General features: G+C 40.8%; 3 protein-coding genes across 3 annotated transcripts; 2 read left to right on the top strand and 1 right to left on the bottom strand.

The window, feature by feature from the left end:
* Positions 1 to 12,021: 12,021 nt before the first annotated feature.
* On the top strand, positions 12,022 to 13,485 carry LOC148037249 (uncharacterized). Its single transcript, XM_087677271.1, has 2 exons — positions 12,022 to 12,090; positions 12,378 to 13,485. The coding sequence occupies exon 2, from the start codon at positions 12,388 to 12,390 to the stop codon at positions 13,462 to 13,464; it is 1,077 nt and encodes a 358-aa protein (XP_087533397.1). The 5' UTR covers positions 12,022 to 12,090; positions 12,378 to 12,387; the 3' UTR covers positions 13,465 to 13,485.
* Positions 13,486 to 15,856: 2,371 nt separating this feature from the next.
* LOC148037248 (pentatricopeptide repeat-containing protein At2g33680-like) lies at positions 15,857 to 19,407 on the bottom strand. The gene is made up of 4 exons (XM_087677083.1): positions 17,673 to 19,407; positions 17,331 to 17,401; positions 16,094 to 16,168; positions 15,857 to 16,048 (listed from the first exon to the last, which is right to left on the bottom strand). The coding sequence occupies exons 1-4, from the start codon at positions 19,405 to 19,407 to the stop codon at positions 15,857 to 15,859; spliced, it is 2,073 nt and encodes a 690-aa protein (XP_087533209.1).
* A 962-nt stretch (positions 19,408 to 20,369) lies between these two features.
* LOC148037247 (uncharacterized) lies at positions 20,370 to 60,595 on the top strand. The gene is made up of 14 exons (XM_087676176.1): positions 20,370 to 20,584; positions 47,029 to 47,361; positions 51,667 to 51,980; positions 52,176 to 52,231; positions 52,514 to 52,632; positions 52,906 to 53,045; positions 57,841 to 57,933; positions 58,022 to 58,069; positions 58,169 to 58,267; positions 58,353 to 58,505; positions 58,603 to 58,668; positions 58,862 to 58,909; positions 59,136 to 59,654; positions 59,737 to 60,595. The coding sequence occupies exons 2-14, from the start codon at positions 47,043 to 47,045 to the stop codon at positions 59,809 to 59,811; spliced, it is 2,049 nt and encodes a 682-aa protein (XP_087532302.1). The 5' UTR covers positions 20,370 to 20,584; positions 47,029 to 47,042; the 3' UTR covers positions 59,812 to 60,595.
* The last annotated feature ends 11,494 nt before the right edge of the window (positions 60,596 to 72,089 follow it).

Raw genomic sequence — 72,089 nt, 5'->3', positions numbered from 1 at the left:
AGACATTAGCCTATTTTAGAACAATTTTTACTCTATCTAAAATTTAAAAATATAGTACCTATGTACATCAAAGTATTCTTCATTAGCTACGTTTTGACATATAGTACACCTCATTTGGATACTTCTATCAAAAGATATGGCAGTTTTTGTTCGGAAGGGCCTATTCTTACAACAGCAAGCTATCTATTCATTAGAGAGTTTATTTCTTGAGGATCTAAAGGCTCAAATTTCTTTTTGAAGACATGTGAATGATGCATGTGGCAGAGGCTTTCTTTAAGGCCTTCATTGCAATCAATAAGTCTCAATTTTTTCATTCACTTTCTATATTTTATGTAACTAAAATCAGGATAGTGCTTTGTTACATCCATCCTTCTTCGCTATTGTAAAGTTGCTTTTATGGGCAAAACCTTTGGGAAGGAATGGATTGTAAGAAGCTAAGAATACATGTTTTAGTGAGAGATCATTAATAATACCTTGTGACACTAGCATATGTATAAAAGATGTGACATGTAATTTTTGATATATTTTTTCAATAATACAATTACTATTTCTCATCTCACCTCCTTTTTCATGGCTTCTCTAGAGCTCTTCTTTCCTATATTTCAAGTCTTTCTCTCTCGTCATCACTCATTATCACTCCTCTTTTATCTCTCTTCTACTCTCCTTTCTCTCGCCTCTCAACTCTCTCCTTGATAGCGGTGGTGGTTGGAGCGGTCCATATAGTGACCTCGGTGCACAAAAATAGCCACACCTTTTAAATCATAACTTCGATCAGGGAGATTTTGATTTAAATCAAAGGGAACAATGCTCTTTCTCTTTAAGAGGAGGTATAGGGTTCCCTCCTAGAAGCAATATAGAATTTACTACATTAAGTTTTCTGTGACTATCCCTAAATTTCTATAGCTAAGACATTGCCTATCTTGGCCAACAACTTCACATTGTATGAGTGGCTCAAGGGCTGAGGATCCCACCATCATGGTAACCAATATACATGGCATATTGAGAATGATTCCAAGTACATTTAAATATCAATTTACTCTACTAACACTTCATATGAAAGCCTCGATGCAATACATCCAGCATCGATTATATACATATCAAGTGCCATACATGGGTGTCTTGATCAATGAATGTGCCTCATGTCAAGGGGTATATCATCGAAAATAGGATAATCATTGAGTGTACTTGCATCTGCATACAAGTGCCTAGCTTTGAATCATTATGGGGTAGGCAAAGTTTCCCCTAGGCTAAGTGAGTAGTACATCCCTTCAAGGTCTTAAGTGGTAAGGGGGGGGGGGGGGGGGTCACCTCTCTTTTGGCTTACGAACTTGCTTGGCATTGATCTTTTTTCTTGGCCAAAATATAAATGGTAGACATTTTAAATTACTGAATCAACATGATATGCATGAGGAATTAAACATTGGGTCTTTTCATGAGATGTAAGAAATTAATAAGAGCTTAGGTGAAGGGCTTACCTTGGCAGCCCAATGACTCAGTGGCTACCACTTACCCTTTTTACAATGGCTTATTACTCTCTTGGGATCAAATTAGTACATACATAACAAGGAAGTGTTAGGGTTAGCATTAACAAATTAAGTAGAGTTGACAATAAAAAAAGAGGAGAGATGGAGACCAAAACATCTCCTTGCTAGTTTTTTCTTATTCTTTTTTACACAATACAATGTACACAAAGTATAGATAAGATACAACATATAGGAAAGTGGCCTTCTAAGTTAAACACTGCTAATTGATTATACTAATCGACTCATGCTATAACTATACCAACTATAGATAGGTGCAATAAACTAAATATATAATAAGTGATAAGTTAGTGGCCATGTGAGGATTGTAATGACCACCGATATACAAAGTGTAGACGTGCGGACCCAACTAATTAGACAGTCCATCATCAATGTCAGCACATATTGAGCTTGCCATCTCAGTACTCCATGTCAAAGCTTGGGCTAAGTAGCTATGGCTGTAATTTGTGCTATCCATAGCAGGGTGCTTCAATCATGGGAAGAAATGCCAAAAATGGGGATAGGGAGGTCAGATCAGGTTTGTGAGATGCCATTTGAGCTGTGGAAGTAGGTTTGAAGCTTTCCTAAGTGGGTGAAGAGCAGCAAGAAGTAGGAGAGGGATTAGCAAAAAATACATCTAAATTATGGGATGTTGCCTAGCTTGCAATACTTGACTAGGGTGCTTATTTTGGTTCTAGGAATGAGAGGAAGGGTTTGTGATCTCAATTGGTGACATTGAGGTATGCTTTGAGAAGAAATGGGGTTTTCTCCATTGAATAGCCATGGAAACTTGCATAGAAGAGAGAGAAAAAAGGCTTGAAGCAAAAAGTATTAGGTTTTGCTCCTTCTCTAACTCTTGAGGCTCCAAATTGTCTTGTAATCCCTAAAAGTTTTTTAGGAAAGGGTGATGACCTACTAAATTAACCATTTTACCTCCACATATGTCAAGAATTTTAGCCATAGCTCTTACTTCAAAAAAGCTACCACTAATTGTAGTACTCTTACTATACCTATACATGCAGCCTAAGTAACTAGGGTTTCTAGATTTGAAAAAGAAGCTAGATTAGAAAAATGAAAAGGAAGAAAGGACCAAAGCATGATGCTTAGATACCAATTATAAAGAAGAGAGTTTGAGAGAAGAGAGAGAGAATGAGAAGTAGAGATAGGAAAAGAGGAAGAATAGAAGAGAGAGAAAGACTAGGAGAGGAGAGAGAAATATAGAAAATGGGGGAGAGAGAGAGAGAGAGAGAGAGAGAGAGAGAGAGAGAGAGAGAGAGGGGGGGGGGAGGAAGCCATGGAAGTTGAAGGAGAAGATAAAGAGTCAGATCTTGATTATACATGGTTGCCCTAAACTAGATCTCTTACACCTTTTATAACATGGTCAATATGGCTGGGTATCTAACCCCTAGTTCTCATGCGCCTCACTTATGACATCTCTAATAGTATTTGAATGCTCACTTAAAGTGACCACATTGTAATCCTTCAAGACTAAGAGAAGGTCAATCACCACACTTAGTTCATAGTGAGTAAGAGACGAGGGAGAGCTGAACTCTACCCCTTTTCCTAGAAGGCAAAATCTCATCTCCGTTTCTCTAAAACGATGCATAATTGGGATTTGAGACCAAATCCTAAGAAAAGTTAGCAAACAACTCTTGTTCTGAATTTCCATATGAGGAAAGCACCTGATTGAGTGGGTCCGCCTAACCATTAATCCTTTTCTATCAACATGAAAATATGATCACCCACTTTCCAATTGAATATGGTTTTTTTAAGTTTTGTAAAAAAATCGTGCTAACATGTTATTTGACATTTAAAAGCACCTTTCTTAATTATTTCCTAACATTGATTTTATTCACATCTTCATTAAGCACAACACAAAAGCAAGGAAGATAGTCTTTTCAAAACATTCACACCATTAATAATCTTTACATTGGATACTTGCTTGTAAAACCAGATATAAAAATTTGCTCTCTTCTTCAGAGTAATAGTAAGCCCACTTTTTCTAGGTTCCCAGTACTCGCCGCATTGTACTCGTATGGATTTCTTCTCCATGATAGGACCAACTATGTAATAACCCTTTCCAACCAGAGAACCCTTGGTTATGTGTTGCCATAGGAGGGAACCTTTCACAAGGACCTTCCTACTTAGATGCTAGTTAGGTGATCATAGGCAGAACAAAACTAGCTCAAATCGAGCCCCAACAATGGTCCTTAGGGGATTGCAAACTACTCAATCCTACTTGTCATCTAGAAATAAGTAAAAGCTTTTAATAAATTTCTAGATATACTTCATGAATAATTTAAAACTCAAGGTTGTAAACCAATTAGTCATTCTCAAATACTATATTATTATTTTAATGTGAAGGTGGTGTTATACATTTAATATAACCATGCCTTTTACTTTTAGTGATCATATTAAGTCAAGTAGAAATCTACTATTCAATCCTATGGTAAAATTTTCAGGCATCCTTAGCTAGAATTGCATACTTTTACCAATGTACACTCTTTATCATGTACAAATAATCCCAACTTTTCATTGGTTCTACCTAGCATATGGGTTGGATAATGTGGAAACTCTTTAGGCCTTATGATGTTTAGTCATTGGATGGGTACAACCATTCCATTTTATTTTCTAAAATATTTCTAAGCATGAATCTAATAGACCATTTTGTCCTAACAATGAGAATAGTAAGTTATAAATTTTAAGTGATCTTAAGTAGGCAACATTAGGTTTTCTATGATACTTAAAAAATGTCAATAATTCAAGATATGAATTAAATAAAATTTCTATGGTTCTTGACTAAGATACTTTGTCTTCATGTTTATGATACTCAATAAGATATCTACTAGTGCATTAAAGTGAGGTAGTTAAGCTTATATCTATTGTTATTTCTTTGTCTTTTGTGGTTGTGGTATTCATAGTCTTCGTAGAAACTGCGTATGAACTGCATATGACCTTCTGTGTTTGCTGAAACTGGTTCAGCAAGTCTGCAAATAGGAACAGGGTCTTCCAAAGAGCAATTCTGTGATTATGTGCTTGAGCGTGTGAACAACCTTTATGAGAATAGTTGAAATAAGTCTGTTTTGACTTCTGTGGACTTGCAGGACATGCAGAAGTAATAGGACTTGCAGAACTTAGTAGACTTTGGAAAATTAGGAGGCTTAGTAGCTTTAATAACTAAAGATTAACAATTTTTTTGTTCGAGGACATCAGTATACTGGCGACGAAATCGGTGCCGTTCAGAACCCACTCTTGCCACCCATCGATGAATTTTATATTTGAAGCTTCTTAAAGCTTAATACTAAGCTTTCTAAGCTTTGACTTAAAGCTTTAAAGCTTTTGGATATGGAAGAAAGCTTACTGTTGACTGTTTGAAAAAAAACGTCTTGAAGAAGAAGCTTACTGTTGACTGTTTGAAAAAAAACGTCTTGAAGAAGGAGATGTAGAAGTGGTCCTCCGCCTCATCAGGCCGGTCCTTTGCGATCAGAGGCTGCAAATAGGGGTTCTTGACCACCAGGAAGTCACCGGTATCAACCATTTGCGATGAAACTGACTGTAGAGCTCGATTGTTCCAGGAGCTCTGCCTTCGCGCAAGATGGTAAGCGATTGGAAGCTCTCGATCTCAGCTTCGCTCTGATACCACTGGTGCACAGATTGAATGCCATAAGCATGTGTAGTGAGCGTCAGAAGGTCCCCAAGAATAAAAGAACTCTACTTTTTGCACACAAATCAATGTAGAAGACTTGCACGACATGAACAAGAGACCAATTGGGTGCAATCTCCCCCCATGCCTTGTGTGAGCGCTCCACAAAGCACGTATTTTATGTATTAATCATCTTCAAGCTCAAATAATAGCCCAAATTACAAAATAGCATGCTTTTGACTTTTGAGTTTGCTTTTATGCCAAATAGAAATAAAGCTAATGGGCGGGCGCCCAAGAAGTTAGGCATACCCAAATACAATGTCCAAATATAAATATCTAAATTGTACGCCCATGCAAATACAAATATAATAAATAAATATCAAACGCCTTGATAAATAGGCGCGCCAAAATCAAAATATAGATGATAACTCGAATACACGCTATCCTCCAATGCTTTCCACCGCCACTGCTGCTATCTCTACACATCAACTGAAGCATTCACAATCGTTAGTAAAACAATACAATTAAACCGACAAAAGTGAATACCTAGCAGTCTTCAGCTACATAAATAAATTAATTGGTTAGAAATCAATCTTAACCTTAATTTATCACGAGTGCGCATTCTAAACTCATAAACGTTTATTAATTTAAATATGTATTTTGCGGAATCACCCGCTATGGAATCACCCATGTACACACTAAATTAACGAACCGCTAGAAAATGATAGGCGTCCCCATCGACTTCTCACACAAAGAATCCACTTTGTGTATAAGCCCGTGTAATAAAAGTTTACGGAATCCACCGTGTAATAAACCTCACGGAATCCACCGTGTAATATGCCTCCTAACATCATTTGATCCTTTTAGCCTTTACTCATTATGAAAAGTCAAGCATTGAGTTATATACCTTAGTGCATTAGCTTTTAGTCTTGGCCAATGATAACTTTTTCTTACCACATTTACAGTCTTGGCGTAATCGAGCTGTCTAGATATTAGACTGTCGTGGGCCTCCCATAGAATCTTCTTCTTGAGCTCCCAACTATTGGGCACACATAACTTGTGACAATAGTACACAAGCTCGCCCTCAATGTGGTAATGCTTAAACTTGGTCTTTTTATTTTGGCTATCTCCCTCAAATTAGATAGACCTTTTTAGCTCAAGGTAATCAAGGTCCTTAGGAATTCAATAACTATAGCCTCTAAAATGGGATTGCTAGGCAAGGAAATAACTTGTAAGAAATCCTTTAATGGCCAATTTTTTCTTTCTGCTTAGGGTGGAGGAGGCCATAGATTCTCCAAGATGATGGCGACAACAACGAGAGGTAGCAAGGGCACGAGTGGAGGCATGGATCGTGCATCATCTGGGGAGTGGGGGTCACATGACTTATTTGAAGGACTTTGTAAGTTTTCTTTTGGTTCTTCTCGCTTTCTTGTTTGGAATATCACTTGTACTAACAATCTTGTTTCTAACAATGCTATTCTATTTTCTTTACAACGCTCCATCACAAACTATGATCCCATAGGTCTAGAGACTCGATATGTAGAGAGACACAGTCTCACTACACTTATCGATAGATTGTAAGCACATGGTGGCCCATTAAGTCAATCCTCTTTCTTGTCTGTAGTCACTAGTGTTTTTAATGATGCATTATGTATAGTGGACTAATATCTGATTATTCATTTTGTAGAGTCTGTTTGATGCTCCTTTGCATCGAGACGAGCTTTCAGATAGTGAGGATCTATAGCACCCACTTGGATTCGTGGAGCGCACATCATCTTCTCTTTTTGGTCCTGTGATTTGTGTAGGCCTCTTCCATGTAGTATCCCTTATATATACTTATCATTCTTTGTATAAAATTGCACTTTGCGATATTTATAGATAGATTTTCATGTTTGTTTTGGCTCTTCTCTCCATGGTTTCATATAATTTCACAAGTTGTCGTCACTAGTCTCGTACTTATTTTATGAGTTATTAGTCTTGTGAGTTTAAGTAGTATTTGCACCCATCTTGATGATGATTGCATATCCAATATGTAATTGCTTTGTAGAATATTATACAGTACGTGGTGTTATGGGTGGTAGGGCAGCTTGCTACTCTGCCACCAATTTTTTCTCTTTATAACCGTTGCTAATTTACTACACGTGTCGCTATCTGTGTCACTATTTGCATCACAGAGCGTTGCTATTTGCATCACAAACGACACAAATAACAACACTATTTGCAACGAATTTTTAGAGATACCTATATCGACACTATTAGTGATGATGGGGGTAAATTTTTTAATAAACATTTGTGTCGCTTTGAATGTCAGTATGTAGCATGTATCTTGTAGTGATAATCATTATGGCTTTCAAGGTGACAGATACAAACACATTGGTTGCCTATGAGGATGGCATAGCATTCACTAATATAGATTGGAAATTTTCCAAAGTAATGGTGAAAAAAGGCTTGAAGAGATGGCTGCACATGTGGGACTCACAAAAAGGAGATTCCATGCAAGTTCTTGAATTGAGAAGGAGATTTAAAGATTGGTGAGACTAACAAGCTAGAAGAAGCCTGGTCAACAAAGAAATAATAGTTGGCCTATTTCAAGGGTATGCATTCAAAGAAATCCTCTTAGGTCATTGGTAGCATCAAAGGGAAAAAATTTGACCTTAGCTAACTAGTACAAGAGAGGTTTCAAGGCCAAAAAAGATGTCAATTTTCTTAAACTACGAGTTAAGTGGAAGCTAACTTTTCATAGGGAGCATTAGAAAGTTTGGTGACATAAAACTAGGAGGAGAGCATGGGCTAGTACTATAAGATAAAGGAGTTTATCCCCCATGCATTATGGCATTGCTCTACAAATGCATGTAGTATGTAAAAGGCTCAAATCTTGGGACATCATGGCAAGCCTCAATGTTGACATCGGTACAAAGAGTGCTCTTATTGGTAATAGAGGAAGAATTAATGAAGAAAAAATGAAAGTATGGTACTAGCAAAGTTATGACTATTAGAGACTTATGGACTAACAACAATTTGGTAGTAGTTTCCGAAGGAATTAGGCTCAAATTTGAAATAAGCTACATATGTATTATTAGGGAAGTTTTGGTGCTACTTAGGAGGTCAAGAAAGAAATATCATGTGTTCAAAGTTGGTTATAAGCTCCTTAAGAGAGAAATGGTCTAGATGTTTTTTGGGGGCTAAATGACTTTTTGATTACCCTAACAATATCCAAGAGGATATAATTGTAAATACTAGTGTTCATTGTGTGCCATGTACATGTATGCATGTATGTACACACACACACACACACACACGCACGCACGCACGCACGCATGAGCATATACACACACATATACCCTATCCGTTGGCCTTCTTGCGAACCCCGTAGTGCAACTCGCCTCCTACCCACATTGCCTATCTTTCCAACCTTTTCACTTTGCTTATCTTTTCAGCCTCTCGGCCAAAGCATCATGTCAAAATGACCAACCCATCAAATATGAAGATGGGGAGGTTGTCCATAACATCATAGTGGGAGTAGTTGTAGCCATTGGTGGGCAATAATGATGATAATGGTATGAAAGAAGCAATCATACACAACAAAGCACATGAGGAAGGTGCAACCCTCGCTTGCATAGCGATCTGAGTGCTCGAGTGAGCTTTGCAACTTCCCTTGGCTCATTAACATGTACCCTGTGTGCCCCAACTCCATCTTCTCTAATGGAAACAATGTGTTTTTGCATGTTCTTGTAACACATGCCCCAACTCCACTACTTCTAGCCATTCATCGTACCCCTAGAGAGAGAGAGAGAGAGAGAGAGAGAGAGAGAGAGAGAGAGAGAGAGAGAGAGAGAGAGAGAGAGAGAGAGAGAGAGAGAGATAGGCTGGTGGATGCAAGGTAGATAAGCATCGGGTAGGAGCTACAAGGGTGCCACGTGGTAAACCTACATAGCTTTTGGGGGCCAAAGATATGAGATGTGCCCCTTAAAAAGCATTCGTTCATATAAATTGAAGATAGATTTATAATAGAAATATTAATTATTTATAATATTAAAAAACTTTATTTTTATGAAAAACTTGTGCAAAATCCCTTCTTTGGGTGATCTTACACTAAGAAGTATAATCTTCTATATATCTTTAGAGCTTTGCCTCAGGGATCTTGAACCAACCACAAAGTTCCTCTCTCTCTCATAGATAGAGAGGTTTGATATTTAAGAAATAAACAAGGGTTTCTTTCAAAGGGTGATAATATTGGTGAAATTGGGAATTTCCCAAAAGTTTGGGATTCACGGTTAAAACTTTGTTCAATCATAACTTGAACATGTTTGTCTAAATAGATTCCATTTTCAAAGCATATTCTAATGATAGGTCACATGATGGGATTTTGGGATACCTATGGGAGTGTTGTTTAGATCCACTTTTTTTAGCAATCCAAAGACACTAACTTGAGAGATTCCCAAATTCATGAATATGGAGTTGATAATAAAAAGGAGAAATGAGATTCTTTGAAAGTCCTTCCACCTCGCGCCACACCCCCCCCCCCCCCCCCCACACACACACACACACACACACAAAATTTTCTTTTCTAATTGAATATATAAGATGAGATGAGATGATATATTTCAATGGTTGAACATGCACATGCAACGTGTACATACTCTTGAAACACCTGTAAATGCACACATGCATTATAAAAAGAGAGATGAATTTTCTTTAAGATTGAACACATAACATGAGATGATATTTTAATGGTTGAACATGTGTAGATATTACACATATTCTAAAAGCACCCACAAATGTACATATACTATAGAAACACACACATTATATATATGCACACATATGTGGAAACACATACACACATGTATATGGATACAAATTGGTGCATACGTAAATATATGGGCGAGAGAAAAAATGGAGAGAGAAGGGGGAATGAGACTAGAAAAATAGAGAGAGAGAGAGAGAGAGAGAGAGAGAGAGAGAGAGAGAGAGAGAGAGAGAGAGAGAGAGAGAGAGAGAGAGAGAGAGAGAGAGAGAGAATGTATACAAACTTATTAAGCATGCATGCATGTTTTATAAGGTTATATGTAGACACATGCAGATATACATAAACACATACGTGCACACATACACACATGCAAATACACAAACACATACTTGCATACATACACACATGCATGTTTTATAAGGTTATATGTAGAGGGAGGGTACTGACTATTCTCATAGCTTTTCACACATTGAAGGGAGAGTAAATGAATAAGGCTACATAATAGGAAGAAAGCATAGAACGGAGATCCATTAAGTGTTAATGCATTGTGTATCACATACGTACACACACATTACACAATACGTGTGACATAATAATGAAACTATTGTAAAGGCACAACATTGCATTACATATATGGTCTCTTCTTATAGCTTTTGTGTGATTTAGAATGCAAGCTATAAAATCGATTTAGTATGTGAGCCACAATATGAAAATCTATACTATTAGTTAAGGAGAGGTGGGGGGCGGGTGCCACATGGCAGCCCCCCACCTCCCCCGCAAAAAAGAAAGAGAATGCGGGGGCGGGTGCCACACGTCTAGCACCCGCCCCCTGCAAAAATCGCGCCCGCCCTAGCGCGAAGAGCTCGGGCGAGTCTAGGCGCGGAGCGCCTAGTATGACGCTTATGTGAGAACCCCCTTGTTGCATGAAGTGTGTGTCGTCCCAAACGACAATGGTGCGAAGCACTGGAATTGCCTATGCCCTAATAGATTATGTAATACGAGTTATAATTTATATTTATAAATCTAATTATTATAACAATAATTATAATATAATGTAAAAATGATATATTAATAATTAATAATACTCCGGGATTTCTGGCGAGAAAGAAACGAGTAAGGGTGGGTTCAGACTCGGCAGACAAAGGGGCGTCCCAAACGAAGTTGACCAATCAAATTTCAGCATCGACAAGTGAACGTTCACACACATGGTGGAAGCCCAAAAAAAGTAGGGGCTCTTTTTGACACGTCACGGTCAAGTGTTCGCTCTTCTCTTCCGGCCTGGCCAGCATGGATATATCTCCTTCGCGCCATGTCTTGTCTTTGGCGCCTTCCATCTTGCCTATGAAGCAAAAGCTTCAAGACTTCCATTGCAGTTCTTGAGCTCTCTCTCTCTCCGCTATATATATGTGCTTCTTCGATCACATCATCAAACTCTCGAGCTTCAATCTACAGGTACTCTCTCTCTCTTTTTTTTTTTTTTTCCGTAAACGTCCTCTCTCTCTCTCTCTCTGTGGCATAGAGATGTCTGGTGAATCTCTCCCTCTCTCCCCAGTGGCATGTAATCTTCATTGAAAATCGTGTTTGTCTCTTTTCTTTTCGTAATAGTTGGGTGCATCTCTGACTCTCTCTCTCTCTCCCCGCTATATATACGTGCTGCTTCGATCGCAAAACTCTCGAGCTTCAATCTACAGGTACTCTCTCTCTCTGTGGCACAATGATGTCGGGTGCATCTCTCCCTCTCTCCCCATGTGTCGGGTGCATCTCTCCCTCTCTCCCCAATGGAAATCGTATTCGTCTCTTTTTTTTTCCCTAATAGTTGGGTGCATATCTCTCTCTCTCTCTCTCTCTCTCTCTCTCTCAATGTGTGCACAATTTGACCAGAATTTGCTTGATTTCTCTCTCTCTCAATTAGGTGCATTATCTATCTGAATCGGTGCACCTCTCTCTCTCCACTCCCAAAGAGGCATGCAGTCTGCATTGAACTAAAAAATTGGGTGTATCTGTGTCTCTCTATGCATTGGATCAATAAATCAAGTCTAGACATTGGATTTGTGTTGAAATTGGCCTAATTTTCGTTTTTTGCTATCATGCGAGCTTTTATCAGGTCTCTATTACGTCGAATCACCTGCTCATCTCGCGTCACTTGGCATCATCCCTTAGCCAAAGGGATCACTCGGGTACGTTCAAAAGAAAAGAAATTTGTAAAAGTACTGCTTTTAGTACCGAGCCTTGGTTTGTAGACGGATATTAGAACTCAATTTTGTAGCAAAACATTATTTAATTTGCAGCATTCATTGGTGTACATCAGAACTCAATTTTCGTTTGTTGTAGCCTTCACACATGTGGTAGAAAGTGTGTGGAGCAGGATAAAATAAAAAAACAAAGTTAGGTACAATTTTGCTATTCTTTTCTCTATATATTTGTGAATGTCTGTCTGTAATCAAATGATTGTCTTATTTTGTAGGCTTGCAGCAATGGCTTTCCGCCAATATACGCAAGACTCTCAAGATGACATTGTCATGGAATCACAGCCACAAATCTCTTTGGATAGCCAAATCTCAAGTCCTTCAGGTTTGCTCCCAAACACATCGTATTATTTGCAGCATCTTCCACAAATGGGTATGCAATTCGGAATGCCTCCACATGGGTTTAGTGCTATGCTTAATGACAGCTCCTATTCTGAACACTTGCATTACACAACACCTCAAGCTACCAATATGCAAGGGGTTCAACCCTTCTCTACCCAAGGTCAGAATCTGGACCATCACGAGGCAAGTGTGCAATTACCTCAACGACCTCCAAACTCTCGAGGAACAAAGAAGCGTGTAGTGGCACCCAATAATGTGTCACTTACCCTTCCTCTCCCTAAGAAGAGCAAGACTAAGGGAAAGAAAGCCATGACCAATGACATAGACAATGAGGAGAATGGAGAAGAAAAAAAGAACAACTTTTGGAAGGATTTTTGGGTTGAGCAGCTAGTTCATGCTCGTGGTAGTATGAATGACCAGTTCAACAAGCCTCAAAAACAAGGTGTTGATCTTTGGGGAAAAATTGCCACACAGTTGGCTTCCATGTATTCTGATTTCGATAAGGACAGTGAGTCTTGCAGGAAGAAGTGGACCCGTGTGTATCAACAATACAAGCAAGATAAAGCACATAACACAATCTCGGGCAATGATAGGAAGATAACATGTAAGTGGTATGATGTAGTGGATGAGTACATGCATGGCCGAGCTCATGTCACATGCATCAGCCATGCTTCTTCCACCCAAGAAAACTTGAATGTAGAGGGAGAAGCATCCCCAGGGAATGTTGAAGGTAGTACATCTATAGAAAATGCACAAAAGATATTGGGATCTAATCGCACACGTCGCAAGCCTGCCGTTGATGACTATCTATCTGGAATGGTTAACACTGGACGAGAGCTGATCTCACAACTAACAGATTCATCTGAGCGACGAGATGCAATAGAATCCCGCAAACTTGATATATTTCAAGCCATGCATGGTAGCATGGTGGCATTTCTAGAGCTAGCTAAGAAGCCTACTTAGTGTAGTAATGTTGAGTTGTAATGGGAGTTTGAAGATTAATTTTAATCTCATGTTGGTGTTCCAATCTCAACACTGTAAAATGTCTCTATATGTGTCTTCAAAAATGCATATGTTGGTTTCAAAAGTATACTAACTTAAAATGTGTTTCAAATTTGTCTTTTAGGATTAGCATATGTGTATCTTCAAATTTGTCTTTTAGGATTAGCAAGTTTTGATTAGATTTTGTATATGCAGAGTCTATGGCATGTAGTAGAGAGATGGCTTTGTATTGTGCTTGGGTGATATCTGTTATGATGCTAGCCATGCTAGATTGTATATCGGAGGAAGTTGATGATATTGCAAAGGCATGGCTTTATGAGGCAAAAGTTGTTGCCAAGATGATGAAGGCAAAGACCCTAAATCATTGTCGAGGTCACCTTACTCGACGATGTTGGGCTTATCCACGCGCCCAAAATTTTTATCAAGCCACTTTAATGGGATCATACACAGCCCAAATGTTCAAGAAACGCCTTCGTGTTAGCAGGGATACATTCCACTATCTTTGTAACAAGTTGTCTGCTGTGTTTGGGAGGCAAAACACTCGCATGAGACAAGCCATACCACTTCAAACCCGTATTTGCATAGCTTTGCATAGGTTGGCAAGTGGAACTCCGCTCGAAGTTCTTGCAGATCTCTATGGATGTGGGAAAGGTACAGCATGTCACATAGTGCTACAATTTTGTGCAGCATTGGTAGCATCAGGATTGAAGGATACATATATACGTTGGCCAACACCGTTTCGAATGCAAAAGCTTTCCGAACAATTTGAAGCTATCAGAGGCATTCCCTTTGTGATTGGTGCCATTGATGGAACACATATCCCCATCATAGCACCTAAGGACAATGCAGCAGACTACTATAACAGAAAAGGTTTTCACTCTATTTTGTTACAATTGACAGTTGCACCTGATTGCACTGCTTGGGACTATGATGTAGGTTGGTGCGGGTCCATACATGACTCTGTGAACTTTGGCAACAGTGCACTTGGGATCCGATGCAACAAAGGTGACCTTGGCAAGTATTGCTTAGTAGGTGATTGTGCATACACAGCAAAACCATACATGCTAGTTCCTTTTAAAGGAAGCAAGGAAGGCTTGTCTAAGATGAAGTATTATTGGAATTTCATCCAGTCCAGTACACGGATGGCCGTTGAGAGGGCTTTTGGAATGCTGAAGGCAAGGTTTCGGATTCTCCTAAAACGCATAGACATGGATCTGCTTAATGTTCCTGACATTGTCACTGCATGTCTTGTGTTGCATAATATTTGCATACTACATGGTGACACCTTTGACATGGATTGGGTAAGGGATGCTGAAACAACCCTCAGGCAATCAGTAAACCTTGAGGTAGGGACCACAAGGACATCAACATCCACCTTATTTGAAGTTCGTGCAGTTCTACCAATGTCAGAAGCGGAGGTGGTCAATCGAGCACAAATTGAAGCGGATGATGTAGAGACCAACAATATGGGTAGAGGTACTGAACGCAGGGACAATTTGGCTCGAGTAATGTATAAGGAGCATTGTCGTAGAAACATCCAAATGGTTTTTGGTGATAGTGAAGATGAGCATCTAGGTGAAGACGAGTAATCTACAATATAAATCTACAGATTCAGATTCAACTTTGTACAAATCTGCTTAGCAATTTTTAAAAATATTCTCTGAAATTTATAATACTCTGTTACATGTTCATTTCTGTTCTTTTCTGTGTACTCTGTTATTCTGATCAAAATTAATGGTATATCAGTAGCAAATTTTGCAGTGTAGTAATGTCTTCCTTCTATTTTGAAGGGTATATAGTCCATAACACAATAACACTTTTGTTATATGGGACTCCTGCATTTGCTTGTGCTGCTATCAGCTTTGATGCTGTTTTAATTTGATAGCCAGAATATATGGTGATGTAGAATATATGGTGCTGTTTTAATTTGATAGCCACAATGATGCAGGAAATGCTTCTGCTATAGTTTTGAAGTCAAATATTTATGATGATGCTGGCATGTCTTGGTTTTAGATGACTTTAGTTTAGACGACTTTTAGTTTAGGGTGGTAGCTTTCTCTTAGCATTTTCATGGTTTTAGATGACTTTAAGTTTAGGGTGCTGCCATTCACTACAGGAATCCATGACAATTGGTAACAAGTCTACAATGTTAAATTCGTGGTGTGGCTGCCATGCCTCTCCTACCAAACTGATAAGGACACAAATTGGGGTTTGAATTTTCATTCTATTTATGGCATTCCTCATCTAGGCACAAAGGTCACCTCCAGTTTGAGGATAAGGACACTGGAGAATCTCTTTGGAACTGGTGTATAGCGTACAAGAGGAGAAAGTTCTACAAGAACTGGTATATAGTCTAGCTGCCTGTTCGTGCCCTCTTTGGTACTGCATCAGGTACTGCTGCATCACCTGTTCTTGGATCCGACAATGCGACTTTCACATCAGAGTTTGCCTCAGTGCAACTTCTGAAGCCAACTTTATGTGGTAAATCAAAGCTTAAGCATAGCATTCTCTGTTCATGTGCATACGAGTCATTAAAAATTGCCATCTGAAAGTATGAAATTATTTATCAGAATAATGGATACTAACTTGCCTTGTTGGGAGCAACATCCCTAACTTCCCAAACATCAGGATGCTCAATATGTCCATTTAACGCCTTTTCTGCACGCTGTAAAACATGAAATGTTGACATTCACGCCTATATGCTGCCACTTAATTAGACTTTCCTTTACAACCTGTTAACTGCTTCCTGACTGCAGTTGCATTATGCAAAATTTTGTATGCTGATTCTGCTACTCAGAATGTTTTGTTGATTTGTTTCTAACAGGATTTCTCAATTCAAGTGTTTCTAACAGGATCTCTCCATGCACTTTAGAAGTCCTTAGTGGTATGACTCCGTTCCTGAACAATATTTGCTGTAATTTGCAGCTTTAATAGTTGAGGTACTTGGGCACTTGCTTTTGTCTGCAAATGCCTGCAAGTAGCCATTTTGGAAAGGCAATACCTTTCAGAAACATGGCTAAGAGCATGATGTTTGTCAGCAGGATATCATCTCAGAATTGCTTAATGAACTCTTCAAGAGAGTAAGAATTTATGCCACTCCAGCCGGGCCTTTGTTGAGACTCAATAGAGAAGTTTATTGAGGTATAACTCTGAGATAATGGGTAAAAAGCAAACATTTCTGTTAAATGTAAGAAACGAACCTTGATAACGTCCTTCACAGTTTCATGAACTCGCATGAAGCAGTAACAGTGAATTCAAGGTAACGTTCCCTTCCATGTTCTTATGGAGAAAAGACCTTGAAATACATTTGGAGCAAGGCATTTCAACTTATAAACCATCAATCATCCAATTATTTTACACAAAAAACGACAAACTATATGTGGAGAAATATAAGGAAGAATGCCCACAACCTATGTCTCACAAAAAGACAAATCTGGTCTATACATGATCTACACTACAATCAATATGAAAAACCAAAATTTGAGACCTGAACAATGCATGAGTTTAAGAAGCCTGTAAAACATACAAATACTCTGCATTCTTCACTTTCTGTCCTCTCTAGCTGCCATTGAGGGGCCCTCTATCTGAATCTCTTTTTTTAAGAAAAGAAATTCGATCAATAGCACCTCGGAGGAAACCCCCTTCAGGCAAAGTACAAAGCACAAGGAACTCTGCAAAGAGTGGCTAAGTACATCACAAAAAGAATGGTTGTGTGAACAACCAATCTGGTGGGCTTTAATGCCAAACCATCTGAGGTGCAATATGGAAAAACATGCCCAAGTCCCAAGTCTGCAAGAGGGCCTTGCTCCTCATCCTCTCACAGTCACCTTGTTTCCTCTCCCATCTCCAGCCATAGTAGCCAGAAGTTTTGGAAACAGCAAGATCGGAAACGAGTTTCCTACAGTATTAATTTTAAGGAAACATCTAAAAATTTGTACAATATGAACATATAAACAATGCCAAATCTTCCAGAATATAGGTCATTTTAAAATCACATTACAATTCATTACTATTAACATCATCAAAACAATGGCAGTTGATACAATGTTTAAAAGGAACCTCATATCAAATATCAATCTAGAGCAAGGACATGTCACACATTCTAAAAGTGGCAAATATGAATAAAAGTGGCAGAAGTGTCAAATGAGTCTGAAGCTTGCCTCGTGAACCTTGCCAAATGTTCAATACATAAATGGAAACTATTAAAAGTAAATCATCAATCTCAATGAAGGCATGTCCTGGCTTCCTCCAGGCTTGTGTCTGTTTACGAAGCTGTTTTAATTTGTCCACTTCTTTCCACATGCCAGCATCAGCATAAATATTTGACATCAAAACTATAGCAGAAGCATTTCCTGCATCTCGTAAGCTGATAGCATCAAAGCAGCGTCTTCCTACTTCTACATTACCATATATTTTGCAGCTACCTAGCAAAGATCTCCAGCCTACCATATTCTCCTGGAATCTCATGCTTTGAAGCAGTTTTTCAGCTTCATGCAAGCGACCTGAACAACCAAGAAGGTCAATCATGCAATTATAATGCTCAAGGTTTGGCCTGAACCCAAACTCATTTTCCATTGAACAGAAGCACTGATAAGCTTCCTCAATCAAACCCAAATGGCTACACACAGAAAGTAGGGAGACAAGGACAACACTGTCTGGGTTCAAGCCTTCTTGTCTCATCTGCTTAAAGTACCGCAGCGCTAAAATGTAATTCTTATGAAACGAATATCCTGCAATCATTGCACTGCATGTGACAACATCATGCTTGAACAATGTTTCAAACACTCCATGAGCATCCTCCAAGCTTCCACATTCAGCATAAAGATTTATAAGGGCACTTCCAATCACTTGGTCAGTATGCAAGCCACTCTCAACAACACATGTGTGAATAAGCTTGCCCTGATGCAGAGCACCTGAGAGACAGCAAGCCTTTAAGATGCTAGCACACGTAACAGCATTAGGTGTCACTCTAGACTGCTGCATCTGCTCAAAAAGTGTCAAAGCCTCCTGGCCATTGAATCCATATTGCACATATCCATATTGATCAAATGCTCTTCTTGCTTCAATGAGACTCTCACACTTAGCAAGCATGTCAATAAGGGCATTCCCAATAAGAAGATCAAACCTGCAGTGGCTGCAAAGGATGCCAACATGCATCATTCTGCCCTGATATAGACAACATGCCTTGAGTACACCAGCAACAGTAATGTTGTCTAAACCCATTCCCTCCTGTTTCATGTCTTGGAAAAGCTGAAGTGCCTCTTGGCTATACCCATGTTGAGCATATGCAGCAATCATTACAGTCCATGTCACTGCATCCCGCCTCAGCAACCGGCCAAATAAACTGCCCGCATCTTTGAGAGACTTAGACTTTGTGTACATGTCTAATAGAGAGTTTGCAATTACAACATCAGACTCAAGAATAGTTTCAATAATGTAGGCATGAATCAGCCTACCAACATCTAGAGCTGCTAAACTGGCAACATCTTTCAAAGTGCAAATGCATGTCACTTTGTCTGGTGTTCTTCCTTCTTGGTGCATCCGTTGAAAAAGTTGAATGCACTCTACAGAAAGCCCTTGCTGAACATAACCTGCGATAACTGCATTCCATGTTACAACACTTCTCACTGGCAACTTTCCAAACAAATATTCAGTGTCCTTGAGTTCTCCACATTTTGTATACATATCAATGAGACTGTTGTTCAGGGAAAGATCTGACTCTAATGCAGCTTCAAGAATGTAAGCATTTAGTTGTCTTCCCGTATCTGAGGCTGATGTCCTAGAACATGCCTTGAGAATGCTAAAGAGGGTGACATTATCAGCCTTCAAATCCTCCTTTTGCATTGTGCCCAAAAGAACTAGAACCTCATGGAGATACCCCACATTTGCATATCCAGCAATCATGGCATTCCATGTCACTATGTCGCGAATCTGATGGTTATTGAACAAGGTGTGGGCATCCTCAAGATTCCCACACTTAGCGTACATGTCAATAAGGGTACTCCTGACATAGATGTCAGACTCGAGACAGTTATTAACAATGTCAGTGTGGATGAGTTTACCAGAAGTAAGGAGCCTTGCCTTGGCACATGCTTTGAGGGCAGCGACAAAGAGATAGTCGTCCGGCACGACATTGAACTGCTGCATTTGAGAATAGAGCTTGACGGCCTCGTGGTTGTGGTCCGAGTTAGTGTGGGCAGAGATAACAGCATGCCAGACAAATGTGTTCGCTTTGGGGGCTTTGGTGAAGACCTCACTAGCCTCAGGTAATCTTCCGCATGCGGCAAACATTCGGATGAGGCGGCTTGCCAGAGAATCAGAGAGCGCGACATCGTTTGTACAGATCGACCAATAGATTCGCCTACCTTTGTAGAGGTCTTTTGATTTGGCACAGGCCTGCAGAAGGCGGCAGCACGCATCGACTGAAGTGTAGGAACCATTCTTATTCATAAGCCGGGACGATTCATTGCCATGGCACAGGAAACCTGTCGAAGCTCAAGCCAGCTAACATGTGAGAAGGATTCATAGTCGTAGGCTGCACATGTGCCGAATTGTGATGCGAGAGTACTCAGAGATCAGAGATCACGAAGCCGATTACAGGTTTATGCAGATTTTGCTCCACTGAACGGAGCGAAACGCTCCACTGAACGGAGTGGTGGACAAGGAAACGAGCGTTTCGCTCCGTTCAGTGGAGCAAAATGCTCGTTTCGCTCCTTTCCTTGTCCACCACTCATGTGAATGAGAGGGCGGACAACTCTTTGGAAATCCTTGTGGCTGGGTGGAAAAGGGGATTTTTCACCCTTTTGTCCACCGGGCAAGTGTGAACCGGGCCTAAAATTGCATGAGGTCAAAAAGAAAGCCAAAGAGAGGCGGGAAACTCGTCAGCTTTCGTTCTTCGCCTCTGCACAATTCTTTTGCTTGGTGGCACTGATTGAGTGCAGCGGCGGCAGTACCAGCTGATCGCCCGATCCCTCTGATTTTCCTGACATATTCAGCTGCATGATGTCCTCTGCACCGTCCCTTGAAGCACTGACATAAAGAGAAAAAAAGAATCTCGACTGCTCCTGCAGCTCTCCATCAGGCAAGTGCACCTTTCCGGAATCTTGATGCAAGCTTCTTTTCGGAATTCACTATGCCGAGGATAATATGTTGGTCTTCCTATCCTCAAGACCATGCATTGAATGAAAATCTAGTAGCTTCTGTAGATGCCATCAGCTTTCTGTTGTCTGCGAATCGTTCTCCCTGTCATCTTGATCAGAGAGCCATGTCTCATCAATGCTTGAGCTGATTGTGAAGGCATTCCAGCAGACATCCATTTTGCAGTACAGACATGAATTCTGATGAAGCTCATGTTGCAAGAGACATTCAGCAAGCCCTGTCTAGCATGCATGCACTATTATACGACTGGCTGCATGGTATAGCAGCAAGCAATATGAAGGATGGGTATAGTATATGTAAAGCAGCTCGAAAGGGGCCAGAACACAAAGGGCTGACTTGCTCCAATGAAAGAATTGGCACAGTTCCCTAGGGTTTCATTTTGGCCCCAAACTTGTTTCACTATTCTGTCAGCGACGGCATTAGTATTGCTAATTAAATATATCTATACGCATACTTAATCCTGCAAAGCTATGGTACATGCATAAATCAGGTATAGATCTTGTTTAAACATGCTACTTAGCCCCTCTTGAAGGCTTATCATCATTTTCCTTTAAGGCCAACAGTGATGTATGGAATGTAACAAAGGCCGTGATGTACTAAGCAAACTAAACTGAATCTAGCTTGAGCAAACAAGATTGTAATGTTGGTCTTGTTGTGATTTTATGGTTATACTGGCCCACAAATTTTCTGTGCATCTAGATATACCCTGAATATTTACTTTGAGTAGACCAGGCTTTCAACACAGACTTTTTGCTTGTATGAGCTTTGCTTTCTGTATGATGGAGGCGTTGAGAATTGAATCCAAAATAATGTGCTATGTTGGATACTTGGTCGCAAATTCGGTGCGTGATTTGTAGGAGGCCACATCCCGATGAAATGCATGTTCTGATGAGACGTAAGCCAAAATCTCAATCATTGAATATGCACGAATAAGACAAAATTTAAACTGTAGAATACACACTTTTTTACAATTGGGTTTGCTATACAGCATGTTGCGATTTTGAGGCTGAGGCTTTAGCAAATACTTTGCTGTCATTTCAGTTCTCAGCTGGTGCTATTCACTGCAAGCAAAATTTTCATATGTAAAGTATAATCATGTTGAACATGCCATGCGTTAAGGAAGTGACAAAGTACGTATTCTCTTTGTTGGTGGTCAAAATAGATTGACATTCATGAGAAAGGAGGAGGTAGAAAATGTGATGACTTTGGCTGTTAAATACATTGGGTCACCGGGGAGCATGCCTTCATGTTTGAATGAGTGCCAATTACTTTATTCTTAAGGGAGATGGGAATACTAGTATGAATCAATTGAGATTCCTAACTTTGCTCAAGTCTGCTGATAAAATCTTTGATAGAGATTTAACATGTTTGATGTTAACATTGCTATCTTTTGCTTATAATGCTCAATGTCTGCTCTCTCAGAGGCAATTATTTTTTAACCTTTTTACCTGTATATTATCAACTGTGCTCGCCTGGATTAATTAATATGCTGTAGGCTAACAAGATCTATTAGCAAATTGATTTGGAACGATCTTAGTTTAGCCTTGTCCCAAGAAAAGAAAGTAGTTGGGACTTGTGCTTAAAGTGATATCTGAGCCTCCAAGGTAAAAGTAAGAACCTTGGGAGCCATCAGAACATGGTCTTCCAAGTTTGAATATGTAGTATCCTTGACAGTGTAGCAGATAGATACATGTTTTTTCAGTCAGCAGATTGTATGACAGGGTTGGTAAATGGGAAAACTGCATTAAGAAGCATGAAAGTCTGGAAGCAGCAGCTCACACAGAAACAGCGGTAGGAACAAAGTCCAGCAGTATAAGGAATCTGCTGGCTTCACTACAATAAGATCACTCAATGATGGTGGATTCAGCATTGCAGCAATGCAAAACGAAAGGGTGCAAGACACTGCCAGGGGGGTTGCAAGATATAGCAGGGGCCTTGGATTGTAACACCTTTGAATGAATTCCAATCAAGCAGCACTCAATAGTTGGGCTGACTGAGCAGTGCTGTTGTCATAAATCAGGGCATGCAGTGTGACAGCATTGTGAAAAGCTGCAAGGGCAGTGTCATTAACAGATGTGTGCAAAGCATGTTTGATTCAAGGTAATAAACAATAAAATATCATAATTAACATCACAGAATAGTGGCAGCATTTTGTTACAGGGCAGCATAGAGAGTGCTGAGGAACTGGACCCTCAGAATATTTGGGATACCAGTGTGCTAATAATGCTTAGGTCTTTCACAAGCAATACAGTTGGGATAATATTAAACTTTAGGTACTTAAGACCATGGGCAAGGAGAAGGAAAAAGATAGATGCTGTAAGTGTGAAAAATGCAAAGTGAGTTGTTGTGTTGATGTATTGATAATTGCATTGTTTTTCATGTGATAAATGAATTGATGTACATGATGCTTTGCTATAAAAGGAGAAATACAAAGTTGATAAATAAAAAGAATATTTGGACGCAAAAATGTTAAAGGTCAAAGCACTTGAGATTGCAGTGCAAAGAAGCTCTCTTAGTTCAACTTGTTAGAAGCATTCATTTGATAGGTTCACGTCAACTTCACGGGTGTCCAATGTATTGATTATTGCATATTAGTTTTTCATGTGAGAAATAAATTGATGTACATGATGCTTTGCTGTAAAAGGAGAAATACAAAGTTGATAAATAAAAAGAATATTTGGATGCAAAAATGTTAAAGGTCAAAGCACTTGAGATTGCAGTGCAAAGAAGCTCTCTTAGTCCAACTTGTTAGAAGTGTTCATTTGATAGGTTCACGTCAACCTCATGGGGTGTCTAAGCCTTGATTTATAGCGGCCTTTTATTGTTTATTTGATTGTTGGCCAACCTACTTTTGGTAGGATGACTTGTCTTTATTTGTCCATAAGAGGAGGGAATGTGGCCATAATTATTCAATCTTGTGCTTGCAAATTCTTGGTGTGGAGAGAGGGAGCTTGTGGAGGTGTGCATGTTAGAGCTCGGCTATTGTACTCTTGATTCTCATACTGGATTCCTATTTTTGGTCAGATTATCTCGTGTTTACTATTGTGCATTGTTCCTTTCACTATTTTGCTATGTGTATTACTCTTCTAATATGGTATCAGATATTTAGGTTTGTTAATGGAGATCTGACTGTGTATGGCTTTTGGGCATTTGCAGTGTTTCTTTTATTGGCTGTGTATCTCCTGCCTCCTATGCATAGGCTTAGTGGGCCTAGTGGTGCGAGGGGCCGCACATTTCCAGAATGGGCAGGACATTTAGACTGCTGGGCAGATGCTTTCAGGTCTTTTTTTGGGCAGTGGGCAGTGTAACCATTTTGTTGGTCCAGTCAGTCAGATTTGATGTTTTTACTGCTGTTGGCTGTTTCTCAGATTGCTGGTCCACCTGGTGCTGATGTCTTGGGTTATTTATAGCCTTTGGCTTACAGTTCCAGCCATTATGATCAGGTCCCCTTCTTCCACTCCATGCTGTCACAGTCATTCCAGCCATCGTCATCTTCTCTCTCATCTCTCCTCTGTCAAGATCCTCTCTCTCCCTCCCCCCCCCAAACAACACACACACACACACACACACACACTCTCTCTCTCTCTCTCTCTCTCTCTCTCTCTCTCAGTCCAGCACCCTCACCAATGTGGCCAGACAACATGTGCAGGGACTGTATTCAGCTCCTTTTGCATTTTGATCAAATTTGAGTTTTATTTCCTTCATCGTTATTTGTGTTCTCTTTTTTTGTCCCTTTCTTGCTTCTGCAGTGAGCACTCACATGGTATCATTTGGCAAGTGTGGTGTGACACCAAGAGATCTCAGCCTGCTGTCTTATCCTTAGCTGCTGCTTTTTTGCCCATCTCCAGCCATCTTCTCAGCCTATTTGTACTTGTTTGCATGGAGGGTTCGTCAAGGCATCAATTGGAGGCTTGTGGACAGAAGTGGTGAACAAAAATAGGATTCTTTATTTTCTTTTTTGCAGATTTAGAAGGATTGAAAATGTGGGACTGCCATGATTGGCAGGATCAGGTGGATTTGGAGCTCAATCAAGACTGCAAAGACTGTTGTGAAGATCAACGAGACTGTGAGGATCATTGCGAAGACTGCCAAAATTGGGAGAATCGTGCAAAGTCCATTGTGATTGTGAGGAACCTGAGGACTGATAGGAAGACCAACGCGATCCTAATGAGGATCATGCCTGGCTCCCGTCTCATCCCCCATTCTTGCAATGTTTTGGGCCTCCATCTTATCCCCCATCCATTCATGTTTTTGTACGCCTTTCTCTTTTGAGTTGTTTGTTCCTCTTCTCACTCTCATGGCACCATGCAGGTGCATGTCCTTCCTAATCCTACTCGACTAGAAGTTGGATGGGGTCAACTATGCCATTTGGTCTTGCAAGATTTAGGCCATCCTTGACACCTTTGACCTATGGGAGTTCGTTACATCCTCAACCTATTGTGGATCCTTGTTTAGGTGACTTTATAGATTCGGTAGCCGTTGTGAGAGGCTCAACTCTTGTGCCTGTTTCTTTCTTTTCCTAAACTGTAGTGACTTTGTTATATGCATATAAGATGTGTCCATAGATGTGTCCATACTGTTGATATATGGACTTGGCTATCATGGCTCATACCTCTACCATGTCAAGACATTCACTTATTCGATGACCCTCAAAACGAGGTTATGATTCTTGTGTTAGTAGATTGCAAGGTACATTGTACATATTATGGGTTAGAGTTGTGTTTTAGTGGGCATTTCATAGTTTATACTAGAGTGTGTGGAGTCTAGCCATCGTAATTTTGGGGGTTAGTTCTTGGTTGGTTGGTATTTTGGTGCCCAGTTTGGGCTCATCGATTGATGACCCTCTTTGGAATTCTTCTTGCCTCTTTATAGGCAAGCTCCCTCCTTCTCAATCACTCATTAGTTGCATCTTGCTAGAGAGAGGGAGATGGTGCTCACTATCGATGACTCCATGCTCGAGCTTTGTACTATCTTGTGCCTTGCTATATGGTTCCATTTCTTGAGCATATTCTTCTTGGGTTCTTTTGTTCTTTGTAGTGTTCTTATTTCTTCTTTGTATTTGTGCAGTCTATTACAGAGCTTCTCTTGCTTCCATTGCTGCCCCCTATTTTGACATGGTATCAAATGATCATATTAGAGTCCCTAGTCCTATTTATTGTAGTAGGTTGGTTTTCTTTGTCTTGATATTGATTCTACCCGTACTTGACTGCTATGCATTGTTCCCAAGGCTAGGTGCTTGGTATTCTTGTTGCATGGGTTTTTGGTATTCTACCTGCACTTGATTGCTATGCATTGTTCCCAAGGTTGGGTGCTTGGTATTCTTGTTGCAAGGTATTCATGGTATTGTGGAATGATGTCCTCTTGGGTGGGAAACATGTGTTGGGCATATGTCTCTTGTTATCAATATGAATGGGAGAATTATATCTTCTTAATTGGATTGAGTTCACTTCCAAAAGTACTCATCCTTTGGCTATTAGATACCTCTTGTTGATGTACGGTTATGTATGGGACCATTGCACATCTAAGGACTCAAAGGAGTGAGAATGCATAGTCCGTACTCAACTTCTTTGCACAATGTGTTGAAAATGTTAATGTGTACAGCCTCCATCAAATCCCTTGTGAGCTCCTTGAAGGCATGTGGATGTATCCAAAAGTACCAAAGGACTCTAACTCGATGCACACTAATATGTGTTTTAAACTACCTACTAGGTATTATGGAGTAGTCCAAATTACTTAGAAGATAAGTCTTTCCTGCTTGGATTTGTCTCTAGATATTTGTATTCATCTAGTGTCCCATGTAAGCCGTTTGAAAGAATGCTTGTGGCAGGGTGAACTGATTATCCTAATTGAGAAAGTCTTGTACTTGGAGGATATGACTTGCATAGTTTTACTCAAACCCACATTGGTTCTTGACCAATAGGACTAAGTGGTTCTATTGGATTGTTTATCATGCATTGTTGGTCAAGTGCAAGAACTGCATGGAGGCAAAATTTGCATAGGAGGTGGTATGGTTGCTTATAAATTGCTTTTCTTTCTTTACTTTTTTCTTTAGGATATTTTTGAGAGGACAATAATCATTATAAGAGGGAAAGTGTTACATCCATGGATAACTTGGATCGGCTGCTTGTAGCATTGGCCATTGGCCACTGATCCTTTGGTTAGTGTGTGTTAGCAAAGTATTTGTTAGCTCATGTGTGAGTTTGTGCATGCTAGATGGGTTGGGCGTTTTAGTTTGTATTTTAGGCATTTTTTTTGTGGGCATTTTCCATGTAGATTGGCATTTATTGTTGCTAGTGGGCCAGTATTTATTGCTTGCATATTTTCATCCTATATTTTATATGGAGTGCTACGATGAAAGCTTGGTTTGTGCAAAAGCAGATTTGGTATATTGCATGTGGAGCTATTCCTCGGCCTCAACTTTCTTTTCCTCTTTTTGAAGGTTTTGATGAGGAAAACCATGAGAAAGTTGTGCTTACATGGGATTCGAACGACGCAGGTGTGTATTTTGCAATGCTTTAGTGTATTTCTACAAAAGTTCTATGGGCGGTTACCCCCTATCGGACATCACTAGAGATATGGTTGAAGCTTTAGATGTTATATGAGGCACCATCCCCCATGCATGTCGTGACTCTTTATGGATAGCTTCAGTAGATGAAGTTTGAGCGGAAGGACACCATTTAGTCCTTTGTGCTCCGTGTTACACAGTTTGGGACCAATTTCGACACATGCAGTTTGCCCTTCTAGAGACACATCTAGTGGGGACGGTACTCTACAAGCTTCCCTGTAGTTTGATGGAGTGGACAATGCTTTGCGAGTGCATACATCCTCTACACTTGTGAGCTTTATACATATGTCCTTGATGTTGCTTGAGCATGAGGCATCTTTGCATTTATAGGGGAGGTGTCCGTCTCATTATGGAGGTTCCAGTGAGTCCTTTACAGCTTTAGATAGGGTGATAAGAAGAAGTTGAAGGTTCAATGTTATCACTATGGTAAGAAGGGACACTTGCGGAAGGACTGCAAGGAGTTGGTAGCCTCACAAAAGAAGCAACGAAGGGGGGATGCAGCAGTAGAGAGCGCAGTGTGTGCAGCAGTAGAGAGTGCAGATAAACAATTTGAGTAGGGTGTGTACTAGTGTGGTACACACAAAGAATAAAATAATATATTTATACTTAGGATATGGTACACATACACTCATAAAGGTGCTTTTACGTGTATAAGTAAATATATACATGGGAAGTGTAACGAAGGGCCTTTACACCCAACAACCTCCCACTTAAAGGTCCAGAGTGAACCTTTAACCAACTCCCACTAGTCAAATGTAATGCTCATGTTGAGCCTTTGTAAGGCTCTTAGTAAGAACATTTGCACGGTTTTGTGTTTTGCTCTTAGTCAGTGTGACTAGACCATCATGTAGAACCTGTTTGATAAAGTGGTACTGTACATCAAAGACATGTTCGGTATATGTATGAAACATGGCATTCTTAGCTAGGCATATAGCTCTTTGGCTATCACATCCAAGTACAGGTGTTTTGGTGGGTAGCCCGAAATCCTTGACCAAACGACCGAGCCAAATAGCTTCTTTTGAGGCATCAGTGGTTGAAATATATTCAGTCTCAATGGTAGAGCGTGCTACTATCTTTTGCAATCTAGAGCACCATGAAACTGCCCCACTAGTCAAGGTGAAAATGTATCTACAAGTAGACTGGTGAGTATCCAAGTCGCCTGCGATGTCTGCATCATAATATCCCTGCAAATCTAATGTACCCTTTCCATAGCATATGCATCTTCTTTGTGTGCCCTTAAGGTACCAAAAGATGCATTTCACTACCTCCCAATGCACTTTGCTAGGGTTTGACATAAACTTGCTCACAACTCCTACTGCATGAGTATATTAGGTCTAGGCAACCATAGCATTCACAAGTGACCCACTAGCTGAAGCATAGGGAATACCCTTCGTAGTATTGGCTGCCTTATAATCTTTTGGGCAATTTGCTTTGCTAAGCTTAGTGTACAGTGGTAATGGTACTCCAAGAGGCTTAGCATCAGCCATAGAAAACTGGTCAAGTACTTTGCTGATGTACTTTTCTTGTGAGAGAAATAAGAGCTTTTGCTCTCCTATAATATGAATGCATCCTAGCCCCTTTGGAGCAGTTAAAAATAGAACTTAGGGCTCATTTTATGACATCTCTTGCGAGATCTACTCTTGGACTCTAGGCCTTGAGTAGCTCATTCACACACCAAGATGGTGTGGGCTGACTGTATGGGGCATCAATCCTTGCGATTAGAGCTTTGCTTGATTAGCTGGTTCTAGGCATTGGGGTGAGCCCATTTGCTCTATGGTTGGGAGGTGAGTTTGGTGTCCATCTCTTTATTCTTTCTATTCTTGTATGTCCTATGCCATGCCATACACGCAAGTTGGAGATCTATGGGGTTGTTTCACTATAGGAACAGCTCAACTCCCTAGCCCTTACAAGGTGCAGCACATAGTAATATTCACCTTCCATTGTGAGGGCCAAAGTTTTTACATGAAGTGAGAAGAAAAGCATTGTAAGTAGCATTGCTGTTGAGTAAAAATCCTCAACAAATGGCTTCCTAGATGAGTTGTGTCTTTTAGTGCACTATGTGGCTTTGCTAATATTCTACTCCATTGACAATTAGGATATTACTTTCACTTTAAACTGAGAAAGAAAGGTTGTATTCTTCAAAATATGCCAAGATCATAGGACTTTTGTACTGAGAAGGAAAGATTATATTACTTCACCCTTTTGGATTGAAAAAAAGTTGTTTTTCTTCATACTATGTTTGATCATAGGCATTTCACAGAGTTACTTCTCCCATACAAACGCTCAATTGAACAGTCCATTTTTTATCTAGTTAATACAGTAAGCATTATGAAGTTCATACAGATCGAAACGAGCCACCCTTGTAGCCAATTGTTATATACTGCTCACATATTTCCTCTTAATACTGTTGGAGAGTAGGGAGCATTGGCTATCATTGATACAATAGGGTTTGGGAGAGTGATTCCACTTGTTGCTCGCATGCCTCTTGCAGTTGCTTTCCAACACCAAATATACATTTGTGTGACAATGAAAAGGGATTACTTTGGCTACACGTAGTAATATACTTAAATATCTAATAAATATGAAGAGTTGATAATGCAGGAAGGTTGCTTGGGTTTGTGCTTTTTGATGATGGAATTTTAGTTTTGAGTGTATTAGCTCTTAGTCATATCCCATAGGCTTCCACATCACCCTCTAGGAACATACACACCATCTTCTTTCTCCCATGATCAAATACGCTAGTCTCTTGGCCATGAGGACAGGTCTTTTAGCTATAGCTTGGTTGCCAATCTAAGGGCTGCCTGTAAAGAAACTACAGGGTCTGCAGGGAGGAACACTGTGTGTATGGCAAACATTGTGACACAAAACTCAGGAAACACAGAAGTGAATGAAACGATGAATCATGAGTAATGCTGATACAATGGAGCCTCATGGTTCCATGTCTCTAGGACTGGTACTGAGGAGTGGAGTTGATGATAGTGATTAGAGCTTGGATATGAATGCGCTGTCCTGGCTGATTGGGTGCCAACTGGCAATACTTGTGGATGAGGATGCTCTATGAAGGGAGTGAATTGTAGTCCTCCAGGCAGGGGGATGTTCAAGAAGACACTAGATGAGGATGGACAGCAGTAGAGGGAATGGAACACAATCCTCAGGAGCCGCATGTGATGATGATGACAATGCAATCTCTCCGGAATGATGGCTGCTATCAAGATGACTGCTGGGAAGCCACACTGGATTTGAAAATGCAAAGTAGTGGCAAGTCCAAGCCACCACTCTGAGAAACACAAGGTGCTGGATGGAAGGTGGCTGCTGAAGGCTGGCAAGTTGGTCAGCTGTCTGAGGACAGCAATAGCAGAAAACACGAAAGCCAGCCTATGGAATGATGTCTGTGACCAAGGACAGTAGGTCAGCCATTCAGATCAGCAAACAAAGCAGGAAGATGAGTGAAAACAGGTCACCAATTGTGGCTGAGATGTTGCCAGGCTGATGGAGATGGTTGCCGTACTGAGCCAGCACTTGAGAGGCTCCACCAAGTGTGATGTCCTCTGTGTCAAAGTGTGGGCAGCAGCGCAGAGTGCTGAGGAAGAATGATCTGATGAAGAATGAATGGGAGATAGAATGAATGCCCACACCATGCCCTATTTATAGGGGATTTTGGAGGTCCTTCCGTGTGCAAAAAGTCCCAATAAATACAAATAAAGACTTTTTGGGGATGTTAATAGAGAGTGAAATTGGGAATTCATGCAACACAAGTAGATATTGATGCATTGAATGGTTTTGATTGCTCGACTCTGCTCACTGCTTGCTCTAGAGCTGGATCCAGCTGTCCAATTCTGTGGTCCATTAGCTGAGCGAAGTATTTCTTCACTGTCCACCCATCTCAGGCTCCCTGGAGCCCATTTTAGTTGCCCTTATGGACACTAACCCCTTGATTATTTGTCCTGGTTCCACTTTTGATCTGGGCACAAAGCTCCTGGGCTTTCTGCCTTAACAGACCTTGATCTGGCCATAAATGACCTGGATTCAGACAGCTACCCAAGTTTTGGCTGCTTTTAAGCAGTAACCAGGCTGCCTATTGGGAACCTCCTTTGACTGCACCTCTGCTGCCTCTTTTGGGCACCTGAGACCTTTTATGACCAGGACCAGGTCCATCCCTTTCATAGCTGCTTTGTGGATGAAGCACTATCTTGACTTAACCACCATAGTCAGCTGATAAACCACTCTAGACAGACACATGTTTGGGCTGTAATCAGCCTAGCACAGTTGTCTTTGGGACTGGTAAGTACCCTAGTCCTTGAGGCTGGTGACTGTCCTTGAAACTGGTCTATGACTCACATAAAGCGGTAGTTCCTTCAATTAACACCTGGTCTTTACACACACACAAGTAGAGACCTCACTTCCTCGCTCAACACCAGATTGGCCCCGAAGACCAGCACCCCTCTCAGTATTTCTTTATCAATTAAAAGATGGAAAATTAAAAAAATGATAATGTTCCAAAATACATTACGTGTGAATAGTTGGTTTTCATCTCTTTTGAGTAAATCCTAGGTGCATAAGAATAGTACAGCATGTCCAGATTAACATCCCTTTTAGGAAAGCATTTTTGTGACCAAAACTCAATGATTCTTGTGCAGAATTGCAGTCTAAAGATCTCTGATTTCATTGTTCTTACTGTCCAGCATGTCCAGAGTTCACTGTTCTTACTGTCCAACACACTGTTCTTACAGTCCAGCATGTGCAGAATTCACTGTTCTTACTGTTCAGCATGTGACCAAAACTCAATAATTCGTGTGCATAATTACAGTTTGCAGATCTCTAAATTCACTGTTCTTACTGTCCAGCACGTTGTTCTTACTGTCCAGCATGTCTAGAGTTCACTGTTCTTACTGTCCAGTATGTGCAGAATTCATTGTTCTTACTGTCCAACACACTGTTCTTACCGTCCAGCATGTGCAGAATTCACTGTTTTTATTGTTCAGCATGTGACCAAAACTCAATGATTCGTGTGCAGAATTACAATCTGTAGATCTTTGAATTCACTGTTTTTAGTGTCCAGCATGTCCTGCATTTTCTATGACCAATACTCAATGATTCATGTGCAAAATTTCAGAGAAAACAGAGAATTATACCTTCAATGAAATCAGCCCATTATGCAAAGCATTTCCTTTGAGAATAGAGAGAGAATTGATCAGAGGGAGCAAGCTCTATCTCCATACTTGAGTCAGAGACATAGAAGTACTCTCCATGGCTGATTTTCTTGCAGCAATCAGTCCTCAGCTCCTCAAAACTTCACTCTCAGATCTGCCCCTTATGCCTATTACGTTTTTTTTAATGCTCTCTCGGGAATTCGTGCCACATGGTATACATGTAACAATTTTTCCGTTTAAACCTTCTGGTCTAAAATTCTCCATGATCAATGCAAAATTTGACCTCGGCACGACTAGAGAATTAATCCTTGTGCAAAAATGAAGATAATGATGCGAACAGATTCTGGGTTTCAAAAATAGTAATTCCCTAAATTTTAGGGATGGCGACCCTTACATTCCTCAAGTTGTTCTGAGCAACTTTTATCATTGTGACCACATCAAAAAGTGTAATGTGGCTTAGTTACGGTGACTTTTGTTCCGTGAGCATTCTTATATGTGTATCTTCTGTCTTGGCCAAGCTCATTGCCCTGCACCATCTCCAGTGGCTAAGCACACAGTCCCAAATCATTGGCATTTTATTCTTCAATGTCCATTCAATATGGAATTGATCCTAAGGCTCAGAAAAACCATTAGTCCAATTTGTTCCAATGGCTGTCTCTTTTGGACATGCAAAGATCTTGGCTTATTCCAAGAGAACTTTGGAGGTAAGAAGCAACAACAACAAAAGAAAAGAAAAATAAAATATTTATATAAGTAAATAAGAAAAGCAACTGTAAAAAGTATCACCACTTGGTGACATACCCTCCTCTTGAAAGAAGCAAGCGACCTTGATTGCATGCCACACATGCTAACAGATGACACAGGGCTATAACAAGATTCTTCATGTTATTAGTGCCATCGCATGTACCACTTGCTAACATATGACACGGGGCGATGGTAGGAGTTTTTCCACTACGATTTGTGTCATTGCAAGTTCAAGTCTTATATAGATGGAGGATTACATCCTGTATCCAACTATGATTACTAGGAGCCTTTCTAATATAAATGTTTTCGGATGCAACACAAGGTGGTAGCACGTATGCGCGAACTATTAGTGTCACAATATGCATATTCATTCAACTGAAGTGTAACAAATATAACTTCAGAGCACTGAGATTTTATTCAATGATACACATGTTAATGCTAAATGTAAACCATACATTGTGCATTATTCAATGAGATGCGGTATTCAACTGTACAATAGAGAATGTACATTGCTTCAAAAAGCATTCTAAGTCACTGTAGATTCCAGTAAGAAAGCTTCTCGATAAAGTTGCAATAACTGAGGCGAATCTGCCAATTCAGCCTCTTCCATCCATTTGGCATCCATTGGTGAATAGTTCTTGAACTTCACAAAAAATCTTCATATAACTCTACCTTTCACTTTCTTATCCTCATGTGCTAGGATTTGCTTAGGAACTAGAATCTCATCTAATTCCTCTACTTCAGGCTGTTTCTCTTGAACCATATCTTTTGGCACTTCACGAATAAAAGATCTCAATAGGCTCACATGGAATGCATTATGAATTTTCCAATTCTCTGGTAATTTCAGCCTATATGCTACGTCATTGATCTTCTTTGAGACTTGAAAAGGGCCATAGTAACGCATACTCAGCTTTGGAAACAAACGTTCCTTGTCCTTTTGTTTTCTCAAACGTGCTTTTTCAAAACGCAATAAGACCCAATCATCCTTTTTGAACAAGAGCTCCCGATGATGACTATCAGCAGCTCTTTTCTGTTTAGCTTGTGTCTTTTCTAGGGCGTACTTGACCTTTTTATATGCTTCTTCCCAATCTTTTACATAACGATCTGCTTCAAAGATGTTATCTTTTGTCTACAAAATGAGAGGCAATTTCTTTCCACCTTCCATAATCTCAAAAGGTGCTTTGCTAGTAGATGAGTGCACTGTATTATTGTATGCATACTCAACCAATGGCAAGTAGTGTTCCCAGGAAGTCTTATGATTTGAAACATAACACTTCAGTAGATCTAAAACAGTCAAATTTACTTCTTCAGATTGTCCATCAGTTTGTGGATGGAAAGAAGATGAAAATTTCAGCGTAGTGCCCATGTTTTCAAACAACGCTTTCCAAAATAAGCTAGTCATTCTTGGGTCTCTATCACTCACAATTGACCGTGGCATTCCATGGTACTTGAATATATTTTGCATAAATATCTTTACCATGTGTTCTGACTTAATTTTTTCCCTTACAGGAATGAAATATGCCTGTTTGTTGAATCAGCGAATGATAGTCCAGATTTCATCATTCGCTGAAGAAGTTCTTGGAAGATTAAAAATGAAATCCATGGCAATACTTTTCCATGGCCTTTCTGGAATAGGCAGTGGTTGCAATAACCTTGGTACCTTGTGTCTATCAAATTTGACCTTTTGGCATACAAGGCAAGATTTGACATATGCATCAACATTAGATCTCAAGGCTGGCCAATAGAAGAAAGTCTCTACCACTTTGAGTGTAGCATCAATACCACGATGTCTTGTATACGGTGGATCATGACTTTCCAATAAAACTTTTGGCCTTAACTGTTTTGTAACGCATAGTCTTTCATGCATCATGATAAATCCTTCTTTGAACACATAATGATCATGAGGTTGGCCATTGATCAATTGTTCATAGATTTTAGAGAAATCTTCGTCATCAGCATATTGCTCTTTCATATCATCCAATTCATGGTGATAAGGAATTGAAAGAGCTGACACTTGTGGTTTGCGAGATAAAGCATCTGCAACTACATTCTTTTTGCCTTCCACATGCACTATCTGAAAATGAAACATAGATAGGAAATTTGCCCAACGCATGTGTTTCTTTGACAATTTAGCTTGTGTGAGAAAGTATCTAAGTGTTTGATGATCCGTTTGCACTACAAAATCAGCACCAAGCAAATAGTGCTTCCAACTAGAGAGTGCATGGATCACAACCAATAATTCTTTCTCATAAATTTGGTAAGTCCTTTCAATGACAGAAAGTACTCTATTCTCATATGCCACAACTCGGTCATTTTGCATTAATACAGCACCAATGTTGTTTCCAGATGCATCACATTGCACTACGAATTGCTTAGACAGATCTGGTAAAATAAGTACTAGATCTGTAGTCATTTTTCCCTTCAAACATCTAAATGCTGATTTCTCTTTGTCAGTCCATCACCATTTGACATCCTTCTTTTCATGCACATGTAAAGGAGAAGCAATCTCTACAAAGTGTCTTACAAATCTTTTGTAGTAAGCGCATAGGCCAAGAAAACTGCGGACATTATGAACGGTTTTCAAGTCTGGCCAAGAGACAATTGCTTCTATCTTTGCAGGATTCATCTTTACACCATCTTTAGAAACTATGTGCCCAAGGAAGTGAATCTCTTCCAAAAAGAATTCACTTTTCTTATCATTAATGAGCAATCTGTTACGCTTAAGCTCATTAAAGGTTGCAACTAGGTGTTTTCTATGCTCCTTTTCATTCATTGAAAAGATAATCATATCATCAAAGAATGTGCCAACGAAACTTCGATAAAGGCAGAGAATTTTATCCATCATCTTGTTAAACGTAGCAAGGGCATTGGTCAATCCAAACGGCATGACTAAAAATTCATAGAGACCAAATGTCGTTCTAAAAGCAGTCTTATGGATATCCTTTGGCTTGATTCTGATTTGATGGTACCCACTTTTCAAATCTATCCTACTAAACATTCTTGCTCCCTGTAATCGATCAAGAATGTCATCTATCCTCGAAATCAGAAACCTATTCTTGATTGTGTTCTTATACAAGGCTATGTAGTCAATACACATTCGCCAAGAGCCGTCCTTTTTCTGAACTAACAACACAAGTGAACAAAACAGAGAACTACTGGGATGAATTAGTCCCTTCTCTAAAAGCTCATTAACTTGTGTCATAATCTCTTTTTGTTGCGCCGCATTGACCCTGTATGGTGGGCTATTGGGCGGACTAGTCCCTGGAATAGGATCTATGGTACGATCTTCAGGCCTCTCAGGGGGTAACTCTCCTGGTAACGAATCTGAGAAACAGTCACTGAATTGATCCAAGAAAGCCCTTCTACTTTCATCTAGTATAGACACATTACTGTCAACTTCATTAACTTGCTTTGCAAAGATCAAGTACGCAGAAATATAAAATTTTATACAAAATTAATTGCAAAAGCAAAAACAACTAGGACAGACTCTCCTTTAAGCTTCACATCTAACACGAGTCTTGCCCCTATGTACAAGAGTAATTGTTCTATTGTAAGTATCCAAGATAGCGTGCTTCTTGTGGCACCATGGGATACCCAACAGAACATCATAGCTCTCTAAAGGCATAATATGGAACTCCTTTGTGTCCACATAGCTCTGAATATGCATATGAAGTTTGCCAAGAATGGGGGGAACAGGTTCAGTACGTCCTGGGCATGCCAAATCAGCCTGTCCAACTGGTCCCATTTCCTTGGGGCGTATACCCAACTTAGCTGCCAATGCCAGTGAGAGAGTTTGCACGAGCTCTAGGATCAAAGAAAATAAGCACTGTGGAATCTCTGATCTTTCCCCAAGCTCTGCAGAATTCTGTAGCATCATCAGTTGATTGATCTCCCACCATATCAGGCACTAAGCCAATGCTGGGCTTCTTTTTACTTGGCGCATCTTTATCCTCCGCATCTTTAGAAGATTGCTGTGGGCACTTAGAAGCATTATGGCTTTCTATTCACATATAAAGCATTTACCAGCCATTATTAAAGCCTTTCTTTCTTCAAATGATTTGCCAAAAAGTGGCCTCTTTTGTCCTTTACCCTGTTTAAAAGAAGTTTGAGGTTGCTGCTGAAAATTTTTCTTCCAAACATTCTTCTTTGTAAAGCTGGTCTTTTTTGGAAATTGCTTCTTCTTGCTAGGATCTTGCTTAAATTGAGAATCCTTCTTTTCAATGCCTTTAAAGCTGTTAGATTTTTCTTTCAACAATGCATTTACCACACCAGCATTTTCAATTAACTGTATCATATTTGTAACTCTAGTCTTGGTACAATAATCCCTGATGGCTTTGGGCAAGCCGTAGAAGTCTCACTAAAATTCCATCCTGTGTAAGCTGCATCAAATTGCTGTATAAATGTCAAAGCTTTCAACTTATCTTGCATACCACTGAAGGTTTCAAACTTTATTGCTTGACCACCCTCTTTATAGTCTTTAGGCTTTGCACTTTTTGGTGTCAGGTCGTCATAGATAGGTGACTGTAAAAAGGGGAGTCCCTTATGTGCATTATCAGCATTCATTTCACATGTATTAGCTACCATATGTCCACTAGGCTGAAAAAAACCAAAGGCTGCATTTTGTACTCTAGGCATCAAATAAGGACTTTGCAGAGTCTAATAACTGGGCTGTAGACCAATATTAGCATAAAGTGGATTCACTGCCTCAATAGGCATCATTCTTGGTGGCCCTCTAGGCAAGTATCCCTGATAACCCGTGGGTAATCCAGCCATTGCTTGAAAAACTGACCCACCACCAAAGTAACCAAGATAGGTAGCAAACTGAGGAGGAATAGTCAGCTGTGCCACTTGTTCATTACTGCCTTGACCATTCACTCCTTGGTCTTGTGCTCGTGCTTCTTGTTGCACTAGACCTATCTCCATGTTTGGTGTCTTTTCCATATGCTCACACATATTAGAAGTTTATCTTTTTGAGCGCTCCATGGTATGATGTGATGACTCAGCTTGAGAATCCTCATTATGTGACTTCAAAATTTTATGCATCCGAGGATTCTTTACAAGCTGTTCGAAAGAGCCAACCATACTGAGGAGTTGTGCCATAAACAAGTCCTCCTATTCTTGCTTCTCATCCTGTGGTTCAATGTCGGTTCTAGAAGGTGTTGACACCTGTGCACCAATACTCTCTCTTCGGTGTCTACGAGCAGAATAACTCTCTTCTTCATGAGGGAGTTTTCCTTTGTCTTTATCCACGTCTGCTATCTCTCTAGTTCTGTAATCTCTGTAAAATTTGTGCGTATGGCCTTTTCACCCAAAACTGTCCGAGCTTAAATTCTTACAGAAAAGAATTCAAATCTCGGGGATGGAACTATGAAACTGGTCTATGACTCACATAAAGCGGTAGTTCCTTCAATTAACACCTGGTCTTTACACACACACACACATAAGTAGAGACCTCACTCCCTTGCTCAACACCAGATTGGCCTCGAAGACCGGCGCTCCTCTCGGTATTTCTTTATCAATTAAAAGATGAAAAATTACAAAAATGATAATGTTCCAAAATACATAATTTGTAAACAGTTGGTTTTCATCTCTTCTGAGTAAATCCCAGCTGCATAAGAACAATACAGCATGTCCAGATTGAAGGAATTGATTAGGCACGGAGATCAAAGCAGACAGTCATTATGCCCAGTGAGAGAGACAGGGAGAGTGCGAGAGAGTAGAGTATAGAGTGAATACGTTTTTCGATACAATGACGAGTGTACAACTTTAGGTTTTAGATAGATATATGTATGAAAGTACAATGTGCTAAGGGTGTGTTCACACCCGTGCACATATAAAAGGCACGATGGCCCTTTATTCCCAACAACCTCCCACCTAAAGGCAATGTGCCTTAAGAGGAGAAAAGAATCAGCTAAGTCTAAGTATGTACAAAGCTGAAATAAATATATCTATCCAACTCCCATCATCTGTCGGTAATTAGCAAACCACTTTGTTGGAAGACCCTTCGTGAGAAGGTCTGCAGGATTATCATCTGTATGCACTTTGACAAGCTCAATGCTCTTGCTGTCAAGTACATCTCTTATGAAGTGATACTTCACTTGTATGTGCTGTCTTTGCATGAAAGATAGGATTCCGTGCTAGCATGATAACACTCTGACTATCACAATGGAGAACATGTAACTCTGTGATGCCAAGCTCTCCCACCAGATGTGAAAGCCATAAAGCCTCCTTGCATGCCTCAGTGGTGGTAGCTACATACTCTGCCTTTGTAGTAGACAATGCAGCACACTTTTGTAGCCTGGAGATCCAAGAGACCGCTCGTCTTGTGAAAGTAAACACATACCCAGAAGTGGACTTCCTGCAGCCCGCATGACCATCATAGTCTGCATCCGTAAAGCCAACAATAGATGCTTTTTGCTTTCCAAAGCAGATGCACAACTCCTTTGTGCCTTTGAGGTATCTCATAATACCTTTCACTGCATCCCAATGCTTCTTGCCAGGGGTTGCCATGTATCTGCTAACCACTCCCACTGTAAAAGCAATGTCAGGACGTGTAGCAATAGCATACATCAAACTGCCAACAGCTGAAGCATATGGTATCTTGGCCATTTCAGCCTTCTCATCATCAGTAGGGCTGTCCTCTGCACTGAGTTTCACATATGGAGGCAATGGAATCCCAATTGTTTCCCTCCCCTCCATATTGAAACGTTGCAAAACTTTGGAGATATACTCCTACTGAGATAGATAGAGTAAACCTTTAGATCTATCTTTGAGTATTCGCATGTCAAGGATGTGATTTGCATCACCCAGATCCTTCATGTCAAAGCTGCCATGAAGACTTTGCTTCAATGAATCCAAGGCATGAGTATCCCTGCCAGCAATCAGCATGTCATTAACATACAAAACCAAGATAATCAGGCTGCCATCTGCTGCCTTCTTGGTGTACAAGCAGTGATCCACTTGACTTCTATGAAAGCCTTGGGACTGCATGAATGTATCAAACTTATGATACCAATCTCTTGGTGCTTGTTTCAGCCCATACAAACTCCTTTTGAGTTTACATACCATTTGTTCTTTCCCTTGTTCAATAAACCCTTCAGGCTGCTGCATATATATGTCTTCACGCAGATCACCATGTAAAAACGCAGTCCTTACATCCATCTGTATGAGCTCCATATCCTCAATTGCAACCAAGCCCAAAATGGTTCTCAATGTAGTCATCTTGACTACAGGAGAGAAAATCTCATCAAAGTCAATTCCATGCTCTTGCTTGTACCCCTTTGCAACCAATCTTGCTTTGTACTTTGGTGAGGAACCAAAAGTGACCTTCATTTTGTAAACCCATTTACATGGAAGGGTTTTCTGCCCTTTAGGCAACTGCACCAAGTCCCAAGTGTCATTTTTTTCAAGAGATTCTATCTCTGACAGCATGGCTTTATACCATTTCTTGCTGTCCTATCCGTCCATTGCTTCCTTGAAGCAAGACGGTTCACCACAGTCTGTCAACATGACATACTCAGCTACATTAATTGCACTAGGAACAAATCTGTCAGGTTGTCTAGTAGCCCTAGACGATCTCCTAACCCAATGTTCATTGTTTGCTGGCTGTTCTTGCAAATTTCCATTTTCAGTATGCTGTCCTGGCATTTCAGCCTGCAAATTAGCATTAACAGCTTGCTGTCCTGGCTGTTCCTGCACATGTAATGGCTCATTTTCATGGGCAATAGCTGACTGATCATTTCCAGCATCATCTCTTGCATTTACAGGTTCATTTACAGCAGGTATTTGCTGCTGTATAGCGGGCACATTTTGCTGTCCAAAAGGTATTTCTTCCTGGAATACAATCCTACGGACCTCCTCAGTCTTTTCGGGTTGTTTGTACATGCGATCTTCTTGGAAGATAACGTCATTACTGCGCACTATTTTTCTTTTCTCGGGATTCCACAAATTATATCCCATTTCACCCTCGTCACCATATCCTAGGAAAATGTATTTACAGGACTTTGGCTCAAGTTTGCTGCGTTTTTCTTTATGAATGTGCATAAAAGCCTCGCAACCAAACACTTTCAAATGAGCATATGAAGGTGGCTTGCCCGACCACGCTTCTTGTGGAACTCTTCCCCCCCTCTCCCAAAGACCTGTTTGGTGATCGATTAATCAAGTGAACGGCTGTCATAACAGGCTCTGCCCAAAAACCATAGGGTAATGCAGCATGAGACAGCATCGTACGGACCTTATCCTGTATGGTCCGATTCATACGCTCTGCAACTCCATTTTGGGGTGGGTTATGAGGGGCAGTGAGCTCCCTCTTTATCCCTTTGCTGTCACAAAATGCCTGAAAGGCTTTGGACACATATTCCCCACCATTGCCAGAGCGAAGACACTTAAGTGTCTTATCTGTCTGATTTTCAGCCAATGCCAAGAAATTTTTAAACTTGTCAAGCACTTCATCCTTGCTACGAATAGGGTAAACCCATACTTTCCATGTAGCATCATCGACAAAGGTGACAAAATATTTCTTTCCCCCTAAAGATAATCTTGGCATTTGACATACATCTGAATGTACTAACTCTAGAGGAGAAGATTTCAAAGAAAGAGACTTTTTGTGAGAAGTTTATGCATGTTTGCCATAAATACAATGATCACAGTGCTCAAAATCAGCATAACGAAGACAAGGCAAGTAACCCAAACGAGAAAGTACTTTCATTTCTGTTTGACTCATGTGTCCCAACCGGCCATGCCACAAAGAAACACTTGGCTGCTCGGTCACGGCAACAACATGGTCACGCACACTAGATACATGAAGTGTATACGTATCACTCTTGCAACCTCTGGCAATAACCCTAGATCCTTTACAGATCTTCCATTTTCCATCACCAAAGGTGGTATGAAAACCATCATCATCTAGCTGTCCTATGCTGATGAAGCTCTTCTTGAGCTGAGGTACATGCCGTACATGCTGAAGTGTAAAGACAGAGCCATGCTGAAACTATAACTGCACACTGTCAATACCTGCAATCTCACATGCATAGTTGTCCCCAAGATGGACAACACCATGTTGACCCCTTGTATATGCGGAAAACTACTCACGATGAGGGGTGACATGAAAAGAAGCACCTAAATCAAGAATCCAGGTATGCATGTCATCATCTGAATCTGCAAGTAGAGCATGTGCACCAAAATGTGAAGAGACAAAGAGTACATCACTCCCATTGTCACTGTCATGAGTGACTACATTCACCTCTTCAATTTTTACACTACTTTTCTTAGGCTGACTGTCCTTCTTCTCTTCCTTGCAATCATCTGTCTTCTTGCCTTTTCCTTTCTCTTTCTTCCATTTGTAGCAGTCACGTTTAAAGTGACCCTTCGTGCCATAATGATGGCATTCAACATCTTTGCCACGTGATTTACCGCGTCCCTTGCCATCATATTTGCCCTTTTGCTCTGATCTGCCCCTAGTATGCAAAGCACTGGAAGACTTGTTGGATGCATTGTTCTGTTGATTCATCTCTTTCATAAGTAGAGTACTCTCTACATCAGCATACAAAAGGATCACATTAGAATTGCTCATGGCAGTCTTGAATGTATCCCAACTCTCTGGTAGAGTGCAAAGCAAGAAAGTAGCCTTAAATTCCTCATCAATCATGAACTTCAAGGCAACCAGCTGGCTGAAAATGGAGTTAAACTCACTCAAGTGAGTAGACATTGCTGTACCTTCTTTCATACGCAAATCCATAAGTTTTTTCAGCCAATACACTTTACTTGCAACGCTCTTCTGTGCATACAGTTCTTCCAGTCTAGTCCATATAGCATATGCAGAATCCAAACCTTCAAAGTTGAAGAGCAAGGCATCAGAAATCGATAGCTCTATGGTTGAGCATGCAAGCTCATTCAACTCATCCCAATCGTCTTGATCCATGTCCACAGGCTTTGCCCCTTTAGTTTTGATCGGCTTTGCCTGCTTCTTTTGTAACAGGATATTGTAGCATTGTTTTTGCCACATTGCAAAATTATGTGCGCCTTCAAGCTTCTTTATATGCATCAAATTACTGCTGTCATTGTTGCCAGCCATGGTTTTCAGCTCAAAAGTGACCAAAAACAAGTAAATGCAGGCCCAAATTGTCACCGAAGTGACCAAGGTACAAACAAGTACCAATCAGCAATAAATGACCACGCAGAAGTACAGATTTGAGATCTGTAATTCAGTTTTCAAAAGCACCAAACCGAGTGCTACAGCATTATCCAACTGATTACAGCTGTTCCAAAAGACATGTGCATCACTTTACATGAGAAATCCCAAAATTTCAGCTGCAATTTCTGTTGTCCGTGTACCCACGGGCATAAAATTTGACACGAACGGTCAAAAGCCCCAAAATTTTGTACTTAAAAGTGTCAAACACACATATGCATTCCCTCTGTCATGCATAGGGCTGTCCAATTTTGCCAAAATGAAGCAATTTCAGCAAAAACCCGAAATTTCACCAAGTATTGATGTCCAAATTGCGTGGAATTCAACCTGCATATATATGAGATGACCAAATGCTGCACAAATTTTGCCCAAATCGCAAAAGCCCCAAATTGCACGAGGTCCAATGTGCCTCAATGTCGAGAAATTGGGTCAATTTCAGCCCAATTTGTGCATGTACATGAAAAGCCCCAAATGTCGGGGACAAAATGTCACAAATTCTTGCAATTTCTAAGACAAATATCAGTGTTGCATCTAGCGCGCATAAAATCTGGACAAATCTCCAAATTTTCCAAGTCATGCATGCACTAATTTCAGTGAAATTGAAAGAATTTCACTAAAAATGTGAAAAGCCCCAAAATTCCCGAGCAAATGTGCAGTCTTGTGCTTACGTGCGCGAAGCCCCGTCAGTGGGTGAAGCAATTTTCAGAGAAAAAAAAAGGTTGAAATTTGAAGAAAAAACGACGGGGACGGGTCCGTTGACCCGTCAAGCGTCGCCTGACAGTCACGCCCGCTGGCTGGTCGCATTCGTGAGCGTCCGATGCAGTCCCGTCGCGTGCAATTGTTGTGCCTTGCTACAGGTCCTGTTGCGCTGCCTGTTGCAACCGACTGCCGTCTGCTGTTGGTGAGTCTGTGAGCCCGTTGGTCTGTGCCTTCAGCGCCACTCTGCCACGCCTACAGTCGTCCATGCGTCAGATATCCATTACGCCTGTATCTAACCAGTCGCTTGGCACATCGTGATTGTTGCTGCCCTTCGCACTTCTGCAGAGCAGTCGACTATATCCTTTGCTCACGAGCCTACCTGCTGCAACCAACTGCTCGACTCTGACAACTCCTGCTCGTCGAGTTCACCTAGGACTCCTACAACACCTGAGTTGTCTCTTGCCAGCTCTGATACCAGTTTTAAGGAGTTGATTAGGCACGGAGATCGAGGCATACAGTCACGCCCAGGGAGAGAGACAAGGAGAGTGCGAGAGAGCAGAGTATAGAGTGAACACGTTTTTCGGTACAATGACGAGTGTACAACTTTAGGTTTTAGATAGATATATGTATGAAAGTACAATGTGCTAAGGGTGTGTTCACACCCGTGCACATATAAAAGGCATGATGGCCCTTTATTCCCAACACAGATCAATATCCCTTTTAGGAAAGCATTTTTTGTAACCAAAACTCAATGATTCCTCTGCAGAATTGCAGTCTGCAGATCTTTGAATTCACTTTTCTTACTGTCCATCACACTGTTCTTACTGTCCAGCATGTGTAGAATTCACTGTTCTTACTGATCAGCATGTGACCAAAACTCAATGCTTTGTGTGCAGAATTACAGTCTGCAGATCTTTGAATTCACTGTTCTTACTGTCCAGCATGTCTAGAGTTCACTGTTCTTACTATTCAGCATGTGCAAAATTCAATGTTCTTACTGTCCAGCACACTGTTCTTATTGTCGAGCATGTCCAGAGTTCATTGTTTTTACTGCTGAGAGTTCACTGTTCTTACTGTCCAGCATGTGCAAAATTCACTGTTCTTACTGTCTAGCACACTGTTCTTATTGTTCAGCATGTGACCAAAACTCAATGATTCGTGTGCAGAATTACAGTCCGTAGATCTCTGAATTCATTGTTCTTAGTGTCCAGCATGCCCTGCATTTTCTGTGACCAATACTCAATGATTCATGTGCAGAATTTCAGAGAAAACACAGAATTGTACCTTCGATGGAATCAGCCCATCATGTAAAGCATTTTCCCTGAGAATAGAGAGAGAGTTGATCAGAGGGAGCAAGCTCTACTTCCATACTTGAGTCAGAGACATAGAAGTACTCTCCGTGGTTGATTTTCTTGTAGCAATCAGCCCTCAGCTCCTCAAAACTTCACTCTCAGATCTGCCCCTTATGCCTATTACGTTTTTTTTAATGCTCTCTCAGGAATTCGTGCCACATGGCATACATGTAACAATTTTCCCGTTTAAACCTTCTGGTCTAAAATTCTCCATGATCGGTGCAAAATTTGACCTTGGCACAGACCGAAGAATTAAATCTTGTGCAAAAACGAAGATAATGATGCGAACAGATTCTGGGGTCCAAAAATAGTAACTCCCTAAATTTTAGGGATGGCGACCCTTGCATTCCTCGAGTTGTTCTGAGCAACTTTTATCATTGTGACCACATCAAAAAGTGTAATGTGGCTTAGTTACGGTGACTTTTATTCTGTGAGCATTCTCATATGTGTATCTTTTGTCTTGGCCAGGCTCATTGTCCTGCACCATCTCCAGTGGCTAAGCACACAGTCCCAAACCACTGGCATTCTATTCTTCAGTGCCCATTCAATATGGAATTGGTCCTAAGGCTTAAACAAACCATTAGTCCAATTTGTCCCAATGGCTACCTCTTCCGGCCATGCAAAAATCCCGGCTTATTCCAAGAGAATTGTGGGGGTAAGAAGCAACAACAACAAAAGAAAAGAAAAGAAAATATTTATATAAGTAAACAAGAAAAGCAACTGTAAAAAGTATCACCACCTGGTGACAGTCCTTGTCAATGGCCATGTGGCTGTCCTCTTTGGGTTAGGGCATTGCCTTTTATACCCTGTTTTTGACCCCTATGCTGCAGTCCTACTGGCTGTCTTTTTTGGGTAAGGTGCTACTCCCATCTACCTCTGGGTCTGGATTTCTTTGCTTATGTCTGGCAATCCTTTGCCTGCTACCTCAGTCCAAATTGCACCTCATGGTGCCAAAATCAGGCACATTTTTCCACCCTAATGCAGGACCAAACTAGGTGCCTTTGATATTATCAGTCAGTTGCCAATCTTTAGTTTGTAATCAGTCTTATTGGCTGCAAATAGACCTCTATTCGGTTGCCTTCCTTCCAAATTTCATGACAGTCATGTGGTCCTCTGATTAACCTTTCTCAAACAATGACCTGAAATCTGCTCCAAATGAGCAGTTTCTCCACACAAATACTGAACAGGTAAACCTTTGGGCTCCAAGCTGTCGTGAAAACAAAGAAGGTATAGAAAGGTCCAGTAAGCAATCCAGAGACTGTCTTGTAGCTATGTTTCTATGCACACAGTGATGTGTTGGAGCTAACAGGAATATACTCTGACTCCTTGGTTCTGTTAGATGGCATGTTGGATTCAGAAGGGCACCAGGAGAAGGACAGTAACAAAGAGCATGTTTCATGTTATTATTTTCAATCTCAGTCACCTAGTGTTAATATTTATTGTTTATTCTGGCTAGTGGCAAATTCTGTGAGTCAAAGTCATTTGTAGCTACATTTTCTTACGTGTGTCCATTAATTTGTATTTATTCAAAGGCTTGCTTTGAATGCTGCTAATTGAGCTTTGAGGTTTCCCTATTCTACTGTTTCTCCTAAGTGCAATTGTGCATTGCTCTGTTATGAATGATGTTTATGTGAGGCAGTAGTTCTGATTATTTGCTATTTTTTGCAGATACTTAAGTGACAATGCCTGCTCCTTGCGGACAAAATGCAAAAGCTTGCGATCATCATTGTCATTGTGAAATTTATTATGAAGACAAGTTGTCTGGAAAAAATACGCACTGCAGTTTTGCAGGCAGAGATTTTTATCCCAAAAGCCACAAGTGTGAGTTCTGTGGTAGCAAGGCATTATCACCTGATTTTACAAAGCTAGGTTTTTGCAAAGAACCCTTCAATCATTGCTGGGAGTCTCCAAATGATCAGAAATTGAGAGGAAGAGCTGCTTCAAGCATGTTGTCCATGCAAGAAGTGTCAAAATCAAGCACGCAGTCAGGCTTAACATTTGGTAGTGTCATATTTTCTGCTTGCTACATCTTTATTTGTATACTCTCTCTCTTTCTCTCTCCATCTCTAAAGCAGACATTTTTTTTGTGAAATGTTTGCAATAAGTCTATACTTATGCACAGAGAGGGCTGCTCAGTGTGAACATAGCCTATGTCACAAACATTTGGAAAATACGAAATAGTGGTCCTGATCAATATTATGGAATCTAAGGTAGTCACACAATGGTTGCTGCAGAGATCTTCTAAAGAAAGTAACTAGCTGAACAGAAGAGTCCCCAAAGACCATATGGTTCTAGATTTTTGAATGTTTCAAATTGCCCAAAACCTGACCCAATTTAGCACAGTGAAAAGCTCCTCAAAGGAGGTAGGATCTCAGACACATCCAAAAGTTTTTGGCAAATGGTGGAAAAGGAGCTGAGCTCTCAAATATGTTATTGATCTATCCAAAGGGCCATGTGAGGGATTGTTTCCATGGGCGCATTGCAACATCTATAAGTAGAACTTGCAATGCCTCTCTTGGTAAGATGTGCTCTAGAAGGCAATACACCCACCAAACGTCTCCACATGAATAGTCTTGATGTAAGGGGAAGTTGACTTATCCATGTGCCATTTAGGGTTTTTTTCATCACTCTAGGGGCTTTGTCAGATGCCATAAAGAATTAGCATGATTCTTCATCCATGATGAAGAGATAATATGTCTGTAAACAACTTTTAAAGGAAGATGATGAAGATAGCCACGAACCACAAACCGCAATGTCCTCCTGAAGAGGTGTGAGGGCAATGGAGAGGTTGGAGAGAAGAGGTGACGGACTGAATGAATCAGCCGTGTGGAATGAATGTGAGAGTGACCTATAAATAGGCATAGTTAGTCTAGGATGGTGCCCCTTTTTGGGGCTGCAAATCCTAAACGCAAAACAGAGAAACACAAAAACGCAAACTGCGAGTGAAGGGTTTCTCAACACCCCCTCTCAGCGCAAAAAGAGAAAGAAGAGAAGAGTGAGGTGGAGATGGAATGCTACATGCTGAATAATGCTCATGCAGCAGGTGTCACTTGGACAATGTTCCTTGTGGGAAAATTGTTCACTTGCCCAAGCACCCTAGTACAAAGATGATGAAAACATGCAATGAATTGGGGGTGCGACGAGACACCACCTTTGAGCCGACACCCAACCTTGGGGTATGGCATCCCTTTAAGGAAACCCGTCGGAATCAGCGGTTTTAGCTGGTGAGAGTTTAGCACTACATGGGACCGTGAACCAGGGTGCCAGGTGCCTACCCATGCTCCACCCACTGGGCGGAGTCTTCCAAGGATCTTGATCCTGAAGGAAGTAGTGAAATCGTAAGCTAGTGGCACGGGGTTCTGCCTTTGAGTCTGATTAGGCACTTGGCTCAAAAAACAAAAAACAAAACAATGCATAGGAGGAATGTTGGACTTTGTGTGGTGGTGAGAACCATAAGGATATGCCCGTACTCGATCTCGGGAGTTGTCTCCATATTGACCAAGTGACCAAGGCAAGAAGAAGAGGAGGAAGAAGATGTAGAGGATCCCTAAGATTCAAGATTTCCACTTGAAAGGTAACTTGCAGTAAAGAACAGTAGGCAGAGTGAATTGGAAAACTCAAAACTCAACCTCGGGAGAGAAGCCACTAGCTCTGTGCATCCATGCAAGAAGGAATACGAAGGCCTCGTTACCAAGTTGCGGCTGAACCTCCAAGGCCTCGATCTAGGTAGATCCTTGAGATCTTGGGTATCAATAGGTGAGATGACCATTGGAAGAAAGCCATCCCATCCAAGGTAGAAGAAGAAGGTAAAAGGCCTCCGTCAAGGTGTGCGAAGGATTGAGTAGGGGATGAGGAGCAAAGGTTGAAGTCGGCAATCTTCTGTGGGATGACCATTCGTGCCGCAGTAGGAGCACCCAATAGTTTGGTCATTTGTTGGTAGAGAAGCCATGTGTACCTGTGTGCCTTGTTGAAGAAGGAAGAGGCTAGCCATGAACCATGAATTGCAATGTCGGTCTCAAGGGCTAGGAGGGCAGTGGAAGGGCTGGAAGTGAGCTGCTAGTGGAAGGAGGATGTTACCAGCAGTAAGAAGTTGCAACCAGTAGAAAAACGCAGGTGAGGAGAGAGAAAGACTAAAAGCGCAGGCTGCAGGAGAGAGAAAACAACAAATGCAGGTTGCATGAGAGAGAGACTAAAAACGCAGGAAAAACTAGCAATAGTAGTCAAAATGCTAAAATTAGCTCCGAATAGTGTGTGATAGGTTAGAAACAGGCGCCGGACTGTTGTAGACAGCAATGGCCAGCGTGTCAAGCAAGCTGAAATACTTGAAATCTGCAGAAATGAGATTGTTTTCTGAATGGAGAGTGATCAGCAACAGTCCCTCTGCTGTAAATAGTTACAAATTGTGGGTGGAAGGCTGGAAACAGGCGCCAGACTGTAGATGATAGCAATAGACAACTCAGATTGCGATGTTCTCTGCGAAAGGAGTGCGGGCAACAAGCTGAGAACACTTGAAACTTGCAAAAACGAGATTTTGATGCAGCGGAAGAAGAGAAGTGGATACCAAACTTGCCACTGGTCTTTGCTGTCTCATTGGAGTGGAGGATCTTCACTGTTGTTTGAGCAGATCCAGCTCTGATACCATGCCAAAAGATGATGTACTAGCGAGATAGTAGGTTTTGCGGGGAGTAACACGGAGTGAACTCGGCAAACATGGAGAAGAGAAGAGAAGAGAGAAGAAACTTTGATGATTGGAATAGCAAAGACCTGAATCATGGAGTGAATGTGATACAAGGGAACAAGGGTGCCATAGCACAAGGAAGATAATGAAGACAACCACGAACCACGAACTGCAATGTTCTCCTGAAGGGGTATGAGGGCAATGGAGAGGCTAGAGAGAAGAAGTGACGGATTGAATGAATCAGCTGTGTGGAATGAATGAGATAGTGGCCTATAAATAGTCACAGCCAGTCTAGGATGGCGCCCCTTTTTGGGACTGCAAACCCTAAACGCAAAATGCAAAAACACAAAAAACGCAAACTGTAGGTGAAGGGTTTCTCAATAGGGGATGCCAGTTTTGTGGCCAACCGAGTGTCCAATGTCCAATATTAAAGCGGTAAAATGCGCATTTTCAATTTATGTGAATTTTTGCCATCCTATTTGAGAAGAAAGGTTGGTTTCATCAAGGCTATCTATTTATAGAAAGTTTGGTGCCTTCCAAATTAGGGCTTACATGTGGGACACTGAAACTCTCTTGAACCGTGTCTATTTAAAAGAAATAGTTAAAATTCATCAACTAACTTGAGATTTGGAGCTGTTTAATAAAGGCTAGTGATAATCTAGCTCAATAAAGGACGGAAGAGGCTCTAGTGTGTAGCTAGAACTTTGCCACCAAAAGAGGCTTCAGAATGGAATCTCTCCTTCAACAACTAGGAGAAGCAAATGCCATATGCCCTCTTTGATTAGCATAGCATCCAATCTCCTCTAGCATTGCATTATGGTTATCCATGGGCACCATATGAGTTAGGTATGCAAGCTAGTCTAGTTGGAGCTCTCTATCATCCATGATGACCTATGACTTGTAGGCTTTGATGCTTTTCTTAGCATTTGATTAAGTGTTAATCAAATGTGCAAATGTGAGGTGCACATATGTTGTGCAAGACTGTTAATTCACAATGTCAAGCCAAGGATCTTGAGATGTTGGTTGATGTGAAAGGCAAAAGTTGTAGTAAGTTATATTGCTTAGGTACTAGGTGATAGATTTTGACCTAGATCATTTTATTAGCCATTAATATCAATGGTGACATTAGGAACTAAAAATATCAAAGAGATTCACGGCACTTTGATGTAGCGTTGCTTTGGGAAACCATTGTTTCTTGGTCTAGCCTTTTGTTTTCATCTTGTATTTTTCATTGCTTTCTCCTGTACTGGTAATATCTATGGTTGTACCCCATGTTTTCTTGAATGTAATTAAAAAGTTTCCCCCCTTTACATTGTTCAGTTGCATTGTACATCTTAAAAGTTCTTTACTAAATTACTAAGATCCAAGACTCGGCGCTCATGAATCTGGAATCGCATGACAAACAATGCATTGCTTTCATACAACAACATAATTAGTGATGTCTAACCTATTCTATGATGCTAGTTTTTTTCCTCTGCATTTTGAAATGCTCCTTAACTGTTCTCTATCCACTTCAAACTCTACTTTGTCTTCTAGTACTTCCATGTTATGTGTTCAATGGTAATCATGATAGCATGCAATTATTTTCTATGCTTTAGTGTCTCTGACATCATATTGGAATTTCACAGAGGGTGGAGTCCCTTTGAATGCTCAAAAGAATACAGGGTGTCCTGCAATCATTGCAGCCAACTCGCTTAGGTCATCTCCAAATAAGCCTGATGCAAATGGAGACTACACATTATCAACTGTTCCATGCTCAGATGCAACAATCACATCAAGGAAGGAAAGTCCTATTTCAGTGAGGGCAAGTCTTACAGATGTTGACAGCTCAGTTCAATGTGAAGCACATCAGAAAGGAAGGATAAATAGATGGTCCAACAAAGAAGGAAAGATGCTCATTCAAAGTGATGTCTTTAATTCAGTCCTACCGAGTGCAGACGAGGTGCATTACCAAATCTAAAGTTTTCACCTTTGTAACCTTAAAAAACTGTACTTGAGCCTTGACTCTCAAGACTGAAACCAGTTTCTTTAAGGTTTTATTTTTAGAACTATTTCCAACATAATTCCCACACCTCAATTGGATAGACTCATATTAAACTCAAAGACTGAGCAATCAAAATAAAATACATCGACACAGGTTGGCTTACAGTGGCGGATTTCAGAATTGCGAGTTGCACTGCAAGCTTCTGAAAGGTGAAGCTTTCTTCAATTTGCATGACAAGACTATAAAGGCATACAGTCCTAAATCAACACATGTAGAAATTTTAAGTTGAGATTAAGAAAAATGTTCAAAGTGCAAAGAAATCAAGAGAAATGATGGCACTAACAGAACAAGGCTTGGTTTTCCAGCAGATTTTCAATTCATGCCTTTGTAGGATTTACAGATGTTTGTGTGATATTTTCCTCAGGGAGGGGGGAGGATCTGTTATTTTATTGAGTTTAATGGTTGACCTGTGTTAATGTGTCACATATCAGATTGCGCTTGGAAAGTGAACAAGAAACTGAAGCCTTGAGAAAATATCTAGCAGAGATTGAAGCTGTAGCAGCTGGCCTTCAGTCACGTGTCAAGGAGCTAGAACAGCAATTATCATTTTGTGTGTTTGCAAAGCTCTACCTTTTTGATATTTTATTGTGATCAAGTTTAGAAAGCTGGTTCAGTTTATCTCAAAGCCTATATGCCATCCTGCTACCATAATTGGCCCAACAAACCACACTCCACAAAAATCCCCTTGCCCAGTTTTTCTTTGTGAATGCTTTGGGGCAAGTTCAGTGAATAGGATTTGTGGCATAATCAGTTGTCCCATACATATTAACAGAATACCATTTTTGCGAACTATCTGATGAGGTTTTAGTTGGTGTTTTCTCAGCTACTCAAGATGATTCCAGGGAGCTTGACAAATTGCGAGCGCAATTGGTGATTGAGGTTTCAGCGGAAGCTCGTAATCAAACAACCAAAGCAGCAAAAGCTATTGCTGCAGCTCGGGAGGCAACTATGGAGCTGGACAAGGTTCTCTCTTATATCATTCTAGTATACCTGGTTACAAGCGTGAATTTTCTGTCCTTAATTATTCCCACTAAAGGGTGCACTAGATAGGAGTTAGCCCTGCATTGATATTGTCATTGTTTTGGATGCTATTCTAGTTTCAAATAGATAATAGGCATGTCCAAAGGTTGTAAAATCCCTTAAACCAAGTATCATTCTTTGGCTGATAATCAAAGTGTGCTTCAGCTCGAAAGAGATTTATTTGTTCTATATTGTATTCAGTAGCTAGTGCTGCTTGGTCTTGTTCAGCAATATACATAAGCCATCTGAATAGCAGTAGGATTTAATTGAACTCCATATTTTAGCCATCAAAGGTTGCCAGAAGATTGTCCCTTTGTAGAGTGAGCACACCATCAAGCTGCTGTTAGCAGTCATGTTTGTCATGCCTTGTCATCTCCTGCCTGTGAGCCTCAGTCTGAGTCAGATGAGGACTTTAGGAGCTCTGATTTGTCTATCACTTGTTTTGACGGAGGAGGTAGCTCATTCTAGAGCACTCAGTTTATTGCATTTCAGTGCATTTTCTCCTCCAGTCGGGATTTTATGTGCATTTCCCGGGGCAGTTTTTACATTCTTCAGCCTGCCTCACCTGCCGGACATTGTCCACCCTTTCCAGGATTTTTCTGAGCATTCCTAGCATTTTTACCAGCATTAAATGCTGGTCAGATCAGCATTAAATGCTGGTCGGACATATTTATGGCCTCAAATTTCAGGTCGGCCAGTTTTTGGGTTTTTTGGCTATTTATAGCCATTTCCCACTTGGCAGTCAGTTGTATTATCATCTTCCCTCCTTCTTTGGCAGGTGCACACTCTGACTCCGTCATCTTCCTCCGTCTTCGGTGCTGCCTTCATCATCAGCCTGATCTGGTGCCCTCACTGACGCTTCGAGCTGCGTGCAGGGACTGATCAGTCCACAGTTTTGTATTCAGCATTCATTACAGTCAGTGCAGATTTTCTTCCTTCATTTTCTGCTTTCTCTTTCTCTCTCCCCCTCTGTGTTCGTGTTTCTTCTTCCGTTGCACACTCTCACATGGTATCATCGCCTAACTGAGAGCACAGAGGAGAGCTTCCATTGCAGAGGAGGACACCATCAAGTGCAGCCTTTCTTCCCTCCTTTCCAGCCCTTGGCGGTGCTGTCCAGGCTGAAACGCAGCCTTCCATACCTGTGTTTTGTTGTTTTGCAGCATTAGGAGGAGTAGGTGACAGTTTTCTAGGTGTTTGCAGCCTGCGTTTGCATCAAACGCAGCCAACAGGAGGTGGTCAACATCAGCAGAGGAGAAGGTGTCATCATCTGGAGGATAGGCGACAGTTTTTTTCTCCAGGCGGCAGCATTTTCTCTCTCCTCTTGCAGGCAACAGTATCTTCTGGGTCTTTTCTGACATAGGCGGCTCCATCTTGAGTGTTTGTTGGTTGCAGATTGTTTGGTGATTGCAGATATATAGGAAGATGTCTTATCACCAGTTCTTTGCTGATTCAGAGGATGAGGTCTCTATTCCTTCCTTTGAGAGACGGAGAGACTTTCGTGCTAGTTCACGCGACGACCGGAGGTCACCTAGCCCGTTTGACCGAGATCCCTCTATTCCCTGTTCTCTCCATGTTTCACAGAAGGCTCGTTCTGTTGGCCTTCATATGCCTTCCATGGCACCCTCTATACAGGTGCCTGTACTCCCTTCTTTGCCCAAAGAAGACCGGCTTGATGGTTCCAACTACTCGCTTTGGTCGTGTAAGGTGGAGTGTATCCTTGATATCTTTGATCTTTGGGAGTTTGTTACCCACTCTATTTTCCGTCCAGTGGAGGATCCCACTGTTGGATCATCAATGGATCGTGCGGCCTTATGGGATCGGCTCAACTCACGAGCTCGATCTTTCCTCTTTATGAGCTTACAGGATTCTGTCCTAGTGCATGTGCGCAGGTTGCGGAAAGCAGCGGAAGTGTGGACAAAGCTTGCTTCCTTGTACCATCAGAAGACTTTTGCCCATCGGATTACTCTCGAGAAGAAATTACGGATGCTCGTTGTTGATGATTCTTCTTCCATGAAGGATCATATCAACAGGTTGGAGGACATGAGGGATGAGTTTGCATCCCTTGGTAGGATGATCTCTTCCGAGGATATGGCCATGATTCTGTTGGCTCAGCTGCCATCTCCCCGTTTTGATGTCTTCTACACCAACCTTCTTACATCGAGGACCCGTGAGAAGCTTCTATGGGAGGAGCTTGCCCCGCTTGTTTTGGAGCATGATGAGCGCACCAAAGAGGTAGCCAATGGATCCACCTCCATCAAAGCTTTTGTTGCAGGTTCGAGAGGGGAGACACAAAAGAAAGGGAAGTCATAGGCTAAAAGACAGGAGAGTTCTTTAGGTTCTGACTCCGACTCGGAGATGCCTAAATGCCCATACTGTGGGAAGGGGACACATCCAGAGGAGAAATGTTGGAAGAAGTATCCTCACCTTCGTCCAGGAGCGAAGGATGGAGCTAAAACATCTAAGCCTTCTACCTCTACTCCAGCGGTTACCCATGAGTCAGTGTTCTTTCATATTGTTGACTTGGAGGAATCTTCTTCAGTGGTTGTCTCATCTTCTGAGAGGCCTTGGCTGGTTGGTAGTGGAGCTTCTAGTCATATGACTCCCCGAGGTGATTTGTTGCAGGATCTATGCCCTTCCGAGGGTTCAATCACTGTTGGTGACATTGTTTCGGTGCCTATTTGTGGTGTTGGCACTTTGCCTTTATTTCCCGACCGCGCGTCGAGCTCCCTTTCCCAAGCTCTTTATGTTCTTGACTTGGACTTTCCACTCCTCTCAGTCTATGGCCTTATTAGGCTTGGTACCCGGGTTGTCTTCACTGAGCAGGCCGTTTGTATTGAGGATTCTTCTACAGGGGCTGTTATTGCGACATGTTGGCAGGAGAGCGGGCTTTATAGGCTCCATTCCCCTTCTCTTATGCAGGGACCTCCGAGGCAGTTGTCTATTGCTACACCCGTTTTCACTTGTGCACCCTCTTTTCCACAGGTTCCTTTCCATTCCCCACCCTCTCCTCCGGTGGATCCCTCGTATCCCCCATCCCTTTCAGAGGGGGACGATCTTGGTGATGCGGCTGTGGATTTCCTGGCCCCTATTGTTTTAGAGGGGGCTTCCCAGGATCGCGAGGAGTTTCTTCATCGGCAATCTTCATCGACGGACTTCATCGACCTTGGCATTCCTCTTGCCACCCCAAGATCCGTTTCTCCCTTGGCCTTCCGCCACATCTAGGATTTGAGAGGGGGTGTTAGCAGTCATGTTTGTCATGCCTTGTCATCTCCTGCCTGTGAGTCTCAGTCTGAGTCAGACGAGGACTTTAGGAGCTCTGATTTGTCTATCACTTGTTTTGATGGAGGAGGTAGCTCATTCTAGAGCACTGAGTTTATTGCATTTCAGTGCATTTTCTCCTCCAATCAGGATTTTATGTGCATTTCCTGGGGCAGTTTCTGCATTCTTCAGCCTGTCTCACCTGCCGGACATTGTCCACCCTTTCTAGGATTTTTCTGAGCATTCCTGGCATTTTTACCAGCATTAAATGCTGGTCAGATCAGCATTAAATGCTGGTCGGACATATTTATGGCCTCAAATTTCAAGTCGGCCAGTTTTTGGGTTTTTTGGCTATTTATAGCCATTTCCCACTTGGCAGTCAGTTGTATTATCATCTTCCCTCCTTTGGCAGGTGCACACTCTGACTCCGTCATCTTCCTCCGTCTTCGGTGCTGCCGTCATCATCAGCTTGATCTGGTGCCCTCATTGATGCTTTGGGCTGCGTGCAGGGACTGATCAGTCCACAGTTTTGTATTCAGCATTCATTACAGTCAGTGCAGATTTTCTTCCTTCATTTTCTGCTTTCTCTCTCTCTCTCTCCCCCTCTGTGTTCGTGTTTCTTCTTCCGTTGCGCACTCTCACAGCTGCTTTCTGATCAATATTGTGTCCTTCGTTTTATTTGTGTAGAGAATGCGCAATGCCACTGGTTATAAAGCCTGTCATGTTTGGTGTTGAAAATCGACTTGTTTGATCGCTGAGCTAGAGGCCACAAAACACACATAGTACACCCTAGATCCTCAGGCAAGAGCCACACAGGATCAAGGTCTGACTGATGCTTCGGAGGACAGCATCACATGCAACACACCTAAGACGTCAGAGGAACCGCAATAGTCTTTCTAGGTAAAGGGCTAGAGCCACACCACAGACACTGTAATAAAACCCTTAGGGATGTCACTACCATTGTAGTCAGAAAGACTTGAACCCCCTCAACCGCATGTTTATTACCCCAAGCCTTGAGCATTTAGGTTACCAGTCACACGGATAGTTGCTACCGTATAGGTTACCCCTTTGTGGATAGTTGAATTTTGACTACCCACGAAGAAGTCCTCACAGACACAATGTCCACCGGTGCAGCTACTGTAATCAATGAGCCAGTGGAACATTTATTGTCCCAATAGAGCCACTTAGAGTCTCCCTATTGGAAAGTTGCTTTGATTGTATATAATTTTGTTTGCAACGCAAACATTATTGCACCTATACAGGATGGATCTGATGATTGGATAAGTTGTGCCTGGATACTATACATCTTTTGAGCCGGGGAAAATGCGTATTGTTTTGAGTTTTTAGGGCATGAATCATACCCAGACTTCATCCTACTTCAACAGCATGTGCTTGATAATCTTACTGCTTCTTGAAACCATGCCATGGCATAGATTTTATCAACAATTCATCTTTGTTAACAGATTCTGTCTCATCATAGGTGAAGAGGCATGCTTCCTCCTTGATTAAAGCTCAGGAGGAAGAGGCAGATCGCCTCAGAATGGAAGCAGCAGAATGCCGTACTCTTTATCAGGTGAAATGAGTTTGGTGGTCTGAAAGAGTGCTTACTACGCAAAAGTATTCTTCGTTGTATTTTTTTAACTTCAACCATTTGACTGCAGGCCAGGGCAGTGCAAATACAGGCCTTGAAAGACCAAGTGGAAAAACTAGTATGTTTGGGCAGATGAAGTTCTTGTTTAAAACAAATTAAGGCTGTTAGTTCTGTTAAAATATGATTCCATTTGGACTGTCCTGTTTCCTGTCTCTAGGAACAAAAACTTGGGAAACCTTCTGAAGAGACAAATGAAGCTTTAAGGGTTGCCCAAGAAGAGATAATATCGTTACAAAAAAATCTTGAAGCAGTCAAGGTTATTCTTTGATACAGTACCGCTTGTTAATTCTACATGTTGCATTGTTCTACATATTCTAACTTCCTTCTTGGGTAAACTTTAGATTGAAGCTCAAGAGCAAAACAAACGATTTGTTGATCTACTAAATGCTTACCAACTTCAAGGGATAGATTTGCAATCTGCTGAGAATCTGTTGCAAGAATTTGAGTGCCAGCAAACAGAACTGTCCAGCCAGAAGGAGCAGTTGGAACAACAGGTAATAGGAGGTACATGAACTGTTACAAGTGAAACACACCGCCTAAGTTTACAGGACATGCCTAACCCCTGCCTGGAAATATATCCTTTCATGTCAGGTGGTGGACTTGCAGAATGCAGGAACGATTGCAGCACCTGCTGTTTATGATCATGAGCTTTGCAAGGTTGTTATTTTAAGTTGAATGCTGCCCTATAATAGTAGAGTATGTTTCAGACAACATATGTAGCTTCTTCAAATGACAATGTAAACACTTTTTTGTTGATAAACAAATGGCTTTTTAGTGTACACAAAGACAATGATGGGGGAACATGAATCTCTCTTTGAATTGGGTGCTATTACACATTTCAATATTGCAGGTCAGAGCTGCACTGGGGGCTGAAAAGCAGCATCTGCTTACAGAACTGGTAATGAGTTTCTGCTCCTTTTATGTATGTAAAGAGTACTAGATTACTACTTTTAGTGGGTGATGCAGTTCAGCTGGAAAAAGTTCACATCGTTTGCATGATGATATGCAATCTCTGTTGCTATTAATAGCTTGGAGTTACAAGCCATGATTCACAGAAGACAGACCTACATTTAAACCATGATTGACTTCTTATAGTCACATCCTTGACAATTTAAATTTTGCAGGCAATGATGCGTTCCAGGAACCAGAATCTTCAGTCAGAAGTTGCTAAATGGCAAGAAAAATTCCTCACATTAAGTACATATATTTCTGAAATGAAGGCAAGTTCCATTCTGAAATCCAATGTAGGAGATGAAGTGAAGATTCAGTCTGTAGAAGGTTCGCCTGGAAACTCCCATGAAAATCGAGGAAGTCGTAATTATCATCAATATCTGGATAGTCCTAAGTTAAACAATGATATGAACACGGTTGGTACAAAAAATGATGGTCAGGAGTACATAGCAGTGAATGACAAAGATGCCTCCAAGCCCAAGTCAAGTTTTCGTGCGAGTCCACAAGGACGTGCTAAGAGACACCCTAAGTATGAAATTGGTGCACATAACAAAGAGAATTGGCCAAGGGACAGCTGCCCAGAACAGCAGCTAAGCATTACTAGGGACTATGGCCAACATAGGACAGGATGCAATCTTTTAAAAGACAGCCTGCTAGCAGCTGCCCACAAGGAGATCGCGAGACTAAAAGAGGTAAATAACTTGCATAGACAGTCCCAATAAAAACTGTTGAACAACAAACTGATTTTTTAATTACATCTTTGCTGGGGTGCAGATTAATCAATATCTCATGGCTGCCTGCAAGGATGACTTCAGGCCATGTAGAAGATCTGATGGTAATGGCAATTAATTGCATGTTGGAGCTGACACTTGTGGATCACAAATCTTTCACCTTTGTAAGGCACTTAAGTGAGCAGAGCTTCTTCTTCATAGCCCTTTATTATGGGGGAGATTTGCAGGTCTATTTCCCTGATATAGGTGATTAAAGCAATTTAATAGCAATGACCCTGTCCAGGGGAGGTGTGATACAGTGATGGGGAATCATGTTTTGCACAGTTGAATCTACATGCTATGGAGAAGATGCAGTTGTTCCATTCACATAAAAAATGTCTTACTCCCTATGTTTCTGTGAAGCCTCTCAAGCAGGCATGTTTATCTGTTGTATTGCTTGAATTGATTAGCTGCCAAGTATCCTAAGCTGTCATATCATATCAGTCATAGTTGTCATTGAAACTCCCCTTTGATCCAAGGAGCAGATATCATGCTTATCTGTATGGATCTAAATTATTAGGCCCAAAATCATGATCACCATGTGTAACTCTACCTGGATGTATGCTTAAGACAGGGCTTTTATGGGCATATCATGGTGGTTTTTCTTCTAGTAAGTAAAATAGGTAAGATCATGTATGTTGAAGGTCAAAGTGTATACATTACTACCTTTGGATTTCTTGTCTTCAATAAACCCTCAAGGAGAAGCCTTGAATTGACAGCCCAGATTTTGAAACAAAGACAGTTACCTGATTGTTGGGTACCTTAATTTGCTCTCTGATTTTTGTGAAGGGATTTTTTCTGCTTGCTGAAGGTGCTTGGTTGTTGATTGCAGTGAAAGCAAAGAGATTGGTTCTCAGAATTTTAATCAGCAATAAAGTATGAACAGTGGCAGGCAATAATTTAGCATTGCCAAAATTAGCAAGTGCGAAAAACACAGCTCAAATGCTTGCTGAGACAGCAAGATTGGCACCCCTTGTGGTACTTCATTACTTAATCAAGAAAATCAAGTACTAATATGACTGGCAAGCTATCGCACAGTGAAGAAATGCTTGAAGTACAACTTGGCTTTGAAGCTATTTTTTGCTTGTGTTCTACTTGCGATTTGTTGGTTTGCAGTTTTGCATGCTTGTTGCTGGTTTTGCTTGTGGTTTTTTGTCCGGCCACGAGTGTATGATGCGTTTGTTGGATGGGCTTGATTGCAGCTGTGAGTTGATTGTTGGTTGGAGGTGTTTTGCAACTTGTAGGGTGTATTTGTGTGATGTTTGCTTGAATATAGGTTATGTTTGTGAAACGAGTTGTCTAATGTTGGATTTGTGGGTTTGATTGATTATGCTATTTTCAACATATTGTGCTACATCTGTCCATATATAGTAGTTGCTGATTGTGTAAAGGGATGAGAGCAAGTAAGGCTATGCGTTCTTTCAACTTGTGGTACTTTATTATCTTTTGCCATGTGAATTTGGGATTTTTTTGGTTTATTGTTTGCTGTGATAAATTGCCTTTTTGCCGTTGCGGTTTATTATAATGTTGTCTTTTGTAGGTAGGTAAGATCGTTTTGTGGCTGTGTGACAGTTACATGTAGCATCAATTACATCATGAGAATGAGGACAATCTATTGCAATGTGTTTGATGAGAGAGCGGTTTGTTCCATAGTAGAAGCTGATGATACTTTTATGTTTTGACTGTAGTCTAGATTGTGTGTGACTTTGCCCGTGATATGCATGTAAATTTCATTCAAGTTTTAGGAAGCTTGGTTTGTAGATTATGATTATTGTAAGCAAGTCTTATATGTATGGTGTTAAGGTTCTTGTATTTTATTGTGTTAATTGAACCATGCCTTTTGAGAGTTGCTTGTGTTTGGTTGTATTCATATTTGCCAATTTGTAGTTTCCTTAAGTCATTGCAATTCGTTTCAACTTTTGGGTATATTTTTATGGTGTACTTAGTTTAAATGACATAAGATTTAATAAATATTGAGTTTGGAAAAGTGAGATGCTTGTGGAATGTGTGTGGTCCTTTCATAGAGCAATGCTTTTTAAGGACCAATATTGATGCTTGTAGTTACCAAAAGTTGATATCATTTTGGTTAATTTGTAGAAGTACCCATTTACCATGGACTGTTGGTACAAAACTACTTAAACAAAAGAAAAAGTGAAACGTTTCTTGAACAATTCCATTTATTGCTCTCTTGTATTCTCTTAAAAATATGGCCAGCTTAAAACAAAAACTCTAGTAATATAGGAAGCTTGTATTCCTCTTGAATTTTGTACTTTATAAAAAACTACCTTAATTTTGAGCACCTAGATTGAGCAAGTAGTAGCTTTGAGAATTGCCCATATTTTCTTAGATTGCTTATTGAAGTTGTCTCTATCCCCAAGCACAATTGCTTCCAATTGACTCAATGGTGCAAGTTGGGTCTCCATTTTCTCTAACTATGTTTTTTCCAAAATTGTTTTGACTTTTAATGAGTACCATACACTCCTTGCTTAGATTTGCTTGGTGCTTTGTGCTAGTTTTATTGATGAGAGAGAGAGAGAAGAGTAGAGTAGTTTATTATCATCCACGGAAGGCCAACTTATGACCAATGAGTACCTTCTGTTTGAATGATTGTGAACACATGTATGTATATTTCACTTGTGAAAAACCTAATCCCATTTCAAAAGTTTGCACAACATAAAAGACCAAACTTTTGGGGTTGAATACTTGTTCTTGCATATGATGAAGCACTTTGAGTGATTTGATTGAGATTTTCACTTGGAAAGAGAACTCTCACCAAGAACTTTTGGAGTACTCAACTATTGCAATTGCATCTGGTTTTAGGTAATTCTAATAAAGTGGGGAGTATTGATTTGAAGGTTGTCTAAAGGGGAATCTTATGTCACATTAGGACTCCCTCTTGACACTCTTTGCAATTAAGATCCCCACCATTATTGGATGTTGTCCCTATTATTCCATGTGAGCCTTACATCAAATAAGGATTATTTTCTCATTGTTTCCATTTTTATACATGGAGGTGTTTTTACAATACATCAAATAAGGATCATCTTTCCCTTGTTTTCCATTTTTGTACATGGAGACATTTTTTAAATACAATCAAATAAAGGCTTGCAAAAACACTTTCATTATTCCTTAGTTGTGCCAGAATTAGCATGTACTCATGTATACCCTTTTGGTTAATGTCATTAAAAAAGGGAATGATGCCACCATTTGGATTGTAATCTCAACTTGCAATGATCATGGTGATGGTGATAATGACAATGATGTGCTAGAGGCAGTTGTCCATATAGTAACAAATGAATTGATGGAGATTGCATTGTAGAGGATGATTACATATCTATCTTTTGTAGAGGATAATGTTGCTATGAATGTGGCCAAGGCACACACACACACACACACACACACACACACACACACACACACACACTCTCTCTCTCTCTCTCTCTCTCTCTCTCTCTCTCTCTCTCTCTCTCTCTCTCTCTCTCTCTATGTGGTGGGTGGGGAGGCCTAGGGTGGCTACATTGCACCCCATGGAAGCTTTTGGGAAGGGTAGAAATGTAACATGTGACTCCATTGCGAAAGCTTTCAATAATTTTAAAAAAGAACAATATAAAGAAAATTAATATACGTTAAATTAAATATAACACATATATATAAGCACATACATATGTAATAATACGTCTATACTATATCTTTATTTTTGTTGTAGGCTTGGTGATCCTCCAACCTCCACAAGTCGTCCCAAACTTGACAGGTGTCCAAACCTTTTCAAAAATGTTAGCTCTCTTTTGACAGTTATCCACATTTTTTTCTCTTCGTCTTTTTTGCCTTGCAACTACAAAGTCTCTCCCCCCTTCCCTCTTGTTACGAACCTTCACGGGATTTCAAGTCATAACTTGTCATGAGGCACAAAAAAGCACAACGAATGGCACACAAGATATATCAATAAGGAATCTTTGTATTCACGATATCAAAAGATACAACATTGAGGCATATCTCAAGACTACACCCTCGTCACTCCGCACATGTGAGGGTTCGCCACTGAGTATAGGGAATCACACTTAGAGTGGAAACCAAGTAGAGCTCAAAGTCATTACTACTCCTTATATAAGTTCTTGGCTCCAACACCATGGTATAGCTACAAAGTCATACCCTTACACTCACTCCTAATTAATGGATTGTTGTCCTCAGCAATCTAAGGGTGGTTTTTTGACTCATTCCAAGGTCTTAACATAGCTTATGCTATCAAGCTGGTCAATATCTGCTCCGGTCTAGGACTTGACTCATTAGTGGAGTCTTAACACAGTCTTTTCTATCAAATTGGTTAGTGTCTGTCGCACTATGACTTGGGGGTCTTAACATTGCTTATTTTATCAAGCTGGCTAGGGTCTACCTATCTAGACTTAATTCTTTTTATTCTTTTGTATTCCAGTCCACCCTTGACTCAATTACATATGAGGAGTGGAGGTTTCATAGTCCTAATTTTATGTGTCTTAGCACTTATTGCTTTGCATACCAAGCTTTGTAGGTATGATCCCAAGTTGTTGCATTGTTGGGATTAAGGCGTGTTCGTGTGGTTGTAGCCATGTTGTGCCACACCTTAAGGGAGGTAGTCCATTGAGTTGCACCTTGTGCCTTTCCTTTGTTTTCTTTGGGGCATCACCTTAGGTCTTGGGGACTTGGGTCTCTTGGTTTGTTTACTAAGATGCTTTGCCCTCATCACCAAGTTAAGAACTTGGGATGTTTTCCTTGGCCTCCTTGTTGGATCTTTCTTACTTGCCTTGAACTTAGACAAACTAGACGGTCCAGCTTGTCTTCTCACACAGAAGGTGGGGTCGTGGTGCAAGGCACCTCTTTGGCTCTCCTTAGTCTCATTTGGAGTTGAAGTTCTCAGAGGGGAATGGACTAAGTCATCACACTTAGATCGGATTTTGGTTTGTGGAAGTAGAGGTATCTTTGAAGTTCTTGGGGTGACACCCATATGTATGGTGCTTAGTGTGTCACGGATCTATAGGATTGGGATGACAACTTCTTGCACTACTTGCGGCCTGAATGTCGAGATCTCAATTTTTATCAGCATTGAGTATGGTTCCAATGGGTTTCATAGTCCAAGGACATTCACCTTAAGAGTGAGTTGGAGAGCTCTCCAAGACTCAACTAGTAAGGTTCCCTTCCATGGCACTGAGTTGCCTTGATTGGACCATATTGTGAGCACTCCCTCGTGCTTTTCCTTTGAGGATTTTTCCTTTGACTCATTTTGTTCAAGCTCAAAAGGGCTTGCTTCTTCGGGCTTAAAGGTGTTGCCAATGACTCCATTGCTAAAGTGCAGTGGGTTTCTACTTTAGTCTGAGTTGGTTAGGGTGGGATGTGGCATTGGTTAGGGTGGGATGTGGCATTGGATTAAAAGCTTGGTTTGCTTTGTCCTTAGCCATGAGTTTAGCTTGGGGGGTTTTGGAGGCATCTTCATTCTCATCTCTCATCTTGGCTCTAGCGGCTTGCCTTCGTTTCTTGACATTTGGTTTCGCCTTTTGCTTCATCTCATTCTCATTCTCTTCATTGTCTATCTTTTGCTCTTCTTCTTCCTTCTTGTCTTCAATCTTTTCTTCTTTGGCCTTTTTGGCGTGATCTATCTTTTCTTGCTCTCCTTGTTCTAGCATATCTTCTTCCTTTGGCTTTCTAGCTCTCCATGCTCGTTCTTCTAATTGGCTTCCTCCACCTCCTACATGCTCAATTGTTTTTGCATATATTGCTCTATGCTTTCTTTCTCTTCTAGCTTCTTCCTAGCAAACACTACTTGCTCTATCTCTTTTCTTCTCTTTTCTTGTCTCATCTTTTCTTTGATATTCTCCATGGCTCTATTTAATAAGTCTTTTTTTCCTTCTTTTCTATCATCTTCTTCTATCTTATCCCATGTTTGCATGATTTTCTCCTTCAACTCCTTTTCTAGTCTATCATCATCAAACTTTGAGGGTTTGGTTGGTGGTTGGGGTTGGGGTTGTTGGGGTTGAGGTGTTCCAAGATTTAGGTGAGCTCCTCCTTGCCCCTTGCTTCTTCATTGGGTTGTTGGGGTAGGGTGTTCCAAGATTTGGGTTGAGCTCATTCTCCCGCTTTTCTTTTTTCTTCTCTTCTTTCTTTTTGTTTACCTGTATCATCATCTAAGGTAGAAGTGTTGGCTCCATGTAGTGGATGCCCTGGCCCAGGTGCTTTTGCCCTTCCATTCTCATCCTCCAATTCTATCTCCTCATCTACTTCTTCATCTTCCTTTTCATCAAAGGCATCTCGTGTCTCACAAGAGGGCGCCAACCTAGCCTTACCCTCAATCTCAATGGGTGGAGGTGTTCCAAGATTAGGATTGAGCTCATCCTTCCCCTTCTCTTTTTCTAACACTAGTTCTTGCAATTGGGTTGCAACCTGTGGGCGTAGTGGTTCATCCTTCTGACATGTCCACCTAGCTCCATCTTCTTTTCTGTATCCTAACTCCATCATAATATTTTCTATCTTTGAACGCATACCCATTCTCTGTCCTCCCTTCACATAATATTCCATCATTTCTTTCTTTTTTGAAACTTCTTTGCGTTGGCGCTCTCTGAGATAGGGGTAGTCGATGGGAATATCTTCAAGGTAGTAGTGTCCATCTCCTTCAAGAGGGTATTTGTCGTAGAGGTATTGGTCTTCAAGGTAGCCTCCTTGGTAGTAGTCTTTAGGTTAGTAGTCATTGGCTCCTTCTTGTTAGGGGCGAGGTGTTCTAAGATCTGGATTAAGCTCATTCTCTCCCTACTCTTCATCTTCATCTTCATCTAACCATGATTGTTCTTCTTCTTTCACTTGTTTTTTCTTTTATTGGATCCTTGGTTTTTCTTTGGTTGGCTTCACTCTATTCTTCAACCCTTATACTCTTTCACCTTGCATCTGCTTTAAGTATGGTTTATCTCTCTCTTTGGCTCCTTCAAATCCAGAGGAAGTCTCCTAGTCCCACATCAACATGAATTTCTCTTGCAACTTCGTGAGGAGGTCTCGAGCCATCACTTGCCATAGCCTGCAACTCTCTCTTGCACCATGATCAACTGGTAGTCAACCTCCTCTAGGTCTTCATTCAGCTCTTTAGCCTTCTCTTTGAGATTGCACAACACATCTGTTCCTTTGTGGGTCTTCCTTATTAGCACTTTAATCGTCTTCTTTGTCAGATTGATCAGTTTGAGCTGCAACTCTTTCTTCTTGTATGTGATTTTAGGCCAGTGATATAGCTCGTCTTCCTCTTTGAAGAAAGTGTCCTCCCACACACTTAGCTCTCTCTAAGACATTTTTGAATGATATGCTGCATGTGCTTATCACACCATGGCTCCCTCTCAACTTTATTGGCACATCAGGTTCTTTTTCAATTTTCAGCAGCAGGTAACACACAAGGGGAAAGGGGGGGGGGGTTTGTGCCATGTTGTGTCGTGTCGTGTCAGGGTCATTGCATTGCATTTGCACAATATGTTATGGTAGGGTCTCCTCTGCATCCATGAACTTGCTCCTCTCTCGAGCTAGTATGCTTTGTGCTAGAGTTGCTCTGATACTAGGTGTTACAGACTTTCATGAGACTTCAAGTCATAACCTGTCCCGAGGCACAATGGAATGACACATAAGATATATCGATAAGGAATCTTTGTATGCATAATATTAAAATATACAACATTGAGGCACATCTTAGGACTACACCCTCGTGATGCTACACATGTGAGGGTTCACCTTTGAGTATAGGGAATCACATGTAGAGTGGAAACCAAGTAGAGATCAGAGTCACTACTACTCCCTATGTAGGCATTTTTAGTTCCAACGCCATAGTATAACTACAAAGCCCATACCCTTACAGACCCCCTCCCCTTTGTGTACACACATGTACAATCTTTTCCCCACCATATCCCTCTCTCCCCATTTTCTTCCCTCTCTTTTCTCCCACCATATGCCAATATACTCACTTGCTCTCTCTCTCTTCTTCTTATCTGCACATACACTCTCTCCCACCATATCCTAATAGGTTGGCAATGTAGGTAGCAGGTTGCGGACGACGGCATTGGCTGAGCAAGCCAAAGGGGGGGGCGTGCGGGGGGGAACAAATTGGTTGGGTGGGTCTTATGCAGGTGACAGGCATGCGTTTCGGCCAACACATGGGCTTCTTAGAGTCTCTCTCTCTCTCTCTCTCTCTCTCTCTCTCTCTTTGTCTCTCAACGTAGCAGGGCGGTTGTAAACCCACACGACTGCAAGCAGTAGTCACATGGACACATTGCCATGCACGCGTGCTCTCTCTCTCTCTCTCTCTTCCCCCCCTTCTTGCAACATAGTAGGAGGCATTGTAGGCTTTGGCAGTGTCTATAATAGAGAGCACTGGTGGCGGTGGCTCCAACATGGGAGAGCTAAGTAGTGGTGGGTGGAGGGTACACAGTAATGGCAAATCTTGATCAAAGTGGCAGGCGAGAGAGAGTCTCTCTCTCTCTCTCTCTCCCCCTCTGCAACATAGCGATGGTATCTTTGGTGGGCCTCGAGCAACGGAACAATGGTGGGCACGGTGGGGGCAGAGAGTTTACTCGTTCACACACACTCTATCTCTCTTCCCTCAGGCTGTGAAGACTCACGTAAGGATGAAGTGCTCGACGTGATGGACGGCACGGATGCGGTTGCAACAATCGAGATGAAGCGCTATGCTCTCTCTCTCTCTCTCTCTCTCTCTCTCTCTCTCTATATATATATATATATATATATATATATATATATATATATATATATATATATATATGCTCTATTGCGTTGCTTTGCCCCCCCCTCCCCCCCCCTTTGATTGTGAACTCTTGTGGCTATGGCTGGAGTAGAGATCAGTGGGGCGGGAGGACATGTTAGAAACATGGTGTTTAAACTAAACATAGTAGCTAAGCTATGGTGCAAAGAAGTGATGCATTGTCAAGAGAATGTTGACACGAGACTAACAATATAAATGAGCAAGAAGAAATATGATTGAATAGAAATGGTTACAAAAAGAAACTACATGATGAAAGAACTAGAATGATAGGAATCCTCTCACACTCTCTTACTTGATGAAAATGAGGCAAGGGTCTTTCCTAGTGATGTCATTTAAAGATTTTTTTTCTAAGGGTTGGTTCTTGTGAGCCTATTGGAGGGCCATATTCCAACACCCTTCTTGGCTCTAGAGAGATAAAATAGATGGAAATGATAAGAATATGGACCATGTGGTTCTCACTCCCTGATATGTCCCAGCATAGTTTTATCAATGACTACAGATAGCCAGTACATTACCTTTTTGTTTTTTGCATTCCGCTCTTTCCATGCTTTTAATTCATCTGTAGTCGGAGGGATACCCAGCTCTGTCTCCTTTTCTTCACCTAAGACAAACTCATAAAGGCCCTTTCCAATAAGGAAGTTCGTCACACAAAACTTCCATGAAGGGTAATTGTTCTTGTCAAGCTTCTCAATAATCGGATTTCCATTGCTCTTTGCCATTATCACAAACAAGGATACAACACAGCAAGCTAGTCTTCTAGATGAGAATTTCTAGATCAATATCCATGAATACAAAGTAGAATAAATCGTTTGGATTAGAGTCTAGGATTACAATAAAAGAAACATTTGGAGGCTTACATCATAAAGACATTTGGCAGTGGTACTCAAGATTAGACAAATAGAAACTTTTGATACTTGAAGCATAGGATTACCAAGAAAACAAAATACTTATAGGACTTACAAAGTCCAAGGATACAAAATATGGATGAGATGCCAAGATAAATGAAACCTAGTCAATTAAAAGATGAAAATGCATAGTCTTCAAATACTTGTGCATATGATGCACATTCTTTGACTTTGTTTTCTAGCAAATTTACATTTTTTTGCTCCATGACCTAGTCTTCCACAATTGTTGCAAGGGTATTTTTGGAAGCAAAACTTTGACTTATGGTCAGTCTTCTTGTAATGCTTACATGGGTTTGACTTTTTCACTTTGATTACATAGACCATCTTTCTAGTCTAGGATGTGAGTCTTATGCTATTTTCTTCTTCTAGAGGAGAGTTTATAACACTCTCTAGGCTTGGCATTGGTTCTTTCTCCTCCAAGATTTTGACCCTTTGATCAAAATTGGATGGCATGCTTTTGAGTATCAAGGTTATTGCATCTGCATGGTTGTTTGGTTTGCTTTTCAAATTCTTACTTCCACCATGGCTATTTCTTGTGTATGTGCAGAGAGTGCATTTGTATGGTTGAGTGGTTTACTTTTCAAATTCTTACTTCCACCATGGCTAGTTCTTGTGTATGTGGAGAGAGAGAGAGAGAGAGAGAGAGAGAGAGAGAGAGAGAGAGAGAGAGAGAATGAGTGGCCAAGAGAAGAATCTCTTCTCGCTTTCATTCTCTTCATCCTCTTCTCCCCTTCCACATTTGCATACTATGTGGTGCATATTCATGGCTTCCATAGTTTCTTGAGTGAGAGAAAGAAAGTGAGATATCAAGTGGGAGAAGCCTCTTCTTATCCATTGCTATTTTTCTACTTTTCAATAGCTTGGAGTATAGAAGATTCGTGTGGCAAATTGATGGGTGGAGTGCAAGAGGAGCCAGATTTGAATTGCGAGGCCATCAAGCTCTCTTCCAATTATAAGATTGCAAATAAGAAATGTGACTTTTAGTGAGTTTACAACAAACTTTGGGTCTCTATTTTTCTTGCACCTTGGATTGTATTTGCATTTATTAGTTGCATGCTTTTCTTTTCTTTGCTTATAGAGTGCCAAAAGAAAAAGCCATTGCAATGTGTAAGAATCTAGAGTGAGTGCTACTAGAGATTAGGTTGCAATGGGTAAAAATGTGGAGTGAGTGCTATTAGATATTGGGCTATATATGCATCAAGTAATGATTGAAAAGGATGAGAAGAGATTAATAAAATTGAATTACTTTCCAAAGAAGCCTTGCTTTGGAGGAGTCAAGGATATGAAGTTTCTTTCAGCACCCTCATCAATGGGAAAGGGAATGCCATATTTCACAACCATTAAGACTATTATGGGCGGGAAAAACTATATGTTGTTGTACCTAATTGAAGTAATGGAGGAAAAACAAGGTTGGCAAAAGCTAAGGTTTGGATTAGTCTCAATAAATTGGCTCATTTATTTTGAAATGTGGTGTCTGATGATGGAGATAAGTAAGAGTTTACTAATGCTATATATAGCTTCTATGAAAACATGGTGCAAGCATGGGATAAAAGTTTTGTTACACATTACATTGTACGTACAAAGTCAAGATCTTAGAAGTATCTGAATTATATAAGTTATTCTATAAATTTTTTATTGATATGTGATGTATGCCTTTGTAACATATCCTTGAGGTGCATGAGCTCTCGGGGGGAGAGGGGGTCACTTATAAATATAGGTGTATATCATGTGGATTCAAAATAAGGGATTTTTAAACTATTAGTTATATAAAATTTTTAATATACAAAAGGGCACCATGTAAAGGGCCTATTCACATATTGAATAGAAAAGGGTCATGTTTTATTTAAGAAAAATACACAGATAAAGATATTTATAAACAAGCCTTGAACACATGTGATATAGAGGGTATACATATAGTGAACTCCTTGAGCATGAGCTATACTTTGCAAAAAGAGAAAGCATTCAAATTTGATTCACATAAGGGATGGAAAATTCACATTGGATGGTGAGTGATGCATACCAAAGAAAAACCAATCATGGTGGAGGGGTAAATGGAACCAATGCATTGATCCAATAGTTATCTTGGTGGTATAGGATCATAGTGGTAGATAAAGCTCGCATCAACAAGTGTCAAAGAAAACCATGCCAATTGGCTAGAAATAGGGTTTCAAGAAGGTAGTAAATGGATTAAAAAAGAGCTAAGATAGTAAGATGAAGAATATGTTTAGTTGAACACAATTTAGTATTTAAGAGGAAAGGAGAGAGAATGCATTTATGTGAATGTCTTAAAGTTGAAGTACTCTATATTAGGGTTTCCCTCTCTATCTTATTCACTAAGTTTCCAAATCTCTTGCTGTGTAGGAAAGATAGCTAGGCCTAAGTAGCTGTGAGGAATCTTTCTTCTTCTAGAGTCCATATTGTGTTCATCCTAATGGAATGTCTACTAGCTCAAATACACTCTTTGGCAATGGTACTTTGTAGCCTACCAATAGACCACCCCATCTCAACCTAGCCTAGCCTTGTCAACCTGCCCTGAGAGGGGTCTTTTTCAACATTCCCACAAGAAATGCAAGCGGAGGCCAAGTATAGAGGTCTTAAGAGAAATCAAGAATTATCAACGCTCCTCTTATCTCATCATTCTAAAGGCTAGCTTCTCGAGACTTCTTTGTGAGATTATGC

Source organism: Lygodium microphyllum, chromosome 4, assembly GCF_053477565.2.
Source record: "Lygodium microphyllum isolate KBCC chromosome 4, Lygodium_microphyllum_v1.1.10, whole genome shotgun sequence".
Classification (NCBI taxonomy): domain Eukaryota; kingdom Viridiplantae; phylum Streptophyta; class Polypodiopsida; order Schizaeales; family Lygodiaceae; genus Lygodium; species Lygodium microphyllum.
The sequence above is the reverse complement of the archived record's forward strand: the minus strand, read 5'-3'. Positions and strand labels throughout refer to the sequence as shown.

Coding starts and splice junctions, on each gene's coding strand:
- LOC148037249 (XM_087677271.1), top strand. CDS start 12,388: ATGGCTTTCCGCCAATATACGCAAGACTCTCAAGATGACATTGTCATG.
- LOC148037248 (XM_087677083.1), bottom strand. CDS start 19,407: ATGATTGCTGGATATGCAAATGTGGGGTATCTCCATGAGGTTCTAGTT. Junction 17,402..17,672: donor TGTATTGAACATTTGGCAAG/GTTCACGAGGCA, acceptor TTAATACTGTAG/GAAACTCGTTTCCGATCTTG. Junction 16,049..16,093: donor GGGATGTTGCTCCCAACAAG/GCAAGTTAGTAT, acceptor TCATACTTTCAG/ATGGCAATTTTTAATGACTC.
- LOC148037247 (XM_087676176.1), top strand. CDS start 47,043: ATGCCTGCTCCTTGCGGACAAAATGCAAAAGCTTGCGATCATCATTGT. Junction 51,981..52,175: donor TCCTACCGAGTGCAGACGAG/GTGCATTACCAA, acceptor ACATCGACACAG/GTTGGCTTACAGTGGCGGAT. Junction 57,934..58,021: donor AATGCCGTACTCTTTATCAG/GTGAAATGAGTT, acceptor ATTTGACTGCAG/GCCAGGGCAGTGCAAATACA.